The sequence below is a fragment of the Triticum dicoccoides genome, chromosome 7B, assembly GCF_002162155.2.
Source record: "Triticum dicoccoides isolate Atlit2015 ecotype Zavitan chromosome 7B, WEW_v2.0, whole genome shotgun sequence".
In the NCBI taxonomy this organism is placed as follows: Eukaryota; Viridiplantae; Streptophyta; class Magnoliopsida; order Poales; family Poaceae; genus Triticum; species Triticum dicoccoides.
This window is the reverse complement of record NC_041393.1, coordinates 133,810,689-133,872,534: the sequence shown is the minus strand read 5'-3', so window position 1 is coordinate 133,872,534 and position 61,846 is coordinate 133,810,689. Positions and strand designations below refer to the sequence as shown.

The following is a 61,846-nucleotide window of genomic DNA, read 5'->3' as shown; positions in this document are numbered from 1 at the left end:
CGGGGTGGGATACTAACTTGTTTTGGTGTGCACGCCGCCGACCAAGCACGGGCACCCCGGCAAAATCACCCGGCCGGACGTAGGCTACCACACCCTTTTTCTTGCCCACCTAGCAGTTGAGGGTGGTGGCCAGCGGCAGTCTCCTGAAGGAACCACGCGAATGGATGGAAGGAGTATCATTTTGTTTTTTCTCGCTCGCACGTGCCCGAGCAATGCTACACTTACGGATAAAAAAGCGACGAATACTCGCTACGGACTGGTGTGGTAACTAGTGGTTGGATATCACAGGGCCCACACCCTTAAATTCAGGCGGGAGGTTTAATAGAGAGAGGACAACTATGCTTGTAGATGTAACCCATAAAAATTCATCTGTAAGTGTAGGATTTTTGCACGTGCCCCGCCGACCGGCACGCAGCTCAGACAACGATCTGATCCCTGGCCCAGGCCAAAAAGCAAACGTGCTGGTCCACGGCCCAGTCGAAAAGTCACCGTCCTGGTACAACACGGCCCAGACCGAGACTCCGCGTTGTCTGTCAGGCCTCTACGCTCGCGGCCCCGATACTTTCCCCTGCTCGCTACCGTATTCATCGGCATATCCTATTTAGCGCTTATGCACCTTGGAATTCAGGCGGGAGGTTTAATAGAGAGAGGACAACTATGCCTGTAGATGTAACCCATAAAAATTCATCTGTAAGTGTAAGATTTTTGCACGTGCCCCGCCGACCGGCACGCAGCTCAGACAGCGATCTGATCCCTGGCCCAGGCCAAAAAGCAAACGTCCTGGTCCACGGCCCAGTCGAAAAGTCACCGTCCTGGTACAACACGGCCCAGACCGAGACTCCGCGTTGTCTGTCAGGCCTCTACGCTCCCGGCCCCGATACTTTCCCCTGCTCGCTACCGTATTCATCGGCATATCATATTTAGCGCTTATGCACCTTGGAATGCAAAAAGTGTGCAGTGACGGGGAGTCGAACACACGCCGCGCCTGTTGCTAGCGCACGGCTATAGCCACCACACTACTTGCCCGCGATTGAGTATCTAGCTCGTTTTTCCCTTTTTTACTTTGTACCTCAGCTCGGTTTTTTTATTCTTTTTCTTTTTCTTTTTTCTCATCTTTCTTCGTTTTCTTTAGTGCGCCTTTTTTAAAATTCGATGAACTTATTTCAGAATTGATGAACTTATTTTCAAATTCGATGCACTTTTCTAAAATTGGATGAACTTTTTTTAAAATTTGATGTACTTTTTTCCCAAATCGATGTAATTTTTCAATATTTGATGAACTTTTTTCAAATCCGATGAATGTTTTTTAAAATTCGACAATTTTTTTCCCAAATTAGTGAACTTTATTCAATTTTCTTGAACTATTTTTGTTTCACGTGAACTTTTCCAAATCTGTGAACTTTTTCAAACTCACGAAATTTTCTTAAATTTGTGATCTTTTTGAAATTTCGGAACATTTTTCATTATTTGAATACGTGACCTATTCTTTTTGAAAAATATCCGCAAACTTTTGTAAAATATATGAACTTCCATTTTTTGGAACCGCGCAGCCCATATTGTCCATAATTACTATCGAGGTACAAATGGTCACAAGTACAAGGTTGCTCTAGTGGTTAGGGGAGCGTGTTTAGAAAGCATCGACGTGAGTTCGAATCCTGATGCATCTAATTTTATGATTTTTTGTTCGCTAGTGTAACGTGTTCTTGGGCCGGCCCACCGAAGCGCTGCTGCGAGCGCCAAGTTAGTTAGTTGGCGCTAAAGGCGCGGAGTAGGAGCTCCCGTATTCATCTGTATCTCTCATTTATCAGCGTTCGCAACTGGCACGCCAGCTAGATTTGTTCGCATCCCAAGATTGAAACAGACGAGTGAGATATCGAGAACAGCTAAGCCCGAGCTCCGAATCGCCCCTCTCATGCATGCATGTGCTTTTCTGTCATTTTTTGTTTCTTTTTGTGTCATTACGTGCTTGTAGATTTGAAATGAACATCTATGCAACATATATTTCTACTGTAATAGCATTAATAAAAAGGAATTGTTAATTCCCATCTAGATAAGAGTTTACAATGTCTCATCTAACTAATGTACCATTAGATACAGTATGAAGATTCGTGCTTCTGAGTCGCTTGTTGCAGCGGCGGTGCCAGAAATCCAATCATGTGTATTCAATTGAAGCTTGTGTAGTCTATCCATTTGTAGGATCTTTTTACATGATATCTATTTGTTGTAGGACTTTTTTGCAAAATGTTATGTAGTCAATGGCTGCACAAACTCAAATGTGGCTTCGCCAATGGCTCATTGTCGTTATCCCGTGAAGTAGTAAGGCCCGATAGGACTTGTTTAGTTGGACATTTTATGCTTTGTGTATTGGGTTTTATTTGATGGGTTGTAGCTTCTTCTTTTTTTTTTGAGGCCCCTTGTTTTTTGTTGGTTTTTGGTTTGACTGTCTGACTAGAGGAGAGCATAACTTGAGTTTCTTTTCTTTTCTTTCTTTTTGCAAAAGGATGCAATCAGTTTTGAGGTGTTTGGCAAATATTGTTCAAATTGTTTAACACATATATTTCAATTTTTGAAATACTTTCTAAAATTTATGAAGAGTTATAATTCTTGAGCAATTATCCAAATTTATTTATAAAATTTGGTGAATATTAAGAACCATTATTTTTTTTTGCCTGAGTTGTAAGGCCTCTTCCAATGCGCATGTGGTTAGATGGAGTGCTAATGTATTAAAGAGCTTAGCAACTAAAGTCTTTAATGCATAAGTGTTTAGTTTGTTGTGGCTAAGCTTTCTTTATTTAATTTTTTCACAACTAAACTCCTTCATGCACAGGGTAAACTTCTTTCATTTAAGCGTTTTGCATAGGTCCGTGCGTTTAGCATTGGTTTTTCTTTGGGTCACCAATCATCTCTCTTCTCTTAACTACCTTGCCACAGAAAAAAATTGTCTATATAGCATGCTTAGCACATGTACGCCGTAGAGTACTGGGAAGGGTCCACTATTAACTTGCAACTAGACTCAACTTTTTTGCTGGAACTAGACGTGATTTTTTTTCATTAGTTGCAAATCCACCATCAACTTGTAATTCGGCTTGAATTTTCTTCCCCTTAGTTGCAAGTCCACCATCGACAAGATATTAGGAGCCGACGCTTTATTTGTCCCACTAGGCCCCGCACCCGTCCTAGTGACAAGTCCACAATTGATATGCAACTGGGCCCTTGGTCATTTTGTTGCCCAAGTTGGAAGTCCACCCTTGACTAGTAACTGGGTGAGCCATTTTTTGACCCAATTGCGAGTTCACCATCGATTCGTAGGCCTACCATTTTTAATTTCAGTTTCAAATCCACCATCAACTCGCAACTGGGCCGGCCTTTTTTTGTCCTAGTTGCAAGTTTACCATTGACAGGAAACTGGGCTCTTTGATCCTTTTTTGCCGAAAAGTGTGCAAGTCCACCATTTGATTCACACTGGGCCGGAGTTTCTTTTTGCGTCAGTTGCAAGTCCACCATCGACTTGGAACTAGGTTTTTTTATCTTAGTTGCAAGCCCACCCTTGGCTCGCAATTGGTCGTGACTTTGTTTTTTGCCATAGTTGCAAGTTTACCATAATTCGCAACTGGGGCTGACCCTGTTTTCGTCCTAGTTGAGATTCCACCGTTCACATGCAATTGAGCCTTTGATTCTTTTTTTCCTGAGTTGCTAGCTCACCCTTTGAGTCACTACTGGGCCTGAATGTTTTTCGCCTCAGTTGCAAGTTCACCATCAACTAACAACTTGGGTTGAGTTTTTTTGTCCTAGTTGCAAGTCAACAATCGACTCATGACTGGGCATGACCTTTTTTATCCTAGTTGCAAGTCAACAATCGACTCACAACTAGGCTCTTAATCCTTTTTTGATATAGTGCAAGTTAACCATCGACTCGCAACTCGGTCCAACCCTCTTTTCTACCCTAATTGCAAGTCCACCATTGACATGCAACCGAGCCCTTGATCGTTTTTGTACCTCAGCTGTAAGTCCACCCTTTACTCGCAACTGGGCCTAATGTTTTTTTTACCCAATTGCAAGTCCACCGTCGTCTCACAACTGGACTTGACCCTTGTTTTATCCCATTTGTGAATCGACCATCGCCTTGCAACTGGGTCGACCCATTTTGCCTCAGTTTTGAAATCCACCCTTCGACTTACAACTAGGCCGGACTTCTTCTTTCACCTCAGTTGGAAGTCCACAATAAACTCACAATTTTTTTGACTTTTGTTCCCAGTTGCAAATCAACCATCAACTTGTAGGGGAACGCAGCAGAAAAAAAATTCCAACCTACGCACCAGCCCAGGACCACTATGGAGACTGCATACATGGTTTGATCTTTTTCGTTACCGACTCGTAGCGCAGCGGGAAGTAGAGTCGATGACGATCGGCGGTGCAGATCCCCGCAGCTAGGATTTACAACCTCCCAACCGCGAGGATGTATACCCTCATCTGCTCCTCAGACAGCCCTCCGGGAGGTGGTCGAACAGCCCCCCGGACGGTGTCGCGGACAGCCCTTCGGGAGGACCTTCGAAACTCGAATGGTCACTCAGAAAGCCCTTCGGGAGGACCTTCAAAACTCGGACGGTCACACGGACAGCCCTTCGGGAGGCACTCTCGAACTAAGACTGAAACTACGATCTCTCTACAGAGTTGCACACATACGGTGTCATCTATCCGGCAGGGCTTCGCCGTCCAGAACTAGTTCCTGCCGGAACCCAGACAGCCTTTCGGCTCTACGAAACTATTTCGCTAGGAGGGAGAGAAGAAGCCAGATCATTGCATGGCACTTGTATGAGAACAAAGGTATGAGTGTGGAGAGTGCCTCTCCACCTCTATTTATAGGAAAAACCCAAGGGGTAGGGGCACATGAAAAACCACAAAATGCCCACACTTTATGTCACACATAAAGGGCATAAAGGACATAAAGGGATGTCAAGTGGAGCCCCATGGAGGAGCTGCACCCTCCAACGTCCCACCTTCATGGGGGGCCCCAAAGGGGGTTCCTTGATCCCCAAGTCCTTCTGGAAGCCTTTTGGGAAAAGCCCCAAAAGGTGGCTTTCCATAAATATCCCAAAAAGCACTTTCACTATTCACGATGACATTTTTCAGCGTCCATTCGAACTGAAAATATTTGTGTGGAATTAGAACATTTCTAGTACCCACCAAAATGATTTCAATGCGTTCCGAAACAATTCCGATTTAGTGATTTTTATCTGCGAAAAGCATCTGAAGTGGTTCCGGCAGCTCCGGAGCATATCCGGTTATTATCCCGGAAATTCCAGAAAGCTTCCAGAATGATTCTCGCACCCTCCAAGAATTATCAGGCATGTGCTGAAACCAATTTGACTTAATGGTATCCCCTGAAACAACTTTTCAGTTTCACCGAAACTCATCCGATGACCTCTCTCTGCGGAACCTTTTCCGCTGTCCGAAACTTTTCCGGTGTCCGAAACTTTTTCGATGATTTTCTCTCAGACTCCTTGTCTAGTATTCAACAGATAGATGACCCTTAATCGTGTGACCCTATAGGTTTGGTGAAGTATAGACATGACCCGGAACCCCTTCCGATCAATGATCAACATCGGAGCCATGGACACCCATATTTACCCCTATACCCACACGAATGAATATTCGAGTGAACCTCCAGTTGGCGTGTGCTATTCCTGTTGCTTCATGATATGTTACAAATAACTGAGGTGAGACATGTTGGTATTCCCGTGGATCAACAACTTGTCCACTATGCTAGTTACCTCGTTACCGGTATTGTTCTCTTTTCTCGTTTCCGTGTTCCGACATCCCTGTGATCAAATCACACTGTGTCTGGCCAAACGATGATGGATACCGTAACACCGAGAGGACCCGAGAATATCTCTCCATCGTCGGAGGAGAAAATCCCAATCTTGAGCTATCAAGTTACTTGACACACTTTTCCATGAACCCGCAAGCCGCCGTAATAGCCACCCATTTACGGATGACGTTTAACGAACCCCAAAGTTCATGAAGCAAGTATGAAGAAACTCGATACTCTCATGGTCTAAGGAATTATGCAAACATTAACTATCTTTTTGTTATCTACCATAAACTTGTGATGAATGAATCTCATAGCATAACATCAATCTGGGTTGATTCGACACAAATGTTCTCTTAACATTTTGCCCTCAAAGTTGCTGGCATAGACATGCCCATGACCAGGAAAACAGAATCATCATGCAACACTTGAGCTAGTCTTAGAGGCCAGATTAGGAATACTTCTTACCGTTTATAATTCCGCACGTGCATATGAGTCTTCCTCCGAGCCTCGTGTTATTGCCGACTCGAGAACCATAGCAGTTATAGCATGGAACATAAACATAATTATGAACATGGAGATAAGTAATAGCATTTATTATTGCCTCTAGGGAATATCTCCTACAGACTCCCACTTGCACTAGAGTCAATAATCTAGTTAATGCTAATGCACTTTACACCTATGGCATACTGGTGTAAAAAATGCTCTGCATGTGGTATAGCCTGATGTCCATCGGATCTGACGACTTCAGCTCCGTGTGTATCTTTGCATATCCTCATGTTTTCATGCTTTCAGAAAATTCATATTTTGTGTGGACTTGGCTTTTATGTATGTGAATCACAGGTCGAACCTGGATTCCTCAGACTGAGTTATGGAGAAACTACCTACAGTAGTGTCCCATTGACAAAAGCCATCTTGGAACCATACTAAGTTCATGAATGAATTATACAACTCAAAATCTTGTTTCTCGCTTCTAAAGCGTCAACATACTTAGTCATTTGTTATAGAATTCACCACAGTATCCGGTTGGGAACAATTTCCAACTATCGTGCCACCATATTGTGTATTACACAAAACCCTTAACTTAAATTGAAAATCGCATGGAGAAAAGATGAAGAGTACTGTATCGATGTAACATTTTACAACAAACTCTTCATGATCTCCGCTTGCGAGAGAACATATCATAAGTACTTACTCTAGTACTCAATGACATCTTTCACTGTTGTCCCATGATCAATACTTTGATCACTTTAGTATCCATACTTGCAACACCTTGGGATTATCGGACATGTCTAGTTGTTTTACGTACCATGGAATACATGATTAATCCAAACACAAAAGTGTGTGGAATCTGTATCATGTATTTTGCTCATCGGTGTTTTGGGACACTGATTCTTGCAAAACTCTTTCCATGTGACATCGGCAAGAATCACTCCTTGTCGTTCTTAGTGCTAAACGGTTTTAGCATCTTGTCAATATGTATTTATTGCTTAGCCCTATTAGGTAAATCTATATCCATAGATCATTATGCCTAATATTGAGGCTATTTAGCCTAAGCACTTCATCAAAAAAACTATTTTTAAATGAAGTCCTAATTCATGTCAAGAAATTTATTTCAAATTAACAAAGTGTCAAGCACAAAAGGTTTTTAGAAATATTATTACGCTCCCACTTACTTTCTTGAATTACAAGCATCTTCGTTACACATTGATGAAGTCAAACCCCTTTCACCATTTCATCAAAGCACGAAGATTCCAACTCCATTTTGCTCTCTTCTGTCCATCGCTGGAACTTTGAAGTTTGCACCCTTACTACCATCCTTTGGATAGACAAAATGCCTTGGACTGTAACACATGCAAGTCCTTGGTTTCATTTCCATCAGATGGAAATCCTATTGTCATCCATGTTTCATATCTCATGATTGAAATATGTATTAATTGCTAGTTCAACCCGAACCGACTTTAAGCATCACTACGATGAAAACAACCTCATCGTAGTCAACTCTTGAACTTGTTATTTCAACAAGTCGAGATTTATGGATAAAACATTTTTACCCATATCAGTTTTAAGTTCCATAATTACTCGTTAGACTCTAAGTCTTCCAAAAGGTGTATCAAGGTTTTAATCTTGAATCACTTATATGAAAACTAACTCGGGTTGTATTGGCATTTAGCCAATTCCAGAGTCAGGGCCCATCAACGCTTCCTTGTGTATCGTAGGTATAATGTTATCTAACAAAAATATCTCGTTTGCGCACCTGAGAGGTTTGCACGAGCCTTGCCTACGCGGTTCAGCTACAAGTTCGATCGAAGTTCATACTTTTATTATAGAGACTTCCGTATCAGTCACAGTAGGAAACTCTGGAATTACTTCCAAGGTCTCTTTCCTTTGATCTGATGACGAAGATACATTTCATCTCGTCGAGTTGCACTATTCTCCCACTCACCTTTTTGAAAGAACCATTCTCTTTAAAAGCACATCGTTTCGCGGCAAAACTATTTGCCTCGGTATAGTGAGGGAGGAATACCCAACATTTTGGTATAACCTACAAAGTAGCACTTGTCTGATTTGGAATAGGTTTGTAACCTTTTACACAAGCCCCATATTCCAAATGTTAAGAAAAGATATAACATGGTTGGGCATACCATACCATGGCTTCATTTCAACAGACCCGATGTAGCTCTTTTCAGTGTAAAAGCCGCGGTCTCTAAAGCATCACTTTAAAAGGGATAATGGCAAATTTATTTATGTCATCTTTGACCTTACCATGTCATAAATGGTTAGATTACATCTCCATGGACTTTCCACTTGCAGTGGTGTTTTGGGAGGTGCAAGTTATGAAACCCCTTTCACAACTCATCAGACATTCGCTAAACATGTAACTCAAATATTCCTTTGTGCAATCAAATTGCAGAAACATAATTTTCTTGTTACAATAACTTCTACTTCAATTTTGAAAACCTTTCGAATGATTTCAAAAGATCCAGACTTACATATCATCAATTAAATATCCATATATCTACTTGAGTCATTTCTGAAGATAAATAAATCCACCACTTGCAACAACATTTATTGAACTACACACATCAAAATGTATGGTCACCAATAAGTTTGTTGCTCGTTCCTTATGGCCTGTGAACGGTATTTCAGTCACTTCACTTTTCAGAGGAAAGTTGCAAGTGTCAGATGATTCAAAATCAAATGACTTCAAAATCCATCATAGTGGAATTTTTCCATGCGGGTTTCTCCAATGTGACCAAATGCAGTGCCACACATGTGTGGTATTCTCATAGTATATGGTCTTGCGACATTTAGCGTCAGCGTTATGGATGTATCATTTTACCATCAATATTCATAACATACATCCCATCTTGGATGGAAGCATGGCCCTTCATGTTATTCATAATACTGAACAACAATTGTTCTTTTACGAACAACCGTTTTGCAATAAACATTGTGCAATGGGCTGGAGTGTAAGAAACTCTAAAATGAATTATGAAAGTAAACACAGAGGTAATTTATTAATATCATTATTCATAACATACATCTCATTCACAATGAAAGTATGGCCCTTAAGTTTATTCATAATACTGAACAAAAAGTTCTCTTATGAACAACCTTCTTGCAAGATACCTTGTGCAAAGGGCTAGAGTGTATGAAACTCTAAAATGAATTATGGAAGAAAATACATAGGTAATACACCGATGGAAGGTATAGTAACTTTTACTATGTTTCCAACACGTATTAAAACCTCATTCCTGGCTAGTCTTTTTAGGCCATAGTAGCTCTTACATTGATTCGCAACAGAATGCAATCGAGCGGGTATCTTTGTGATTAACTCACAATACCCAAGAATTAGTGATTAACATGTTTAACCATAATTCCCAAGAACTATATCTTTGACCAGGCTACTATACATCAAAAACTTGTATGACATTCATACATGAGCTGGATATTCTAGTCATCTTTCTGTCTGCCTTTATACTTTTAACAGTTTAACTTTTAGTATTTCTCCTACTCACAAAAGAACACCCAACTTAAGAGTGGCGTTATCCCCGGACTTCCTAGGTGTGTAAGTCATACTAACACCCTTTGGACACTTCCTTTCTCTTTAAGTTGTTGTTTTATTCACCTTTCATCATATGACAGGCGTTCTTCTGGATCCCTCTCTTATCAGTCAAATGCCCAGTAAACACTTTACTAATCCTTTACAAACAAACATTGCTTTGTTTGTATCTGAAAACAATGTTCAGTTCCATGAATATCACATAACTATCCCAAACTTTCGAAGTTCGGGTTTCATGGAAGCAAACATATTGCACTTGACCATAACAGAAATCTAGCTTTTGGATTGAAGGATGAGAGTCTCATCATCCATAGCATTTAGAGGGAGTATACGGAAAGCATGCGATAGGACAAAGTCCTTCTCGGCACTTTTGAGGAAAATCCTCACATTACGTTACCAACCGTAAAGTTTTAACCAGATATTTAATGGCTATTCAATTTAATCAAGGAAGGTGGAAACGCGAGCCATTATTCTACAACTATTTTGCAAGAAACACTTAGACAGTGTTCATAATTAATTGCACTGAGAATTAAACATGTTAATTCAATAGTGCGCTCCCACTCAAATCAATATCTCTCAAAATTGATTATGAGTGACACAAGACCCGCATATCCATTCAATGCCATTGAACAAGATGAACACTGATGGTGCGAAATTCAATCGGTAGGCAAACTTGCCGATCACATCTCTATGTGACTCTTGTTCATCTTTCGATGGGTGTATTCCGAGCTCAGGGAGATCCTTCCAGAATGTCAAGACAACCAAGTGATCTTTCTGCGAGGTCTCAACTCACCCGCCTCACACTTCCCTAATTGTTCGTACCCAGGGAGATCCTGCGATACCCCGAAAAGTTAGGTGTCGTGACGGTGCTACACTTGGGAGAACACTAACTACTTGATATTTTTGTGACAGATCACCCTAATAAAAGCGACTACCGCGCAATCAAGAAGGGTGCATCATAAGGGATAAACATCTCAGGAAATTCATAATTAGCATGATATGGTATAGCCCTTTCTGACGGAGAAGTCTTGTATTTCTTCGTCTTTCGGCATTCGCATCGGTGTTTACCTTCGCGAAGATTGCCACCACCTTGTCGATGCACCAGATAATATTGCTATCTCTATAGCTAATAAAATAAGTGCATTACTTAAGGTTGACACGCAGGTCATTAAAGTGCAATCATATGGCTCCAGTCATCATGCCGAATCATGACACACAGGTCATGTTTAATCAATTTACATCATATAGTCATCTCATACATAATCAAATTATTATGAGCACTGCTATACCACATCATATGCACATGCAAACCCTCAACAAAAACCAAGTTAGACGTCTCTAATCGGTTATGCAAAGACTTGTTTTTCGTGGCTTCTAAGGTTTCAAAACAAACCGAAGCTACCAACATCCATCATCAAGTATGATAATTCAAGTCGCTAGATTAACTTTGCGGGGTGTATGAAATACGAGATAATAAAATCTCGAGCTCCATACTGAACTTCGTCATACACATGACCCCCGTGCAGATCATATCTGCATTGCCTTTTTGTCTACTAAATTTCATCTTTCTTTTTAACTATGGTGGAATTCAATGAACTGTTAGCACTACGTTGATCAATCAGGATCGCTGATTGCCAGAACATTGAAACTCCAATATACTGTTATCAAGATCAGAAATATGCAAATTCCAAGGAAGCAACAAGAACGTCGGGTAACAGATTTCATCTGCTACCCGCACAAATAATTTTCAGTAATAGATCTCATCTACTACCTAATTATATTGTGCAACACCCATACATCTCTATGTAGTCTAGATCGCAACCTGCATCTACGCATAGCACGGCTCATGATACCACTATAGGGGAACGCAGCAGAAAACAAAAAATTTCCAACCTACGCACCAGCCCAGGACCACTATGGAGACTGCATACATGGTTTGATCTTTTTCGTTACCGACTCGTAGCGCAGCGGAAAGTAGAGTCGATGACGATCGGCGGTGCAGATCCCCGCAGCTAGGATTTACAACCTCCCAACCGCAAGGATGTATACCCTCATCTACTCCTCAGACAGCCCTCCGGAAGGCGGTCGAACAGCCCCCCGGACGGTGTCGCGGACAGCCCTTTAGGAGGACCTCCGAAACTCGAACGGTCACTCGGACAGCCCTTCGGGAGGACCTTCAAAACTCGGACGGTCACACGGACAGCCCTTCGAGAGGAACTCATGAACTAAGACCGAAACTACGATCTCTCTATAGAGTTGCACACATACGGTATCATCTATCCGGCAGGGCTTCGCCGTCCAGAACTAGTTCCTGCCGGAACCCAGACAGCCTTTCGGCTCTACGAAACTATTTCGCTAGGAGGGAGAGAAGAACCCAGATTATTGCATGGCACTTGTATGAGAGCAAAGGGATGAGTGTGGAGAGTGCCTCTCCACCTCTATTTATAGGAAAAACCCAAGGGGTAGGGGCACATGAAAAAACCCAAAATGCCCACACTTTATGTCACACATAAAGGGCATAAAGGGCATAAAGGGATGTCAAGTGGAGCCCCATGGAGGATCTGCACCCTCCAATGTCCCACCTTCATGGGGGGCCCCAAAGGGGGTTCCTTGATCCCCCAAGTCCTTCTAGAAGCCTTTTGGGAAAAGCCCCAAAAGGTGGCTTTCCATAAATATCCCAAAAAGCACTTTCACTATTCACAACGACATTTTTCAGCGTCCGTTCGAACTGAAAATATTTATGTGGGCTTAGAACATTTCCAGTACCCACCAAAATGATTTTCAACGCGTTCCGAAACAATTCCAATTTAGTGTTGCTCATCTGCGAAAAGCATCTGAAGTGGTTCCGGCAGCTCCGGAGCTATCCGGTTATTATCCCGGAAAATTCCAGAAAGCTTCCAGAATGATTCTGGCACCCTCCAAGAATTATCAGGCATGTGCCGAAATCAATTTGACTTAATGGTATCCCCTGAAACAACTTTTCAGTTTCACCGAAACTCATCCGATGGCCTCTCTCTGCGGAACCTTTTCCACTGTCCGAAACTTTTTTGGTGTCCGAAACCTTTTTGGTGATTTTCTCTCAGACTCCTTGTCTAGTATTCAATAGATAGATGACCCTTAAGCGTGTGACCCTATAGGTTCGGTGAAGTATAGACATGACCCGGAACCCCTTCCGATCAATGATCAACATCGGAGCCGTGGACACCCATATTTACCCCTATACCCACACGAATGAATATTCGAGTGAACCTCGAGTTGGCGTGTGCTATTCCTGTTGCTTCGCGATATGTTACAAATACCCGAGGTGAGACATGTTGGCATTCCCGTGGATCAACAACTTGTCCACTATGCTAGTTACCTCGTTATCGGTATTGTTCTCTTTTCTCGTTTCCGTGTTCTGACATCCCTGTGATCAAATCACACTGTGTCTGGCCAGACGATGATGGATACCGTAACACCGAGAGGGCCCGAGAATATCTCTCCATCGTCGGAGGAGCAAATCCCAATCTTGAGCTAGCAAGTTACTTGATACACTTTTCCATGAACCCGCAAGCCGCCGTAATAGCCACCCATTTACGGATGACGTTTAACAAACCCCAAAGTTCATGAAGCAAGTATGAAGAAACTCGATACTCTCATGGTCTAAGGAATTATGCAAACATTAACTATCTCTATGTTATCTACCATAAACTTGTGACGAATGAATCTCATAGCATAACATCAATCCGGGTCGATTCAACACAAATGTTCTCTTAACATTTTGCCCTCAAAGTTGCTGGCATAGACATGCCCATGACCAGGAAAACAGAATCATCATGCAACACTTGAGCTAGTCTTACAGGCCAGACTAGGAATACTTCTTACCGTTTATAATTCCACACGTGCATATGAGTCTTCCTCCGAGCCTCGTGTTATTGCAGACTCGAGAACCATAGCAGTTATAGCATGGAACATAAACATAATTATGAACACGGAGATAAGTAATAGCATTTATTATTGCCTCTAGGGCATATCTCCTACACAACTTGCAACTAGGTATGACTCTTTTTGTCCCAGTTCCAAGTCCACCATCAAGATGCAAGTGGCCCTTAATCCTATTTTTCCCAACTTCACCCTTGACTCTCAATTGGGTCTGTCTTTTTTTTGCCTTGGTTGTATGTCCATCATCGGCTCGCGAACATTTTCTAAATTTCATGAACATTATTGAACTTTTTAATATTTTTCATATTCTTGACCATCTTTTAATCCTCGTCCATTTTTTATTTGGTGACATTTTTGGAACCCTTGAATATTTTTTGAACTCGTGAACAATTTTTCATATTCGCCAATATTTTCTTAACTTGTAAAAAAAACTCGCGAGCATTTTCTGAATCCATAATCATTTTTATCAAACACATGATTTTATATATCTCTATGAACACTTTTTTGAATTCATGAATATGTTTTGGAACTCATGTACATTTTTTCATATTCACAAGCATTGTTTTGAATTTGTGAACAATTATTGAACTTGTTATTTTTTTCCATATTCTAGACCATTTTCTTGATCATCGACCATATTTTCAATCCTCGGGATATTTTGTGGAACCCGCAAACATTTTTTGAACACGTGAACATGTTTTCATATTAACCAATATATTCTTTGAACTCGGGAATAATTTTCACAATCGCCGACATTTTTTAACCCATGATTTGATTTTCATATTATCGGCCATTTTCTTAATCTGCAAACATGTTTTAAACTTGTGAACATTTTTTCATATTCACAGACATTTTTCAACTTAGCGCATAATATTTAAATTCATCAAATTCTTTCAAAATATTTACTAGTAAATTGTTTTCTTTACCCCAAATGCCTTAAATTCATCCCGTCGGTCCAGTAGTGTGTCCAAGTCAAGGAACAAGAAAAAAACAAGGTGCATGATGAATTCTAAGGTACATCAACATTTTATCTTCGACAACCATGCAGTATTGGTTCCTTAGAATCACCAATATAACAAGTTAAAAAATCATGCGGTATTGGTTCCTTAGAATCACCAACTATTACCTATGAAGATAATGTTGCATGTATTGCTCAAATGCATATGGGATATATTCCAGTGAAAATGCCAATCCGGTGAAAACTTGAAAACTTTCCTCGTGGGCCATCGGATCGTGAATATATGGTACAGATCAGAGGTGGAATCCCACCAGCCACTTAACCACAGTTTTGCGGAAAACCCCCTGCTCGTACGTGTAGCTTGGCAAGGGCTAAAAAAAGGAAACCAGGTCATGTTCAATCTGTGCCGCCATGGAGCCTGGTCCCGCTTGGATCGCCATGTGCGCTGGCCCTGGCCCCATCCTTGAGCACTCTTCCTTGCCCTCCGCTGGCCGTGATCCCCCGCCCTTCGCCAGCCCCAACCATGATTCTGACGCTCAAATGTTAATTGACAACCATTGGAAGGGGAAGAAAATCAACTCGGGGTTCTTCTTGAGTATGCTATTGGTGATGATAATAGGCTGACACCTGTATTTTACTAGGAGATTATCATTTGCAAGGATTATGATGTAGTCCTGAATGACAACGTAGATGGCCTTGTATCTGTGAATATTTGTACTGATGCTCATTGGTACTTGTGCCGACACTATCATTTTATCTCTAAATATTTGTACTGAAACTCATGTGTTGGATGGATTTTAGATGGCCTTTTATCTCTGAATATTTGTACTGAAGCTCATGGGCACTTGTTTCGAAATTTTGCCAGGGGATTATCGTTTTATCTCTGAATATTTGTACTGAAGCTCACTTGTTGGATGCATTTTAGATGGCCTTGTATCTTTGAATAGATGTGCAAGAATATTGCTTCTCATGGCAAACTGTTTCCTTTTAGTAGCTAGAATTAGACAGGGTAGTAAGCCACAAGAGGTTAATTTGTTAATGCCGATTCCTGTTGATTGTAGCAGATGGCTTAGTAAACTCAAAATTTACCAAGACTGGAGATGTTAGCCACCAGTACATAAATGCCATGTCACTGAATTCTAACTGTCTGAATGTTATCTCATGAATTTCAGTTCTCTCTGAATACCACCAGTACATGCTTGGCATCAGTGGATGTACAAATATATAAAGAGATTGCATCAGCACATGAATTTCAGTACACTAGTACTCTGAATCAGTGAACGTGGATGTAAAAGAAGCGAAATCCTTTTGTGTTATCCATGTGACTGAAATGACAGAAAACATTTCTTGTACATCCACATTCATTCAAGTATTTTCTGTAGATCCACACTGATTCACGTGCAGCAAAGGATTTATCTGTACATCAACATTCATTCAGTTACAGCAAAACATCAGCAAATTCTCGGTCAAACATCAGAAGAACATTAGCAGTTTTGAAGGGCAAGCAAGCCGATGGGTCGCTGTTGCATGGATGCAGCACCACGACCGCTCGCTCCCTCCGTTCCTCGTGTGGGGGCCGCGCCGGGTCGCCATCGCATGGATGCAGCACTGCGGCTACTTGGTCTCCCTCGCGTGTGGGTGTAGTGCCGGGTCACGGAGGTCGCCCCCGCGCGGGGGCATCACCATGGCTGTCGGGTCGTCGCTGCGTGAGCCAACGCCGCACCTCCAGAGGGTGTGGTCAGTGCCGGGTCGTAGTCGCGTCGGAGCGCCGCCGCGGCCTCCGAGTTGCCGTCGCTAGGGGAGCGGCGCCGCAGTCAATTGCCGTTGAATCGCCGTGGCCTCCAGGTCGTCCTCGCGGCTGGAGAAAAATTAGGAAGGGGATGACTCTCAAAAAGTTCTACTGAGCTAATAATTTTAGTAGGGGGGTTTTCGGGAAAACTATGGTTAAGTGGCTGGTGGGATTCTCACCTCTGATCTATACCATACGTTCGTGATCCGAAGGCTTAGGAGGAAAGTTTTCAAGTTTTCACTGAAGGGACGTTTTCACTGGATACTTCGCCATATGATTAACCACTCGGCGGAGCCATACAGATTCTCATGAGGCTTAAAATAATGCAATTATTTCAGAGTGATTAGTGGAGGTTGCTACTAAAGCCTGTTTTGTTGACTTCAGTTCCACCATATAAAAGTACAAACCCTCTTTGTGACCTGTTATTATGGGAATCGAAACGATATCTAGTGCCACTATAACCAATCAGGGCCATGTCTTGATTTTCTTGATAGAACAAACCAAAATCTTTAGTACCATGTAAATATCTGAAGATATTCTTTACTCATGTACAATGGAGTTTTGTTGGAGCTGCATTATCTAGAGCTAGTAAATTTACTACAATGTCTGGTCTAGTACAATTTGCAAGGTACATTAGTGCTCCTATGGCACTGGGGTATGGGAACTCAGGTCTCTATACCTCCTCATTATCATCCCTAGGTCAAAACAGATCCTTCTTCATATCAGGATTTATCAATTTGCGTGATCCCTAGGTCTAAAAGGTCGATCATAGGTGTTTTGGATGTATATGATTTATCCATGTTGAATTTTTCCAAAATTTCCCAAATCTTTCATTCCAAACTCCGTCATTGAATGATTGCATGTTACAATTATATCTATTGCATTATGAATGATGTTGAGATCATCAAAATATAGTGAGATGATGCAAAATCCCTTTGAGGATTTCTTTAAAAATGCATCGACAATCATTGTTATGCAAGTATCCATTATTGAGAAGGAACACACTGAGTCGGTCGTTGTACCACATTTTTCCCAAATTCTTCAAACCATAGAGTGACTTTTGTAGTTTTACACAATACATGTTGTGATTTATATTTGAATTCTGAATTGTAAGTCCATCGGGGAGTCTCATATAAATTTCCGCATCAAGTGACCCATATAGATAAGCTGTCACCACATCCATTAACTGCATTGATAGATTCATTTCTACTGCCATATATTAAGTATTGAAATGTAATTCCACTCATTAGAGGAGAATATGTATCATCGTAGTCGATATTGGATCTCTGTTAAACCCTTGAGCTACTAGTCTCGCTTTATATATCACCACATCGTTGTTTTCATTTAACTTTCGAATGAAAAACCCATTTAGCTCCCACAAGGAAGACTTTATGAGGACTAGGTATTATTTTATAAAATACCTATTTTGTTAAGAAAGCGTAATTCTGCCTTAGTTACCTCCTTCCATGTAGCGACCTGACCCAATACGGTCAAGTCGCTGTGCTTTTTGTGTCATCCCTGGATTAGTATGCTGGCACACACAGTACTTCGATGAAATACCATAACATCACATGTAAAATAAATACCATAGATCCAGAGTTATACCTTAATTATCACAATGAAAGTATATCATTAAGGGTGTGGAGTCCCATCATCGCCAATGGCGGGTTAAGTGTAGGTCGTAATCCTATATCGTAACTCTTTCTCGTCATAGAAATATCTGCAACATGAGACGTTGTAGCTGCGTAGGTCAGTACCACTAATAGAAACTACGATTTTACCTAGAGCCATGTACCCTAGGTGAAATGCCAAAAACCATAGGTAAAGGCTTTACCTAGAGCTTGCCCTAGGGAAGGAACTTTAGATAAAGTATAGTCGGTAAAGAGCTCTTTCCCTAGAGTGCACCTCACAAGCTCTAGGAACCATTGTTGCTGCAAGCCGTAGGGAAAGAATTAAACTTCACGTTAGCCCATGGTAGAAAGGTGATTTACCTACAAGCAAGTTTGGCTCTAGGGAAAGATGCAGGGCCCTTTTAAATCATGCCATGCAAATATGCAATTCAAATTTAAATTCACAGCAGCATAATTCAAATAATAAAATTTTGTGCCATAATTCAAATTTATAAATTATAGCCAGAATTGAACGTCCACATCACATTCATGGTCAATGACACATACATCGGACTCCAGTTCAGTACAGAGCCATACTTTTGAAAAAAGAAGCTATATGCTACAATTAGCATAATACCTAAGTTACCAGTACAAGCATTCTCAAGCCAAAGTATATTTGCTACTACAAAAAACTTGTAGTAACATGTTATCTATACATGCACCAAGAAGTTGGTCTCCAAACAGACACAATCCTTCCTTCCAGGCTCTGGGTTGCGACTATTGTCAAAACAACACAACATCATCATCATCATCATTGTGTCAAAATCGCCGGCAAAAACCAAATGCTCCTTTAAAAGCACCATCATCATCACTTGCAGTAGAGCCTAATCACCGAGTCGTCACCAGCAATGAACAACCATGGCTGCCTCCGGTAGAATTTTCAATTCAAAACCCCTGCATGGTAACGAAAGCAAAACACCACTATGCTTCAGATTTTCCAACGAGAAACATAAAAATAATGTAAGCCACTATCTGCTTTGATGAAGGTTAGATATGTCTATGAGTGCAAACAAGAATCCACGAAAGAAAGGAGATGTAAAAATATACCTCTTCTATCTGAACTTATATGTCCACGAAGAATCTCCAATAGCACAATAAGTGGGTTCTGGTTCAGATCAGCATATATCATTCCGTAGAACACATAGGTTGTACAATCCTCTAACGATGAGTCAAAAAGAGGGTATCCGGTGGAAAGTGACACTCGTTGTATCCATCGAGTGGTTCCTGAAACAAAGAAACTGAATTACTACAAGATATATAAATTCAGATAGAAAAGTATAAACTACTAGGTGCTATCCAAAAATGGATTGTATCTAATGGGGGATTTCAAGAAAAATAAAGGCAATCACTAGAACCTGAAAAAAACATGAGAACCTTTTTTACAGTGCAAATCATTCAAAAAACTAGAGTAAGCAGTGGAAATCACTGACATCAAACAAAGAACACTTATGCACACAATGGTGCTACCGAGAAGGAAATAAATGTCCAGCTTGATTTTCAAGGCAGGTGTAAAGGAGTAATCTGTGGCCAACATTAGGTAGCATAACATATGGCCCCTATAGTCAATGGTTACCCAAGTATTTAGTAATTGATACATAAAACACTTCGTAATAAGGTCCATGTCAAGCATTATATTGGCAGAACTAATCTGAACAAAGAAAAAACTAAAACAATAGCAATCAACTGCCTTAAACACTAACCTTGGCATTGTAAACACTAACAAAAGAAACATTAAGTATCAACAGGTTCCCTGGACCTGGAGTAACAAGCTGAGTGAGTTACTTCCAGATGCACTGATAAAACTCCAAATATCATGTAGCACCTGGTCAGACATTATATTCAAGTCTTGTGTAGAAGTATCCAAAGTGAGATTATGGTCCTGAAATTAGTGATCACCAGTAGTTTACCACTTAGTTGTAAGACTTGAATATTTTGGTAGAAATGTTGGCAGCATAATAGCTGTAATTGTGACAGTATGGACATAAAACAAGAGAATGTAATCCCTCCCCACACCCACATAGCCCCATCATAAAAAAAACATGATCGCGCTTCGCATATAAGCATGCATGTAAGCACAACAGTGCATATGACCACACATCACAGTTTGTATCATTAGTATTTCCAGAAACTTACATGATATGTGTGTTATTGAGCACACAAAGCTGACGGTTCCTGGCTTTTTTCCAAAATCTACAAGGGATGGTGAGCAAGCAGGAGTTGGAACTGGAGATGGTGGAATTTCGTTGTTAGGTAAAAAGAATAGGGATACACCAAGTGGTTAGTTCCAAAGAATCGCAAGTACATTGATAAGCTAAAACTACATAACATCACCTCAAGAAGTTTCTTTGTGCAAGATCCTGAATTAGACTATAGTATCCATCAACTATTAGACCATGACCATCGGCAAGAACATGTTCTTGCAGATAAAGAAGATAATTCAATGATAAATAAAGAGTGAAAAACTTATGGTTTCCTTTGTGAAAACATACCAAAAACATAGTCATCATAGTATATAACTAGAGATCGAAATCACATCAACATAGAAGTAGATACTAGAGGACATGGTGGTCAGTTTGCACAACATATTATTCAATGCAAAGTTCAATTTCCTACATTTTGTTGAAATTGAGCCACAATGTTGGATACTTACATAGCAATAAGATCAAAAGGGAAATGCCTAGATAGTAGAGAAATTACCATTTATCAGACCTCCTGATACAACACTATGATTAAGATCACAACCCCGTATGCATTAATAAGATGCTACTATCTGTTATATGGACTCAAATTGGAACTTCATTAACAATAGAAGGTTACTCTACTTGAAGTGTGTTCATAGATGCATTCATAATCGTGTGAAATTCAAAAACTCTTATAGTACTAAGTTTCTCTTGTTGTTCATGTCAATCTGTTTCTGAACTTACTCTATTTTTACCGATTAGAATGTATATAACTAATGGGTAGATTACGCAATTGTACTCGAATTAATAATAACTACTTAATACTCCCTCCGTCCTATGATTATCCCCACGTATTCTATCGATCTCCTGAATATTCAGATTTACAGTGAAAGAAACATATTTCTCTGTAGTGAGCAGGCATTGACAATATGTAATATGGAAAATTATTGATGGTAGCACGAGTTCTGTTACACAAGTAAAACCATAGAGTGAGAGAGACCAGTGGAACCTGTTGAAGAGAAGGAGTGGGTACAATATTGGGTAGATCCGGTGGTCGTCCAGCTACCAGCCTGGGCAAGGTCACCAGGGGGCGTCACCTTCATCCCGGATGCGTGGCCATGGTTAGAAAGCCCGTCACAGCCATGGTTCCAGTGGAGCACTGAAGGTATGGAAGGGGGACGACTGCACAGTGCGGCATGGGGCACGACCGAGCGCAGAGCACACGACAGTGCGGTGATGCAGTGATAGACGCGCGGGGTGGAGGAGAGGCAGTGTGGTGGTTGAGCGGGGGACACGACGGGGCATAGGTGCAGAAGGGAATAGGGCGGGTGGCAGGGAAACGGGCGGCGGTGGGACACGACAGTCCGGCAAGGGGCACGACCGGGCGGCTTGGAGGCGAACGATGGTGGGGAACGACAGGACTGGGGGTGAGCGTATCTGGATCTTGGACTGTAAATGCTTCGGGAGAGAAGGGGGAATATTTTGGCTTCTAGAGGCACAGGGATTTGAGCGAGGGAAGGAGACCCAATCGGCCAAAATATTGGTACATACACGGACGCGCCCTTTCTCGCTCTCTATTCGTCATTACTCACTGAGCAGTGGGCCCAGCTACACAAAAATGATAAAAGAGAGCATGAGCTATCCAATTAAGTGGTGCGAAGTCGACCGAAGATACAAAAGGAGTGCAGCTACATGCCACAGTGGGGCCTCTCATCATGTTTTCTTAGGCTTGATGGCATGTAAATGGTTCAACCCTAGGGAAAGTATATTGTCATACATATTTTTGTCAGAAAATCATCTTCCCCTAGAGTGCACTGTTCATTGCTTTACTATCCCTTGAGGAGATGAACTAACTCTAGGGAAAGACCTTGGCTCTAGGTAAAATGGTGATTTCTGGTAGTGTACATTGAATGCACCGGCAAGATCACAATAAGAAAGCAGATGATAAAACTATACTATATGCAATATGGCTTTGTGGCTCTATGTTGGAGTTTTTGCAATAAAGCTGGCTTTATTTTCCACAACAAAGGAATGTCATGAGTCTTCACTACCGACTTACATAATATGACATGGTTCCGCCAACCGATGTCTCATAGCCCATAATTATAATTTGCCCACAATTAATTATCAATCTGGTGTTGAGATTTCCAAGATAAATTCAAGTTCAGAGGCTCAAACTGTCCATAACCGGGGACACGGCTAATCGATTAGATTTAACTCTACAGAGTGTTGTGCACTTTTCCCATAAGAAACAATCCCTCTTTTTACGTTCTCGCACTTCATGGTGTTTGAGAACAAGATGATCAAAACATGGTCTTTCAAAGAGTTTCCCTAACTACTGCTAGTGCCCACCCCATCCTACCGTAGTTCTACATGTCGTAGCACTGGACTAGTCAGAGTTACTACGGTATCAACCAAGCCAGTGCCCATAGTGACTTGTGGCTGCATAGGTAAGCTTCCAGGCATGATGTATGCGTCCTTCTCTTTGAGTCTGGGTGGAACTTTCCGTGTGATTGACTGGCACTTCTCCGGCAACACCATAGGCAATTCTCCTGGTTATGCTAGGTACCTCCGACCATTCCACACAGTAGTGTGTATTGAAATCTTGTCTCGAGTCTCTGAGTCTTGAGGTCTTGAAGAATGCAGGTCTTGAACAATGCCATGATGAAATTGTTGTCATTGACTTAGAGTCCTCCCTCTCACACCACTCATGAACACTCATACCAATCCCCATCTATGGTAACATAGCTTTAAAATAAATAACATTCCCGGGCTTAGTGACAGGGGTGTGGGTTCCTACCTCATGCTTCTACCCAACTACAATATTCAATATACTACTGGAGTGATGTTGAAAAGGGTGTCACTAAATGCAAATAAAACATAGGTATGAACATATGGTCAAAGTGAACTTGCCTGGTGAGGGAGTCCCGGATTAGGGAGTGTCCGGATAGCCGAACTACCATCATCGGCCGAACTATCATCGGCCGGACTATCATCATCGACCGGACTCCAAGACTATGAAGATACAAGATTGAAGACTTCGTCCCGTGTCCGGATGGGACTTTCCTTGGCGTGAAAGGCAAGCTTGGCGATACGGATATGTAGATCTCCTACCATTGTAACCGACTCTATGTAACCCTAGCCCTCTCCGGTGTCTATATAAACCGGATGGCTCTAGTCCGTAGGACACAACAACAACCATTACAATCATACCATAGGCTAGCTTCTAGGGTTTAGCCTCCTTGATCTCGTGGTAGATCCACTCTTGTAAACATACAGAATATCAATATCAATCGAGTAGGACGTAGGGTTTTACCTCCATCAAGAGGGCCCGAACCTGGGTAAAACATCGTGTCCCTTGTCTCCTGTTACCATCCGCCTAGACGCACAGTTCGGGACCCCCTACCCGAGATCCGCCGGTTTTGACACCGACATTGGTGCTTTCATTGAGAGTTCCTCTGTGCCGTCACCAATAGGAAGGATGCCTCCTCCCGTCTTCAAGGACGGTATTTTTGCCAAAGGAGCCTTGGCCGCCGGCCAGACTATCCGGCTAGGTGGTTTTCTTATGACCGCCTGTCCGGCCACCGCTTCGACAATGACCTCTCAAGTCGTCAAAAGCAATCTTCACGTCAGCTCGGAATTCGCCGAGCGGCTGGATCCAATAGAGCTCTCGTCCGTAAACGAGCTCTTGGATTGCATCGCCGCCCTGGGAGTCGCTACAGACTACAATCAGATTGGGCTTAAAACCGATCTGAGAGAGATTAACTCCCCCCAGGTCACCCACCATGTTGAAGTGGTAGAGGAACAATGCGGCGACTCTTCTCCTGTATTGAAAACTAGTCATGTCCGGGCTCCCGAACCCCCCATGCCGGATTCCCGCGGAGGGACGGACTTCGATCAAGCGCTGAATTTAAAGTCAGGCATCGGACCAGACTCGTTGGACAACGTCCAGCAATCCAAGCTTCCAAATTTGGAAACTTCTCGGCCCTCGAGCCTTGAGATGGGTAGGGTTCCGGACTTAATTCCACCCACCCGCCCAGACATATGCGATCTATCTCTAATCCGGCAAGAACCCGCTGAGACAGTACATCACTACTGGGCCAAATTCCTCCTGGTTATGGACATGATAAAGGACTGCCGAGAGGAAAATGCAATCTCAATTTTTTGCAATAATTGCACGGACGAGGGAATCTTGAACGCTTACACGCTTCGCCGACCTGGCGTCCATAGTACGAAAGTACTGTGCAATGGAGAGTTTCCGGACAACCGAAAATAAGTTTTGGGACAATCCGGCCCCGAATACAACCCTAGTCCGCAACAAAAGGGTGCATTACACTCAGGCACCAGATACAAAAATCAAAAAGCAAATACCCCATAGAGGGCACGGAACCGTACTGGAGGGATGGCTTAGCGGACCCTGTAAAATTCACAGTACAGAAGGCGCCGTCCCAACACATAGCCTTCGAGCATGTTGGATATTACGGCAGGTGGCCAAAAGTGGAGAGGAGCTTCTAGCCCCGGAAAACCACTCCAACAATACCGGTACGGTATCAACAGTCTTCGAGACTTTTGCATCAAACAATATGCGGAAACGAACAATCCGCAGCCTTGCCGAAGTCTACCAAGTAGCAACAACTAATCCATGGAGCGACACAGCCATCACCTTCAACGCCAGCGACGAACCCAAATTCCGAACAGCCCAAGCTCCAGCCGCACTGGTACTTAGTCCAATAGTGGACGGCTTTCGACTTACAAAGGTCCTCATGGATGGCGGCAGCGGATTAAACCTCATCTACGAGGAAACCCTTCAAAAAATGGAAATAGACTGGAGCCGCATTGAGCGAAGCAGCACAACCTTTAGAGGAATAATCCCTAGCCGGGAGGCGCGCTGCACAGGAAAAATCACACTTGATGTGGTATTCGGCTCGCCGGACAATTACAGATCCGAAGAAGTCACGTTCCAAGTGGCCCCGTTCAACAGCGGATATCATGCTATATTAGGACAAGAGGCATTCACAATTTTTCAAGCCGTACCCCATTACGGGTACATGAAGCTCAAAATGCCTGGGCCCGGCGGAATAATCACTCTCGTTAGTGATCCGGACATAGCACTCCGCGCCGAAAACAAGACAGCCGCATTAGCCTTAGAGGCACTATCCGAAGCCCTAGCGGCAGAGGAACTCACTGCGCTGCGCTCTACGGTGAATAGGGACGATGTGATACTCGATAAGAGATCCAAGTCCACCTCTTTTAAACCAGCAGATGAAATAGTAAAATTCCAGGTCCACCCAACGGACCCGACAAAGACGGCCTCCATCGAGGCACAATTGAACCCTGATGTAGACGCCGCACTGCGAGAATTCCTTCGGGAAAATTGGGACATTTTTGCCTGGCACCCCTCGGATATGCCCGGAATCCCATGCAGATTGGCAGAACACAGCCTAAACATCCTAAAAGGATTCAAGCCAGTCAAACAGGCTCTTCGACGATTTTCCGAACCCAAATGACAGGCAATGGGAGAAGAGCTAGCCAAACTATTGGAAGCCGGATTCATCAGAGACATCAAACATCCGGATTGGCTAGCAAACCTGGTAATGGTACCAAAGAAGGACAAATCCTGGCGCCTATGTGTCGATTTCAAAGACCTAAATAAAGCCTGCCCAAAGGATCCCTTCCCCCTCCCCCGCATCGACCAAATCATCGATGCCACTGCAGGGCACGATTCATTGTGCTTCCTGGACGCATACTCCGGCTATCATCAAATCAAGATGGCAGAAGCAGATCGAGCCGCGACGGCATTCATTACTCCATATGGACCATTCTTCTACAACACGATGCCCTTCGGACTTAAAAACACCGGCGCAACATATCAGCGCATGATTCAGACATGTCTGGCTACCCAGATCGGCAAAACAGTAGAGGCATATGTAGACGACGTAGTCGTCAAAACTAAACACGTCGAAACTCTAGTAGACGACTTGAGGCTCACATTCGACAACCTCAGAGCATATGACATCAAGCTGAATCCGGAAAAATGCGTTTTCGGCGTACCAGCTAGAAAGCTGCTGGGCTTCATCGTATCCGGTAGAGGAATTGAAGCAAACCCAGCCAATATCCGAGCTCTGTCACAGCTAGATATCCCAAAAGACCTCAAGCAAATACAAAAATTGACTGGATGCATGGCGGCTCTAAGCCGCTTTATGTCCCGTCTAGGAGAAAAGGCATTGCCCCTCTATCGCCTCCTTAGGCGCACCGAACACTTCGAGTGGACGGATGCTGCCACCGCCGGACTCGAAGAAATAAAGGCCATATTGGCAACAAATTCGGCCCTGGCTGCGCCCAACCTGGGCGAACCAATGTTATTATACATCGCAGCAACGCATCAAGTTGTAAGCGCGGTACTCGTCGTCGAACGAGAGACAGAAGGGCATAAATTCCCTCTTCAAAAACCAGTATACTACGTATCCACTGTGTTAACCCCCTGCAAGTCCCGTTACCCGCACTATTAGAAGATAGCATATGCGGTGTTCATGGCATTCCGGAAGCTCCGACACTACTTTCAAGAGTGTTCGATAACAGTGGCCTCTGAAGTACCACTTAACGACATTATAAACAACCGCGACGCGACGGGCAGGATTGCAAAATGGGCCATTGAGCTCTTACCATTTGATATAACTTACAAACCTCGGCGAGCCATAAAGTCACAAGTTTTGGCTGACTTTGTCGCTGAATGGACCGAAGCCGAACTCCCTAAAGAGTACGGCGCATACTCTAATTGGATTATGCACTTCGACGGCTCTAAAATGTTAGCCGGATTGGGGGCTGGCGTCGTATTGACGTCCCCGACCGGGGACACAGTCCAATACGTACTTCAGATAATGTACACGGACTCCAACAACGCAGCCGAATACGAGGCCCTTTTACATGGTCTCCGGATGGCAATCTCCATGGGCATTCAACGCCTAGAGGTGCGCGGGGATTCAAACCTTGCAATATCCCAAATAAACGGAGTCTTTGACGCCAAAGAACCGAAAATGGCAGCATATCGCAACGCTGTCCTAAAAATGTCAGCCCGGTTTGAAGGACTTGAATTCCATCACGTAGCCCGGGATAATAACCAAGCAGCCGACGTGCTGGCACGCATCGACGCAAAACGCGACGCTGTCCCTCCTAACATCTTCCTGGAACGGCTCTTCAAGCCATCCATACTATGGGAAGAGGAGTCCGGAAATAACAAATTGGAACAAGCCGCACCAACCGGCAAGCCGATGACATAACACCTTCAGCCCACGACATAATGGCAGTAATTGCCCCGTGGACAGAACCATTCCTCACCTACTTGCTTAGGCAGGAGCTTCCCGAAGACCAAAATGAGGCCCGCTGCATTGTCCGGCGATCTAAAGCCTACAAGGTCTATGAGGGAGAACTTTATAAGAAAATCACGACCGGAGTCCTTCAAAGGTGTATCTCCGAAGAGGAAGGGCGAAACCTCCTGGCTGAAATTCATGCCGGACTAGGTGGACACCACGCCGCAGCTCGGGCCCTTGTAGGAAAGGCATTCCGTACAGGATTTTATTGGCCGACGGCCCGAGCAGATGCTCAGGACTTAGTCCAAAGATGCGTCGGCTGTCAGCTCTTTGCTAATCAGAGCCATATGCCACCCACCGCCCTCAAAACTATACCCATTACCTGGCCGTTCGCGGTCTAGGGGCTTGACATGGTCGGACCACTTAAAGGGGGAACCCACAAGCAAAGGTACCTATTGGTCATGGTGGATAAATTCACCAAATGGATAGAGGCCAAGCCAGTTAAAACGGCAGAGTCCGGACCAGTGATAGACTTTATATCCGGGGTAGTACACCGTTATGGTGTCCCCCACAGCATCATCACCGATAACGGCACGAACTTCATGGCCGATGAGGTTAAATCATGGTGCAAAAATATGGGCATCAAGCTCGATTACGCTTCAGTCTATCATCCTCAAACCAATGGTCAAGTGGAACGAGCAAATGGTCTAATAATGAGCGGCATCAAACCCAGACTAGTGCGGTCCCTTACAAAATCTGACACGCACTGGGTAGAGGAGCTCGACCCTGTACTCTGGGGGCTGCGGACAACGCCTAACCGTACTACCGGATTCACACCATTTTTTATGGTATACGGCGCAGAAGCAGTTTTGCCCTGCGACATAATTCATGACTCACCTCGAGTGCGCATGTACGAAGAAAGAGAAGACGAGTTGGATCGGCAGGACAGCTTGGACACATTGGAGGAAGAACGCGACGTCGTCAAGGCTCGTTCCGCATTCTATCAGCAGCAGGCTCGAAGATACCAAAGCAAAGAAGTACGGGCCAAGACTTACAACGTTGGCGAACTGGTTCTACGCCTGCCGGACAAGAAAAATGACAAGCTCAAGCCCAAATGGGAAGGCCCCTTCATCATCGATCAAGTCCTGACCGGCGGAGCGTACCGTCTACGAAATGCATCGGATAACCGACTCGAGCCAAACCCATGGAACGCAGCCCGCCTCCGAAGATTCTATGCCTAGCGCCGGACTAAGAGTTCGTCCCTTTCCCCCCGTCCAAATTTTTTTTTTACTTCAACTGCCTTTTGTTTATCTTTTTCTCCTCAACCCTATTCATCCAAGCCTTAAAGGGCTTACTTGCGCAACGTTCGCGCGCAATTGATGTGCCATCCGCACTCATTATACCTGGGGGCTTCTTTACCAGAAGCTTAATTATAAGGGCTTCATGCCCATCACATGTGTCAAGCCTCCACATGTACCTTTTATTCACCATTATATGCATCGATATGACTTAAGTTTTGGCCAAGCTGGGTTGCCTGGCTCCTGTGCTTACCCCTACATTCCCGATTGTTCGGCTAGGAGGTAAAGGGAGCACCTCTGCGATTGTTACTGCCGGGTCAGCCGGATGTGTACCTCAGACTGGGTGAAGCCAAAAGCTAGCGTTCTTAAGGGAATATTCGGTCGGTGACTTAAAAGATGATTTTTTATCCACTTATTTATCTGCCCCCAGATGTTTTTCTGCTTTTTTCGTAGTCCTGACATGCACTTTAGGGCATGCCACCCCCAGAGGAAAGGAACCCTTAACGGAACTATTCTCCCTGGAAGATGTTTCTTACTACCCATGTAATATAACATAACTAGTTGGGCACTTGTCTGATAAATCACTAATGACCCCTACGCCTGGTCTCCATCCATACCCCGGTTGTTTCATAACCGAGAAGGTATTCGGACACACTCCGGACTCTAGGGTCCCGAGGTCGAAGCGAAAAGGTCGGCAAAGACAAACGATCTACAATCCGGCTAGAAGGCATTTTATATGTCATTTTATAATACATTGTTAAATCGACTGATTGTATTCTTCCTCAATCCCGTCTAACAGGTTGTCTAATTTATAGTCCTGTTGGGAAAATTTAGCGGCCAGCTCTACTTGGCCGTATACTAAACTCACAGGGATCTCCTTCCCATTGGGCCCCATAGGTCCGACTTCGGCCATGTGGTTGGGATCCGCCTTCTTGTACCGCGTCTTTACCATGGCCCAGGCCTCCCTGGCACCTTGGCGGTAGGCCGAAATCTTCCATAAATGGAAGCGCTGCCGCACTCCCTGAAGTTTCTCCGCAAGCTCCCCAAGACCCTCGGGTAAGGAGAAGGCTAGCCATAAAGCCTGGATGACGCCGCTCATTGCCTGCCGAACTCGTTCGATCAGTTGCAACAATTCGGGAAGTTGATCACCCGTTGATACGGGCATCTCCTCCGCAGGGCGACCTGTGAGCATACCTGCAGACATATTCTGTCAAATTGACTTCCTCGCCGAACTCTTCTTTTCAAAGGAGTTCGCTCAAGCACTTACTATAGATGCCGCGACGAAGCCGCTGATTCTCCTTAACGGAGCCCGACAGCTCGGCCCGAACGCCTTTCAGCTCTTCTCCAAGCTGGGCATGGGCATCCTGGAGCTTGTTCCTTTCATGCTGCACCTTATGCAGCACCCTCTCGCCGGCCTTTAGCTGCCGCAGAAGTTCTTGCCTGTCCGGATCTTGTCCGGCAGCACCTGCAACGTCATTTTTAGACTTGCGCAAAGGCTAAATGCTACTTATCTTTCTAAAATAATGCGTTACCAGGAGAGGTCTCTGTGTTTCCTCCTGCGCCAGAGAGTGCGGCCTCAAGTTGGGCCTTGCACTCTTGCAGCTCCTGAGACAGTTGGGTATTCTTCTCGGTAAGATCCTACGTTTCATACGATCCTTAAATCAGTTAATATAACTACTTTAAGTCTCGGGGGCTACTGGCATATACAACTATTAAATTCTCTTACCCGTATGTCTTTTACATACTGCTCCGTGGCTCTGGTAAAACCATCTTGAGCAGCATGAAGGTGCGCGTCCCCCGCGTTAAAGGCATTCAACGCCTCGGGGGAGAAGCACGCGTCACGAAATACTGTCCGGCGGCGCCTGTGATTCAGGGCACTCTCCACCTCAGACTTGGTGGCGGACAGTCTGTCGGCATCCTCCGTCGGAGGAACGTCCGGCTCGCGCCTTGCGCTCGCCTCCCCCTCTAGACCAGGTGCTGGAGCCTGGCTGGTAGAGGTTGGATTGGCAACCTCCACGCCCGCAGTCCGGCGGACGCTTTTTTCCCTACAAAAGTCATGAGCACTCAAACGCTTCCTAGGAACGTTGCTCTAAATAATGAATTGTGAGCTACACCTTTGCGGCGACGTGTTAGTCCACGCCGCGCTCCTCTTCCGCCTACTGGTCTGGACTGGCCTTTGTTGGCCAGCCACCGCGGGCTCGGCTTCTCGCCCTAGGGGCGCCTCCTGCACAGCGCCATCGTATACGGTGGTCAGAAATAAGCAAGGAAGGAATGACAGTGTCAGGATTTCGGTCGCAATCACCTGGGAAGCCGGATATAGTCCGGGATAGTCGGCCGTGATGGCGACTAAAGCATTGTCCATGCTGAGCTGGTGGAACACCCCGTCGATTAGCTCCACCATTATGTCCGGATCCTCTTCAGAGGCCGGATCCCGGGATCTCTCTGGATCCTCGGGTTGCGGAGCTGGACTTAGCATGTCCTCCACGATCCGGCGCAGCTCCTGCGTCGAAAGAAGAACACAATATAAGAAACTTAAGTTTCAAAAAGCATGGGTCGGGCACGCAGAGTGTTCACTTACCCAAGGCCGGGGATTATTCATGGAGAACCCATTTAACGGGTTCGTCCGAAGGAAATCCTCCTTCTCCCCCTTATACAGGCCGGACAGGATCGTCACCAGATCTTCGACTGAATCCGGCCCTTTGCGGCCATGACGGGTGACATCGTCCTCCCCGTTGAAATCCCACATGGGGTGGCCCCTGTATTGTAGTGGCTGCACCCCCCGCATAATGCATGTCGCCATGACTCCAATCATGGTCAACCCCGCATGGGCCAGTAACCTTATTCGGCCCATCAAATAATGGATGCTCTTGTCTTCCTCCAGTTGGGGGCTCCGCGGACGCCAACTAAGGCGTTTCTTCAGAGGAGCATTGCTGAACTCCGGGAGGCCGATCCGAACAGGGTCCGGCAGCGGAGCGTCTTCTATATAAAACCATTCCGAAGGCCAGTCTTCGGACGCCTTCTTAGGGGTTCCGGATGGATATCCGGTCCCGGCAGTGCGCCATATTTCGGCGCCGCCCACTTGATATATGGACCCCTCGTGAGAACGGGGTACAAGGCAGAACAACCTCTTCCACAACGCGAAATGGGGCTCGACGCCCAGGAATAGCTCGCAAAGAGCTACGTAACCCGCGATATGCAGGATTGAGGCGGGCGTGAGGTGATGAAGCTGGAGTTCGTAGAACTCCAGGAGCCCGCGGAGGAATGGATGTACAGGAAATCCGAGCCCCCTTATCAGATAGGGGACGAAGCATACCCGCTCCCCTTTGTTGGGATTTGGGGTAACCTCCGCTTGCTTCCCACCTTTGTAGGTGGCCAGCCCGGCTCGAACCGGAACCATGAAGGCCGGAGGGAGATATCCCCCCGCTTGGAGCTTCACCAGCTCGTTGTGCGGAACAGAGCATCTCCTCCAATCTCCTGGCAAAGGGCTGGGAGCGCGAGAAGAGGAGCCGTGTTGACGGTCCATGATGGAATGGATTCTTGGTCGAAAGCGCTCCGATGAGTATTCGCGGGAGGAAGATGGTGATTTGGATCTGGATTCTTGCCTCCCTTATAGGCGGATTATTCGCACAACTAGGGGGTAAAACATAAAAGACACCCTGGCTTTTCACATTCGCGCGACGCGTGGAAGAAGGCCATTATTGGGCGTGGAAGCCAAGACGCGCAACATTGATGAGGAAGCCCGACACTGTTCGGCAGGTACATAGAACTTGAAGGAGAACCCGCCTTGCAACGCCGAAGACTACACACATGCTGGACTTATCGTCATTGAAGCCTGGTTCGGGGGCTACTGAGGGAGTCCCAGATTAGGGGGTGTCCAGATAGCCGAACTACCATCATCGGCCGAACTATCATCGGCCGAACTATCATCATCGACCGGACTCCAAGACTATGAAGATACAAGATTGAAGACTTCGTCCCATGTCCGGATGGGACTTTCCTTGGCGTGGAAGGCAAGCTTGGCGATACGGATATGTAGATCTCCTACCATTGTAACCGACTCTATGTAACCCTAGCCCTCTCCGGTGTCTATATAAACCGGATGGCTCTAGTCCGTAGGACACAACAACAACCATTACAATCATACCATAGGCTAGCTTCTAGGGTTTAGCCTCCTTGATCTCATGGTAGATCCACTCTTGTAAACATAGACAATATCAATATCAATCGAGCAGGACGTAGGGTTTTACCTCCATCAAGAGGGCCTGAAACTGGGTAAAACATCGTGTCCCTTGTCTCCTGTTACCATCCGCCTAGACGCACAGTTCGGGACCCCCTACCCGAGATCCGCCGGTTTTGACACCGACACCTGGTATTACTTGATGAAGATTATAGCGCTCTCAGAAAACTTGATAGAACTATTCGTCACTCTCCGATGGAAAACTATGTTAAACAAACATTGCATTCATATAAGCAATCATTCTAGCAAACAATACTAGCAATCAAAATAACAATCAATAAATAAAACAACAAAGAAATAAATAATAAAAACTCAAATAAAATCCAAAGAAAATTTCAAGAAACACTAAAAAGAAAACTATAAAGAAAAGCCCTATGACTTAGACTACATAACACAAAATAGTTCTTGCCACAATTAAAACTTAATAGAACATAAAAATCTAAAGTAATAAATTAACAAAAAAGAAAATACTAAACAACTAAGTTAAAAGAAGGAAATTTTCTAAGGTTTTAACCAGCAAAAAGAAACACTTTAAAAGCTTCTATAAAACCATATTTATGACCTATACAAGTTTTTTATACCAAACAAAAACAAAAACAATTTTGTAAACAACTACAAAAGGTGTCTACTCAAGTTTAACATAATTTTTTTGTCAAAAGTGACAACAAGAAATAATTTAAAATAGTTAAAAAAGAAAAGAATAAAAGTAAAACAAAAACAAAGCCAAAACATTACTGTTTTTGCTAAAACCCTATTTTGAATTATTCTAAAAAATACCCTAATTAATTCTACTGCCAAACAATTCCACAAGTCACCAGGAGCAAAAATAATCAATTTAAAATCTATTTTCGAACTCAAGATATAAGCAAAATAGTGGTTTGACCAAATTTCATCAAATTCAAAATTTTCAACTTTTCAAACTTGGCTCAAATTGAATCCACGGGACCAGATGAAAATTTTGAATCTAATGCAAAAAGAATCAGTCAGAAATATTATAAAACCTAAAAGATATTCAAATTCTAAAATCAGAACTATTTCTGAAAAACTAAAAGAAAATAAAAAAAGGAAAATTCCGACGCGTCGGCTAAGGGCCACGTGGCAGCTCCTGAATGGCCTAGTGTGTGTGTGTAGGGGGGGTGCGCACGTGAACTACGGTGAACGACCGACATTTAAAGGAAAAGGTTCACGCCTTTAAGTGATCTAATCATGGCCGTCTACACGAGATCTAACGGGCGAGAGGGCTCCTGCGACTCACATTGGGCGGCAAGGGTGACATTGACGGCGGCTCGAGCTTGTTGCGGGAGGGGCCTTCGGTGGTCCTCGAGATCCGAGAAGTGGTCGGGGAGGTGCGGGCGACGACAAAGGTGACGCAGTGAGGTTCGGGGATGGCCGAGGCGAGCAGGACGCCGACAATGGCGTGGCGACAATGCGGTGGCTCAGGCGAGCGATAGCGAGGGCAAGAGAGGTTTAGGGTTGGGGGTTTTGCACGGAAAGGAGCGAGGGCTCGGCTTTTATAGCCAAGGGGGTCTTGTGGAAGGGGTCGGTGGCGAGATACGGGAGATCTGGAAAGGGATTTGTTGTCACGATAGAGCTCTGACGAGCTATGGAAAGGGATGGAGGTGGGTAATCGCGCGGGAGATCGGCGGGGCTAGGACCCACTATCAGCGAATGATGAAAAGGGGGAAAGGGATCGGTCGCTCGATCCGAATGGATTCGGATGCGCGCGTGTGCGAGTGGGCTGCGAGAGAGAGCAAGGGAGATGGGCCATGGTGCTATTGAGCTTCAGCCTATTTTTGTTTCTAAAACACATACAGAAAAAAGAGAATAAAGAAAAGGAAAATAGAATAGTACTTAGGCATATATTATATCAAAATGTTCAGAATAAAAATTCCTACAACATGACCTATTTTTCAAAGTCAAATAAAATCTGTAAAAATTCAAATAATGCAAATAGTGCTACTATTGCATTTAAAATAAATAAAAACTAATTTTTAAAGTACCAGAATAATTTCAAATTTATTTTCTCCCAATTTTTCATTGAAGGGAATCATTTTACCCTTATTTCCATATATTCATTTTTAGGAGAAAAATAATTCGAATAAAACCCAAAAAACTCCTAAGTGGTTTTGAATTTGAATTTCAAACCACTTTCAAATATTTTTTGTTTTTTTATAATTCAAATATATTTCAAATGCCTCTGAATTTTGAAGTGTCATATTACTTCTCTCATTTTGAATAACTTTTAGAGAATTTGAAATTTGGAAATTCAAATAACTTCAAAATGAAAGTGGGTTTTAAATAACTTCAAAGTGATTTTCAAAATGGTTTCTTTGAAACTTCCAACTCTCTTTCTTAAAATTTGAATAAGTCATTTTATCTTCTCCCATGAAACTCGTTGAGTTGCATAAAGCCTCTGAATTTGAAATTTTTCCAAATGGAATTCAAATCTTTTCAAATCCCTTTTTCTTTTTTTAAATGGAAGAAGTCATATCATATTCACTCTAGGGTTTTATGATGAAATGAATTTGAATTCATGGAACCAAATGCAAAGATGAAAGTTTGGGAAAGTTCTTTTATTCCCTCTCATTCAACTTTCAAAATGTTTCAAATTCCACTCAAATTCACACAATCATTCACACAATAATCAAGCAAAAAAACAACTTTTTTTAATATAACATTCCAAAATTTAGAATTTTGGGATGTTACATTCCATTTAGGCCAATCCGAGCGCTTGAGGCACTCTTTCATAGATTTTGGCTCTGGATCCAGTTGAAGGGTTTCAGCAAGTTTTGGGGAGAAATCTATGTCGACAACTGTAGAGTTTCTACTGTATGTTTCTCCTGAATCAATATAATTTATGGATATTTCATTAATTTCTTCATGCATCATTCGATTTCCCATAACAATGGTGTCTGATTATTTTGATATCCCAATATTATAATTTGTGCGCACAATTATGTTGGGTTCTTGATGTTGAACATCTATTTGGTGTCCATCAACTTGAGGTTGATTTACATTTACTGTCATCGATTTTGATTTTCTTTGTTTCCGCGGAGGCTTTAGAGAAGCCTTTTTTCCGGTGACAAGATTTCTCTCCTTTTTATTTGCAATTGGAAGTTCAGTAGTTTTATTTGGTACCTCTACTCGCTCTGGTGCATTAAGTACAGTGGTATAAGATTTAGTGACACCTTTGTGATCAGTAAATGTGTCTGGCAGGTTATTGCAACGTGTTGCAAATCTATAATATTCCGAACTTCAGATTCAAATTCTTTAGTACGTGGATCTAAGGACTGAATGCCCGTAACATTCCAATCTATTTTCTGACATTTTTTGTGGCTTGTTTATGCCCCCTAATGTCGGGAAATGGTGCTCACCAAAAATTGAATCAGCATATCGGGCTGTGAACAGGTCCCCTGTTAGGGGTTCTAAATATTTTATAATTGACAGAGAATTATATCCCACATAGGTTCCTAATTTTTTGGGGCCCATAGAGGTACACTGCGGTGGTGATATTGGTACGTATACAACGCAAGCAAATTTTTGCAAATTGGAAATACTTGGCTGATTTCCACGTACGTTTTGAAATGGGAAAGTTTCATGGTATGCGGTTGGTCTAACTTGGATCAGATCTGCGGCATTGTAAAACCGCATGTCCCCAACAAGAAGTTGGTAAATTGCAAATCTATAATAGTGGTCTAGCAATTAATTTTACACCTTTGATTATAGATTTAGCCATTCCATTTTGAGTATGAACATAGGGTACTGAATGTTCTAGATGAATTCCTAAAGCCATACAATAATCATTAAATGCACGTGAACTAAATTCAGCAACATTGTCCATTCTTATTGTTTTTATCCCGTGTTCAGGATGATTCGCTCTCAATTTTGATAATTCAAACAATTAATTTGGCAAGGGCATGGTTACACGTGGATAATAGATACACATGTGACCATCTAGTAGATGCATCGATTAGCACCATGACATAACTAAATAGTCCAGATAGAGGTTTTATGTGACCACATATATCTCCTTGAATTATTTCAAGAAAATTAAGTGACTCAACTTTAACTTTAAAGTACGATGGCTTAATAATTAATTTCCTGGTAGCATAGGCGCTACATACAAAATCTGATGATTTGGGAAATCCTTTAATTGGTAAATTATGACCAACAACATTACTTATAATTTTTCTCATCATACCTATGCCAGGATAACCAAGGCGATCATGCCAAGTCTTGAATTTATCAAGATTTTGAATAATTATTTTATATGCAACATAAGGTACATGTTTTATGTATGTAAAGGATAATCCGAATGAAAATGAAGGAATTTTTTTAGAGTTTGTTCCTCATATCTGTTGCTTTTTGTTAAAAGCAATTATTCTTTGTTATGCACCTCTACTGTTTTTAGATGGAAATTGTTAGATCGGCTATGTTTGAAACTTATAAGGGCACGTGTAGTTTCAGGATATAATAGTGCATTATGAATTACGATAATAGTACCCATAGGCAGTGGGAATGTGGCTCTTCTTGAACCAATAATTGCTTTGTTATTTCTAGTTATCTCTACTATTAAAGGAGGATCGAACGTCGTGATGGTTCGACCTCCATCGAGGCCCCCTCCTATCGCTAGCTTTCCCACCCACGTCCTCCCACCGTTTTTTTTAATCCCTCAGAAAACCAGAGGCAAGTAAACAAGGGAACCAAGCGGTTCAATCAACATCTTCCTCCCCACCTCGTACGGTCTACACACAACATGGGCAAAGAAAAAAAACAATGGTTCGACCTCCCGTCGCACGATCTACGCAGCAAAACCAGTCCACGATCGCCCCTGCTTTTTTCGTGTTCAATAGGCGCTTTTGCCCACGATCTATCCACCCGAAGCCCACGCACACCACGTCCGTCTCTCCCACCCCGTACTTCTTCGCAGCCGCAGCCGCCGATCCACACCGATCTGCTCTCCCACTCTCCGTTCTCCTTGATATGGTGCCGAGCTCCTCCGCACACCTGCTCTCCGTGCCGTTGCGGCACCGGCAGTGCATGCTGCTGCTGGGTTCGGGTACGCGACGCCTTCGCTGGTGTGCCACCAACGACGAGCCGGCGCGCCGTCGTTGTCCCCTTCCGCGTGGGCCGACCTGGACGGAAGGCTGTCGATCCATCCTCGACTGCGAGGCGACGGCTCGACTTCCTCCGATCTGGTGGTAGGACGAAATCCCTTTCTCTCTTGCTTCTATGCTTGATTTAGTTCTGTTTTTGTGCTGATCTGATTTACTTTCATGGGCGTTTTGAGTTACTTGCATGTACGCAATCTTTCCCACTTTAGATAACTCATGATCCAACCCTTGTACTCACGGTTCAGTATAAAATAGTACAGGAAATATTCTATATTTTACGGTCACAGTGTACATGGTGAAAAGTATTCTATATGTTTTTTTCTATTGATACAACAATGATGTATATGATTATTATATGGTGTCCAAATGAGGCATGTGATTGTAATATGATGTGTTTGTGAAATGCGAGCAGTAGCCAGTACATATTTTCCTCTTGTGATTTTGATAGCTCGGTGATGGCGGGCGAAGCCACCAAGCATCGACACACATCCTAACCAATTCGGTTTGGTGTCATCTTGGATCTGACTAATTTTCTTCTTTTTTCGCATGAAGTTCTAATGGATTAATATTCTTGTAGGTTGATTTGAATCCCCAGGTATGTGGTTATGCATGAGCTGTGGAAGCAAAGGTGTGTGTCGGCTGGAGCTGATTTATGGGGCTGTAATTTGGATGGTACAAAACTGTATTAATACAGGCTCCCACTCAAAATTTCACTGCACCAAAGGTTCTCGTAAGTGCTTGACTTTGTTTCTTCATACTATGCGGTATAATACCTATGGGACATGAAATTAGTAATTACCCTTAAATATTGTCTGTACTGGATAGCCAAAATTAGGTTTATTTGTTTCTCTCTCCTGAGCACATTTTTATAACATTGCTACTCAAATATAACTTGTGTTTCCCTGTCCTGCATTTTTGCATCGTCCTCCATACAAAAACATGATGGGATTTGGTCCAGGTGAGAACATACAGGACCGTAACGATCAGCCTGTTTTAATTTACTGAAACTGGGTAGAAGCTAGACAGGGACGTGATTATCCTTGGTATAGCTCCAAAGAATTTTAATGTGCCAATTAAATGTGATGCTTGGTGGTAGATTGGAAGCTTGCTACATGTTTTTCTCAATGGGCATACCTGTTGTTATCTTGCCAAAGCCCAAGTTTATACAATTATGCTTCTGTAACTACAATGTCAGTACATTATGCTAGGTATGTGCCTCTTTAGTTGTCTCTTTCTGGTTTGGTCTGTGTTTTCTGTTTAGTTATGGGGTGCCTAATTCTTTAGTAATACTGCACTATTCTGCAAAATTATGGTCTAACTTTACTGGGCAGAATTATGGCCTAACTTTACTGTACTCTTGCAATTTTTCTCCTGCATGATCTACCAAATGGTGTTAAAATTTACTGGGCAGAATTATAGACTGATTTATGAAGGACACAAAACACCATACATGATTTAGCTGCAGCTCATGAAGTGCTGATCACGTTGCTTCACGAAAGGTTCACATTATAATTTGCAATCTGAATCGGTTTTCGCAAACATAAAATGTTAATACCCTTTTCTATGAGCTTTTTACCATGTGAAGCTTGTCTGTTTAATATGTCCCATAATCCTGAGAAGAATCATGACCATTGATGAAATCCAGCTCTCTCTTTTTTTGGAAAAAATGCTAGGAAAAAAAGGTTCATAGTGATTTTTCCTTTCCTGCGAGAGCTGACATAGTTTAAAAAGAGTGCACTTCCGGCCATGCTGAATTGTAGGATAAAATGACCATGGAGTTAGTCATGGTCAAGTTGACTGAAGCATGTGTATCCAAACTGATACATGTACTGCATTATGTCTTTTGTACGGAGATATGGACATGCTTTGTGCTTGTATTTGTAGTTTAGTGAGTTTACTCCTTCTCGGACAAACTTAAAATTCCAAATGTTTACTGGGAATGTGTTTTGATCCTAGAGTGGAGATGCAGAAAGCAAGTGTGAAAAAGGCACCAAAGTTTGTCAGCACTAGCTCTATGCATGCCTTTGTGAAACTGAATGGCATTTTGCCACACCTTGTCACACCTTTCTGAGTAGCTGAGAACTAATAAAAAAAGTTTAATTATTTTCATTGTGCTATTTGTTGATTCTGGTGTGCCCTTGATACTCCTATGCATGGCGCATTTGATCTATTAAGTGAACTTTTTCTTCCAATCCAGCACCATTATGTTGTAATGATCAAGCTTTTCGTCGACTGCAAAAGTTCCAACAAAATATTATGTTGTTTATTTCTCTCCTAAATCACTATTTGTTATAAAAATAGTGAAAGAAATAAACAACATAATCTTCAGTATGTTTAAAGTAGGATATCTGGTATTGTGGTTTTAAAATTTGTTGGATATAAACTGGCAACAATATCATGTGAACTTGGATTTATAGATGTCTTAGTATTAATTTGATGTCAACTAACAGTAGCACATCTCTAACAATGATACTCGAAGAATTGTTGTGTGTTTGTAGGAAACACTATATAATGAGCATATAACTTTCTAGATGATTCACTGACGCATTGTTGATTTTAAGGCGCAGAAATTACTGGCATTTGTTATGAGCGATCTTAAATATGTTTGCTTCTCTCTCGGGTAGAAAACTTTGTTCCTTGCAACGTGTTGATGTCTACCTCTATGCCATTCCAAAGTGAGGATTTGTATATGTCTATAACGACATCCATACATCTTTAGCTATAGTATCACTGAGGTGTCTATCAGCAGATGATTATGAGAATCACTAGAAGGTTAACCGGGTTTGAAGAAGATAGTGACACATAATGGGGGAGTACAAAAAAGGAGGAAGAATACATTTTTGTCTCTTGCAAAGTGGTCACAGAAAAGGAGTTCCACTACAGTAAGTGATTTCAGGGGTACGATATGGTCGTAGTTGGCAGAGTAGGAAGCATGAGCGAATAACATCATTTTTCAAGTCGCAGTTCGCTGAAACAGCCATGTAATCAATAGCGCTCTATCCTTTTGCTATTCTGTAGCCACCAGAGATGAAGAAGATGTTTGCTTGGTCTGTTTCGGCTGGGTGCTGGAGGCTATTGGGACTGAGATGAAACTAGCGATCCCTGTTGCAGCTTGTAATTTTTAGTATCGTTGTTAAATTTTGCCTTATGCCTTGATTGGTTTGGAGCTGGAGGTGAATTTGATCATTGCCCCAATATCACTAAATATTTGTTGGCAGAGTTGACATTCATCTTAACGTGTTTCATTTAATGTCTCTTGTTTGTTGTCAGGTCATAATGGAGAATCATTTGTTGTAGCGAAGAGAGTGAAAATAGAGTCGAGGAGCAGACGTGAAGGGTGAAATTGAGGAAATGAATTATTCTGTAGTGGTCGCTTTGGCTACTGTCAGATTTGTTCGTCAAGAAGACATCCAAAAAACCCAGCCCAATTTTACACCCTTTGAAATTAAGCCTTCTCTACCTGGGTTTCATAGTTGTGCACTATAATTGCATGGTGTTTCGGTCAGAATTTGATGCGAGCGATATATGCGTCCAAGATGTGGCAAGAAGCATATAGTAGTGCAAGAATATGTGTAGCCATTAGGAACAATAGCTATGAGTCCATGACTAGCACCAACAATGCTAGAGTAAGGGTGGATGAAGAGAATGGTGGTGGGCCAAGAGGGAAGGGAGAAATATATCACTTTCATTGCATGCAAGAAAATGGTGCCTAATGAAACACAAAGGCTTACTTGGAGCAAAGCAGCGAATGAACATGAATGAAAATCATGTACTGCCATCTTCTGCACACATTTTTGAATTAAAACAAATATATATAATCATAATGTCTACATTTTATTTCGTATCCGTGGCAACGCACGGGCATTCGACTAGTGGTCATAACATTTTCCTTCCTCTTAGTAAGTGTTTGGAAATATTTTGCTTCTGTTAAAATTGTGTTGGTGGTAGCACTATCCACTAAACATAACTCTTCTTCTATCGGATTGTTCCCATAAAAGTTATTTCCTCTTCTTGGCCTATACTCTATTCTAAAGCAATGCGTGCACGATAACATGAGAAGATAAGAGAGAGTTTAAGTGAATGGAGCAACTTTCATTGATGTTGAGTTCAGGTATTTATATGGCTTAAAAAGATGTTTACGTTGTCGGTTACAATGATTTGCGTTGATTCAAAGAGACGCAGCGACGGTTCGCTAATAGACAGCGTATGGACAAAGCAGTATCCTAACTGTACATAGGATATTCCAAGGAATGTACTAATTGCTTAATTAGCCTAATTTTGACGTTAATTTACTCCTAACATAGACAAAGAAGCACAAACAAATTTTGGCTCCTAGGTGCATATGCACCCATTATCCAAATACACATTTTAAAAAGTTGAAAAATTCGGAACAAAAATCCCACGTGTATTTTCGGACATTTTATGTGCGTTCACAAGGTTTCGGTGAAAAACGATGTTTTTGTGGCTTGTGCAAAAAAGATAAAGAAATGCCTCATGAATAATTAGAATGAAGCATCAGAAATTGTCTTTTTTACACAAGTCACAAAAAACGTCGTTTTTCACTGAAACCTTGTGCACACACATAAAATGTTCGGATATACACGCGGGATTTTTGTTTCGAATTTTATAACTGTTCAAAATGTGTATTTTAACAATGGATGCATATGCACCTAGGAGCCAAAAGCAATTACCGAAACAGAGTTGTCACAAAAAGCTACTCCACAATGTAGGTTTCCCTAGGAAAAAAAGGGGCGCCCCTATGTCTCGCACAAGCGAGACAGAGGGAACCCCTCGCTGAAGGTTGCGTGGGAATCTGCCGAACAGTTCGGGCCAAATCCTGAAGAAAGCTCAAAAGCGCTGGTGCTCCGAGTTGGGCCGGCCCCGGGAAAAAAGAGGCCCTGTTTTCTGTTTTGTTGGTTCTTCACGTTTTCTGTTTGTGTTTTCTTTCTGTCTTTTTTTCCTTTTATTTATACCTCCAAATATTATATATATTACAAAAATTGCTCTAGAAAAAACATTTAAAAAATGTTGACCAAGCATTTGAAAAATGTTGAATATGTATAGAGAAAAAGCTTATCACGTATACGAAAAATGTATAAAAGATGTCTATGCAACAATTTGATCATGTATTTAAAAATGTTAATCAAGCATTTGAAAAAAATGTTGAAAAAATGTTAAATGTGTATCGAATTTTTTTTGACCATGTATTGAAAAAAATAAAGAATTTTTTTGATCATGTATATAAATGTGTGTATCAAGTATTTGAAAAGTGTTGAACAATTATTTGAAAAATGTTAAATGTGTATAGAAAAAATGTTGACTATGTATTAAAAAATGATGAATTTTTTATCATGTATATAAAAATGTTAATAAAGCATTTGGAAAAACTGCTGAATAAATATTTGAAAATGTTAATCAACTATTTCAAAAATATTAAATGCCTTTAGAAAAAATATTAATACTGCATTTAGAAAATGTTAATCAAGCATTTTCCAAATGCTTAATGTGCATAGAAAAATGTTAGCCATGTATTAGAAAATGTTAATCTTGCATTGAAAAATGTTAATCAAGCATTTGAAAATGTTTAAAAGTGTGTATAGGAAAAATGGTGACCAAGTATTAAAAACATGTTCATCTTGTATTTGAAAAATGTCAATCAAACTTTTGAAAAATGTTTAAAATGTGTATAGAAAAAATTTTGACCATGTATAAAAAATGTTAAATCTTTATTAAAAAAATTTAAACATATTGTAGAAAAATGTTATCGACATATAAAAATAATGCAGAAGGAAAGCCAAAAGAAACGAAGAAAATAAAAAAAGAAAACAAATAAAAAATAAACTAATGAAACAATTGAATTTAAAATAAAACTAGAGAAGAAAAAAGAAATGAAACAAAATGAAACAAATAATAAAGAAAGAAGTAAGAAAAAGCAATAAAAAGGAAATAAAAGAAAAAACCAAATGGAAACAGAGAAAAACTAGTAAAAAACAAAAGAAAAGCAAAGAAAACAAAAAAAAGGAGAAGAAACAATGGAAAACCCAACTCGTTTCGACTTAAGTAAAAAAAACGCCCTACTACTCCATCACAAACCTGAGCGTAGCCCAGTGGCTAGCCGCGTGCTCCCGCAATAAGGAGGCCTAGTTTCGAATCCCATTCACCTTTCTTTTCTCCTCTCCTTTTCCTGTATTTACTGTGCGTGTTTGGGGCCGGCCCATTTACTGTAGACCCCTTCAGTGAGACATCGCATATAGCCAAGGCGCGAGGGTGCCGGTCCCAACAGATAATAATAAAGTGAAGAAAAAACATTCAATTACCCCATGCATCCCATTGCCAGCACGGAAAATCTAAAATGATGCTTAATCAAGTATATCATCACATATATCCATGGTTGTAAGCCATGTATTTTCATACGTTTTACTCAAAACCAAACCAAACTGGTGAACGGGATAATATGATATTTCATCACAAAGCATAAAGACCCGATTCATACCATACGATCCAGTCATAATGATCGCCCATGACAATAAGTTCATTAGAAAGGATAGAAGTCTAATATGCCAAAAGACCAGATTGATAGAGCAATACACGAAACTTATATGGTTCGGCTATGGCATAACATCAGACTACATATATATGGATAGAGAAAGTTTGGTCTGACTGCCTTGTCGCCCAGCTCCTCCCTGCGTAGTAAACACCTGTTGATCGATATTATGTGTTACACAAAGAATCCATAGAGTGTGCCATACAAAAATCATCACAGCAAAAATACAGTTCCTTTTCTAACCCTTATGAATAGTGTTAGTCATCCGGCAAATGAGTAGCTCCTATTATTACTACTCACATAGTGAATATGCTAAATAATTGTGTTAGCAAATGACAAAAGTTAAAAGTTGATAACGCAAAAGAAAACATGATTATAACATCTTTAGAAATAGTTTGGTAATGTTCACTGCAACAAGACAAAAAATTCATGTAGTTCTAGGTAGGCATAAGTTACCATAGTTCTTGGCATATACATTTTTTAATCGAGGGGTGTCAGCAAACATGATTAATCCGGTCATCTAGCAATCAACCAAATGTAGGGGTTGCCAACCAAATTTCTAACATAATCGTTTTACTAATAGGGAAGCGACAATATACTCTGCTGGATATCCAAATATGCTTTAGGAGGCATCAGAAAAATGCTTATATAATATTTGTATCCCTCTTAACAACAAGGAACAATCTTGGTACACCACATCTATCTCTTTATTATTCCAAGATACCAAGATACGGGAAGCATACTAAAAAGCAACATCATTGCACCAAAACAGCGGAAATAGTTTCTTGTAACAATTCAACAGTTGTAACAATAATCCTAAATTGGGGCATGCATTTTCCTATATAATTATTAATCTGCAGAACACATTTTCCACAAAATTAAGTATTGAGCTCAAGACAACCTACTCAAGCTAATGGAACCAACAATCTTCAACTACACACAGATTGATGCAAGATAAATAGCTACCTAGACCAGACATTGAAGCAAAAGTCACTGATTTACCCAGCAGTGCAAAAAGTAAAAAATTGGACAGATGGCCATCTCCAAGATCAGGAAGGAAATATGAAACCTGAAATTTATGAAACATGAGAGAGGAAGTTGGGATGCAGTACCTGAGCGCGCTCACAGCGCGAGGACGACGGCCACGCGATGGTGACCCTGACGAAACAGTGGCGTGAGCCATGACCCGCGCTTCTATGGTCGGTGGCTATTGAACCATATAACCTAATACGAGGAGGAGAAAATTCCATGTAAAATAGAGATTTATGGTACATTCTGTAGATAACAATATATGTGGTTTTTAGTGCCCTATATAGACCATGAGGAAATTTCAGAGCCAAAAGGCATGGAAAGGAGTCAAATATATGCCATAGAAAAATAAAACTTGGAATGTCAAAAGGACGTAGACAGAGTCTATACAGATATCACGACACAGTAAGATATAAAAGACGATGTGATAGTGACTATGCTTTATTTCTAGTAAAACTATCACAGAGAAAGAAAAATGTTGGACAAACAACCCTCTCTGTTTCATGTGTGATTGGACAAACGACCATATGTTTTCATGTGTAACAAAAGCACTAATTACAACTCAAACGTTAGAAATTCATATCATGGCCCCTTCCATACACAAAGGAACAAAACCACCAACATTTCCATGCACAAAGGAACAATAATCTTAGGCCCTACCTGAATCCAAACAAGGAAACAAAAAGTGTATATTTACACCCGCTCAAATAATAAGCATGGAAACAAGGGAACAACAAAAATATAATGCATAGAGAATAGTACATTTGGCCTTTACCAGAAAAGAAAAGCCTCATTGGCCAACACGGACAAGCAGAACATGGTGAGCCCCAAAACACAAATTGCCATGCAACCATACACCTAGCTCTGGAAAAGAAGATGGGTGGATAGGAGGAGGAGAAGAGGGGTTGACCTGCAGATCCGTGAATGGAGATGGGGGGTGCTGATAGGCAGTGTGCAGGCCCAACCCCAGCTTGCCGCTCAGCCGGCGGACACGACATTGAGCCCTTAGTGCATCGACGGCTTTGATGTTCGCTATATGGAGCCACAGAAAAAAGGAGATCGGAATTGTGTATATATGGACATCTATGAGAGAGTGAACACTGGGATGCAGAGGAGAAAATGGAACCAAATGGTGATTATTACTATTCAACTTGAAAGGAAGCGCAACTTATATCCATGATTTGGCTCTTGTGAAGCAAGCATAAAAAAGCACAGAAGCAATGAAATTGCACATTCGAACAGAACAATACATGACGTGCTCTTGTGTCGAGAACAATTGCAAGTATTTTGTGCACATCACATTAGATTTGCAGGGGTAGAGAACGGGTGGGGCTCACCACGTGTGGGGGTAGCAGAAGGAATAGGTAGAGCAGCCATGAGGGCCATTCCACCTGCAGAAGCAGCTTGTCCTCATCGGAGCAACCTGCACATAAAACAAACACAGGAATCAGAATCAGAGGAGATGAAGAAACAAAGAAGAGATTCATGCCCACCCAGAATAGTCAGAGATCCACCGAGAACAAAGAACATAATAAACTAAGAGTCTAAACAGGTTGTTAGAGTTAAGAACATATATAGAAGAACAATTAATGATTGATGTTGCTAAATCAACCACCCAAAGCTGAAGCTTTTTTTATACATGGCTGCTGGAAACATGCAAATGCAATGAATTATTACTTGAATGAAGAGAAAGCATGTATAATTACCGGGTGCGTGGCGTTGTTGTGGAGGAGAGCGTGGCGGTGACGTGCCCTCTACCTAAACCTGACGCATGATGGCGGTGTCATGCCTTCTGCATCAAATGCAATTGGAACAAACTTACTTGGTACTGTTATAATTGTTCAACATAGATACTTCCGCAGCACTCTGTCCTATTAATGAACGTGAACGAGGTTTTCTCATCAGAGCGACATGATGGACAAAGTTGGAACCGACGGCGATGGGATAACCACACACACATCTTTCCATAATGTAATTCTGCAGACACAACCAGAGTATATTTTCTATTTATTTTTGAGTCAATTGCACGGTTCAATTTTATTTGAGTCAATTGCATAGTTCAGTTTAGTCCAGAAAGTTACAACTCGGATTTGATGGTGGTTGACGAACCATCTACAAGCTATGTATTTTATGTTGATTTATTCCTATGAACATGGTAAAATGTCCACACCTCCCTTCATTGGCTCTCTACACATTCACAGTAGGTTTAGTAGGGGGTTAAAAGGTGGCTCATTTCATCATACTACTTGTCTGAATTTCTGAACATCTAAATCACAGTGGTCATAACAACAATTTCTTAACTCTAAAAGTTGAACATTGAACGTGACTGAATTTCCGCACAAAAGAAAAAGAACGTGACTGAATTGAACTGAATTTTTAAACACTGAAATTAGCAATCACTGCCAGGTCGTGTCCAGAACCACAATTGCAATCAAATTGTCTAGATAAGATATATGTGCAGGTGGTAGGAAGGGGGGGTGGAGCTCACCACGTCATGGGGGGAGGAGGAGGGAGGAGCCATGAGGGCTCGTGCCTCGTCCACCTGTAGCAGCAACAACAACAACTCCACCACCTCTTCCAGATCGGAGCAACTTCACACAGAACAAACCAAGGAATCACAAGGAGGGGAGATGAAGAAACCGGCCAGACAAGGGGTTCAGGGATCATGTGCACGCACCATAGTTGGAGATCCGTGGACGAGCTCGCCGGAGATGGCCTGCAGCTAGCGCGTCCTTGGAGAGCTACGGATTCGGGTGTCTCCTTCCATGGCTGCTGTCGGGCCGGACCGGACCTCCATGGCCGACCTCGAGGACGGTCGTGGACCTGTGGATCTGGGCGCTGCCTCACCTTGTTGCTCGATCCCTCTCCTCCCCTCCCCTCCCCTTACCTTACCTTTCTTTGGTGACCGTGAACTCCAGGTCGGCCTCGGGCGCGACCTTGGAGGAGGTCGTGCGCTTGCGCGAGGAGCCCCGCGATGGCTCGGCGGCCGAGGGCGGCGAGCTGGGCGGCACCATATGGGATGCGTGCGGCTGGCTGAGGATTCATATCGGGGGTGAGTGAGGAAGGAAGAGGACTTGTGCTTCTTCCTTGCCATGGCTGGCTCAGCCACAGGAGAGAAACAGGGAGGGGATGATGGTGCGGCTGCAGATGGTTGGCGGCAGCGGCGGACGGGGAGGATGGTTGGCGGCGGCGGCTCTCTCTCGAGACGTGCAGGAGAGAAAATGAGGAGATATCGAACCCTGCACTCATTGGGGAGGAGGCAGCGAATCGAAAAAGGGCAAGTGTTGACCTAAGATGTGAAATAACCAAAATGCCCTCGGCGGGGGACGGGAATTTCGGCGGTGGCATGAGATCTTTTACCGCTGTACCGCGCCGACGGGCTGCACGGGACGTGTCCCAGCCACAGAGAATGACATGTGGGTCCGCCAGCGTGCTACCCCACAAGTCAGCAAGTTCCGATCGAAGCCATCGAGTGAGCGAGGCCGGGAAAAAATGGTAACTATTCATTGCTACAGCGCCGTCTTTTGATCCGGCGGCCCAGATTGTCCAGAGGCTTGATCCGACGGCTAGAATCGCATCAGAAAAACGGATCGGACGGCCAGAATGCACTGAGCTCTGAGGAGGCGCGGGAGTGACTCGATCGCTTATTTCTCGATTTGGCACCCCAAGTCTCCACCTAGCAGTCCGAGCCACCAGTACAACATGTCCACCATCAATTTACCATCCACCCGCCTTCGCAAAATCGCAAGTGTGTCATGTCCGACGACGAGGCCGTTGAGGGTAGCCCAGGGACATAGGTTGTCTCATTTGTTTTCACAACACCGCAACCGAGTTTTATGTGAGGCTTATCAATTGCTTCCTTTGTTTCATATTATTTCACATATTAGTTTTGTTTTAAGGGGAAAATGGTTTGACCATTTTTATATTAAGAAATATTTGCATTTACAATACAAATACAATACCGAAAAAATCTTTTGCCCTGCTTTATATGTGTGTAATTAATAGACTGTCTAATATCAACCTACATTGCATGTACTCCCTCCATTTTTATTTAGTTCGCATATTAGCTTTGGTCAAAGTCAAGCTTTACAAATTTTGACCAAGTTTATAAACAAAAATATTAAGATATACAATAACAAATCAACAACATCATATAGATTTATTATGATAAATGTCTATATTATTTTCTATAAACTTGATTAAACATTTGACTTTAGTCAACTCTAATATGCAGAGTAAATAAAAACTGAGGGAGTACATATTTACTAGTTTTTTCCTTAGGGAAGGTACACATTTACTGGTCTACACTACTATTAAACAAGAGAACAGGGAGAACGAAAACTCTGCCGTTCCCACGCCCGCACGTGGGAAACAATCGCGCCCTCGATTCCGCTCGCAGCTCCCTAATTTTCAGGCTGATTCTGCCTCCGCGATCCTTCTTTCTCTCCCCAGATCGAGGAAAACAGCGCCGCCTCCTCCCTTCTCCCACAATGACGCAACCCCCAATCCTCAACCGAACTGCCCTCATCGGGCACTCTCCCCGCCGCCCGCACAACGCCCTCATCGGCGCGCTCTTCGCCAGAGCGGCCCGTAGCGGCATGCACTGGAAGCCGAAGCCGGGAAGGAGTGCGGCCACCGCCGGGAGGCAAGGGGAGGCGTGGTGGCGCTCTTTCGGGTCGGCCATGGAGGCCGCACGCAAGCCCACGGCGCGACGGCGCCCGCTCCTCCTCGCCTCTCCGTCCGTACCGGTCTCCTCCCAAAGGACGAAGTGGGCGCATGTGTGGCGGCCGGAGAGGCGAACGAGGCCGCGCGCGAGCCCGCGGCGCGGCGGCGTGGATCCCTCTTCCCCCTGCCGGTTTGAAATCCGCACCATCGCCGGCAAGGTAACTGCTCTCCTCCGGTTAGGCCCTGGCCTGGGCATGTGCAGTCGGTGCGAGCAATCAACAAGCCATCAGTGATTCGTTGATCCCTATGATTTACTCTCTAATTTGCATTGGTCAGTAAAAGATCCTCCTCTATAAGCGGAGCAGGTTGCTTTGCTTTGTATCCGATCTAATTTGTGCTTTACTTCTTTTTGGGCTGTACTAATTCTCCATATGCTCCACTTGAGAGAGCAAGAGAAGGTTACTCTACTCCATTATCTACTAATTATCTACTAATTCCGGCAATCAAGGTCAATACATGTTACATCAATCAGGGTCAGTAATCAGTACTACTAATTTCAGAGAAGACCTGTATAGCAGTACTACTCCGTCGGCAAGCGTTCGTTGCTGGATTTCTTTCACGCCTATGTGGTGTTGTGCCATGGTCGCTCTCCCTCCTCCAGGTTTGATTTTTCAAGTTTCATGCCTTTGTGTTTTAAGATGTCATCCCAAAAGTATTTGTAACATGAAAAACAAAGAAAGAGAAGATTAACACGTGAGTTTATAAATTCTCAAAAGGAAGTCATTGAAGAAATTTTAGGACAAAAATAAGGTCTAATTGGCACTTGAACCGGCAAAGGGTCTCACTTTGTTATCTTGCACAGGGACTCAGCCAAGTCTGGCCTGGCCATGCCTCTGTCCTCCCGCCTTGCCGGCTGCGTGTGTGTGCTGTCTGTGCTTGTTGGCTTGTCACTGGGTGCTTGTTGCTGCTGGCCTGCTGCTGCTGCTGCTGCTTTGCTGTATATATTTGTATAATGCTTGCATCTTGTATGCAGCTATGCTTTGTTTCATACTGACATTGTTGTTGCTGCTGCTGACCTGTTGATGTTGTTGCTTACTGTTGCTGTCCTCCTGATGTTGTTGCTGTGCTGGCCAGGGAGTGAGTCCAGAGATACACAACATTCAATTATGAGGATCTAGAAAATTAATGATCATTCAGTCATTGATGATATAAAAAGAGGCATGAAGGCAACAAAGGGGCAGTATTTTGATCTCATGTCATCTCGCACATAGATTATTTGTTCTTCTTTACATACCATTTTATTAATTATTTATATATACCCACCATACCGCCGTATTACTGTTTCTTGAAATTACCGTATCCCCATTTCCTTATCGCCGTATCCGTAACGCCGGTGCTTCATAGCTATGAACCATGAGTCTACAATGATCTATTTTTAGACATGCACATGTTCTATCAAGAAGTTCCGTTTGCAATTTTCTTATATAAGTTTCATTGATGACAATAATGATCGATCCATGTTCATAGCTATGTACATGTTTCACTGGTATTACCATTGTTCATAGTGTAAGCATATTAAACAGTTATATGCTTATTGCACTACAAAGTGTAAACTATTTATAATGTTCGATCATTTGACAGAGCAATGCTAAAGTACTAAAGTATCAAGTGATTGAATACACTGAAAATGATAACATATGCAAGCTTTGCAAAGTAGAGAACCTTTTTTTAGCCTCCACCAATTTATTGTTCTCCTTGTGTTGCTTGGATAAAATGAAATGCATACTATACTGCTACTGCTACTGATACTTGTCACAATTTCTGTATCATGTGTTACAATGAGACTCATAGTTCACAATTCAGGTGGAAGGTAATCAATTTCCTAAGGATAAACTTCATACTTGAATCTACGTTGTGTAATGTGTGACAAATGTGAACGTTGGGAGCGTCTGGTTTGTGCCCTTCTAAATTTCAAATGGGGTGATTCCAAAGAAGCAGATTAAACTTGCCCTAAGTGCTGTGTTTGGGAGATCGAGCATGGCTTACGTATGCCTTTGCCACAAAATTCTGTTCTTGGGGCTAAAGATCTGCCAAGGGCCATGCTTAGCGATCATATAGAAGAACAACTCTTTAAACGGCTCAATGAAGAGAGACACGAACGGGCTATTCATGATGGGAAAAGTTTTGATGAGGTTAGTGCTGCCTCATCAATTTACAGAAACTTACGTTTATGGATCCTATGTTTTCTTTTTCTTGGTTATATCTTGGTTTCCTTTCCTAAATATGAAATATGTGGTTTGTGTACTTCTTATAAACAGAGATGTGTTGCTCCTTCTGCATACTTTTATTCCTTTTTTTCTTCAGAATTTGACTGTATTTAAGTGTTTTTTTGCTAGATCCTTGTTTCATGCACGTGCACTTTTTTTGGGGAATCGGGAGCTTTTCCGAACTGAATAAGTAGAGTTATAGTCAAGCTGAAGGCTGAAAACGAAGCCATGATTCATATTTATTCAAGCACACCTTTGCCGCTCAGGCGAAGCATTTTTTGCACACGGGTGAGCAGCAACATTAGCTGGTTTGTGCACAAGCCTAAATGGAAAACTAGAACAAACTCTACTTAGTTGGTTCACTTCCTTCAGGATGGGGGCAATCACTGATCTGTCATGAGCATCACAGATTGCTGGTACAAATATATGTACATAAATTTGGGTGTATAGCTGGTTGATGTATTGTTTTAATGAGGGTTTGGTTTACGAGTGTGTGCAGTCTGTATAAGACTAGGAGTATTGGATGGTTTTGAGTCGGCACTCGGCAGTATGTATTTTGAATGAAGTTTGTGGTATGTATAGGGGTGATAGATTGGATAGGACCTTCTGCTCTAATTACTACGGTTGTGGTGAAATCATGTTTTGGTTGAATTATATATTTGGAATTGATCTTAATTTACTGGATAAATCAATTCCGAAATCCAATAAACTTCTATAATTTCCAAGAATAGGAGTATTGCTGGTTAATCAATTGATTTACATTAATATCTTAAAAGGGGACCGCACGCATGTCCTGATGCTAAATCTTTTTAGAAAGGAAGGGTCTATGTAATTTTGGTAGGATAAAAAATGTAACCTTAGTATTACCTAGAGCTAGGATATGGGAGTAGATTATTTTAATTTTTGAGCTCATATGTGAGATCATGATAAAATTTGGAATATCATGTTGCTATAACGGAATCAGTCGGGATAGTGAAGTCGGCACCAGAATGTTGACCACCCTTTTAAGTTTTTAAGTTACGGAATTTCAACAAGTCTCTTGAAAAAATAACTATCCTATCCCTTTCTACAATCTCTCTATATCTTTGTTAGATAAGGTAAGTATTGTATAATAGTTCAGTTTCCGTGTTTTTTTTTCATTCCTCTGTGTAAATAGCCTAATATGGGTTCACAGTCAATAACATGCTCACCATCGAGAGTAACGATCAGTCGATATGTACTCCTAATTCTCTCTCTTATAAAAGTGAAGTCCAAATGCCTACTGGCTGCTTTTCAGGTGACTGGAATTTTGAGCCGCGTCAGTAGACATGTGCCTGAGAAGTAGGTAAGACGGAGCTAAGGCTGAGATGGAGGCGACACTACCTGCCACAACGTCTCCAATATGCTGAGCTAGGACCTGGACGGAGGCAGGGACGACACTACTTGTGGTGGCGTCTCCAAGATGAAGATCTAGGACCTAGATGGAGGCAGGGACGACGCAACTTGTCCCGGTGTCGTCAGCGGAGGACATGCAACGGGTTGTGGGGTTTGGGTGGAGGTGGGTTAGAGGGATGACCGGTGGCAGCAACGGCAACTCGGGCAGACCAGGACGGCGAGGCTGCAGTGCGGGCGTTCGTGTGCCTAGAGGAAGAAGCACTAGTGCAGAACCGGGCAATAGCATCAGTTCGTAAGGCCCTTTAGTGCCGGTTCCATAACCGGCACTAAAGTGTGGGCACTAAAGGCCCCCCCCCCCCTTAGTACCGGTTCAGCACGAACCGGTGCTAAAGGGAAACCACGTGGCACGAGCCAGCTCCAGGGGCCTGGAGCCCTTTAGTACCAGTTGGTAAGACCAACCGGTACTCTAAGGTTTGGGGTTTTTTTAGTTTTATGATTTCTTTTTATATATACGGAAGTACGGAAACTCTAAGGTTTGGGGTAAGACCAACCCTCTTCCGTACTAAGGTTCAGTACTCCTCTTCCGTACTCCCGGGAGTACATACTCCCACCCCTTAACGGATCCTTTGACTTGGATAAACCCACTAACAAACTAATACGCAGGAGAAAAAACGAAGCATGTAACAACTTTCCCAAAAGTGTGGCGTGTAGGTGGTTAATCTAGAAATTAGGTAATCTTTTAGTCCACCGCATCGTACCTATTTTAAACTATTTTAGACCACATGACGCATGCTCCATGTAGTGTGTACAAGTATATACTTTCAAGGGAATTAGTACACACACGTGAGGTATATCTGCTAATTCTGTGAGCTTACATGCATTTAATTTTATAGGTCATATATATACTACTTTCGTAAGGTAGTATATACCATACTGTTGCGGTGACGCATTTTTTGCCGTAGAGTATATAACCTTTTTTTATGAAGTATATGCCACATTTTTTCAGTGAAGTATATGCCGCAATTTGTTTGAGACGAGAGTATATACCCCCTTTTTTTTATGAAGTATAGGCCATGTTTCACTTAAGTATATGAAGCATATACATATACCAGTTTCTGATGATGGGGGCATATACAATATTTTTTTCGATGGAGTATATACATCTTTTTCAATAAATTATAGACCACTTTTTCACGTTGGAGTGTACATCACAATTTTTGTGACAAAGTATAAACCACATTTTTGCAATGGACTATAAATACTACTCATAGAGCTAGTATAGTTTACCCACAGAGATGTATAAACTTAAAAAAAGTATAATCCATTTTGAATACTGGTATTTGCCCACTCAAATTTGATGACTTAAATTGTATATGTGCATCATGGGAGCATTTGTATAGCGTTTTCTGGGTATCACATCTTGAATGATGGATCGATCGATCTAGTTCACAGTGTCGCGTCCTTGGAATATATCCGTCCTCATGTTCTCTTGCTTCATAGTTGTGGAGCCGTTCATGCGTGTAGTTTTCTCTGAAAAAACAGTCGTGTGTTGTCATCTAGATCAGGCCCGTATAGACGGTAAGTTTATTCATATGAGAGATGTACAAGCAATGCGATCATACTAGATGAAAGAGAAGATGTAGCTTGCCATACCGAATGCCGATTGGAAAACACATGCATGCGAGACTCACTATCAACGGCCATGTGATGCATGCCCAATTGCCCATGGCTGTACGCACCGATGCCATCACTAGTCTGAGCACCTCCAACTTTCTTAGTGCAGATGCATGCATGCATGAGGTTAATGGACATGGATGTGTTTACACAGGAGAGAAGATCGCTGATAAGCAACATACTCCGTGTGTGAGTTGTGGCTGACTCTGACTGGGGGCGTGCGCGGTGAAGGGCGCTCAACGTCGGAGACTTGCTGGGCAGAAACGGGGCATCGTCTTGTTCCGGGCCGATGCATGGCGCGAGCCGTCGACGGCGGCGACGAAGCTACAAGAAATAGGTCAGCCTACCGTAGCAGCGAGGTATGTGCGAGAATAATAGATCGATGCAGATTAGTTCCAAGGATGACGTTTGGTATCCCTATTAAAAAGGATTCTGTTCCAACAATTTAAATAATTATCTTTTTCTTAGGGATAAACAATTATCTTATCGGGAGGCTAACGGCCGGTTTAGATTTTTGCTGGCCAGATAGGACGCCGTGGGTCGCACAGGAGATGAATCGGACCCGGGAGTATGTACTTCTAGGAGTACTGACCAATTTTCCTATATATATATATATATATATATATATATATATATATATATATAAATAGAATTTCTAGTAGAACCAATCATGCATATATATATCATCAATGTCTCACAAACCATCATATTAATTAATTCACACATACACACATGTATAGCTATATACAATTTCTCCTACATATGCATGTTGCCTTCGGAGCCAGTGGCATTAGCCTAATTGGTGCCTTCGGAGCACGATGACAATTGGAAGTGGTTTTCATGGGGGCGGTAGCGGGTAATAGTATTCTCCCTTCGGATTTATGACCTGGTCGAGCAAAAATCCCGCTATTTCCTCTTGAAGTGCTTCTATGCGCTCCGTTTCTAGGAGCTTCTCGCGCACCTCTCTGAACTGTTAAGAAGGAGATCAATATGCATGTGTATTAATTGTGTGACTAGATATCGATAATGGTGTAAAAATTGTGAATAGTGTTTTGACAAGCGTACCCATTCCTGTCTTTGAGATCTGCTCCTTTCGGACGTCATCATGCGAATGTTCTCACAAACGCAGAATGCACACAGATCAGTCCCCTGCGCCTGCTTCAGGGCCTTTACGAGAATGGAATTTGATCAAATAATAATTAATCAAGCATGATAATTAAAGAGATGGCAGCTAGCTAGCTAGCTAGTACTACTTAATTACTTACCTTGGGTCTTCTCCATTTAAGCTTTTTTTTCCATTCGCCTTCCGTGACGCTGATGAACCTTGCCCAAGCCCTGCCCGCTGACAAAAAAAATGAATAAAGGGGTTATTAAATAGTTCATATCATGAAATGACGAACTAAATAGGCCGAGATATATAGTTAATAATGATTGAAATTACCTGTTGACTATCCCAAACAAGATGTTATAGTCAGTTTTTTCTTTGAGTAGTGAGTCCAGTATTTCAACTGTTTCGATGTCAACTTTAATGATACACAAGACCCAGTGATATCTGCATGCACACACGTTTGCATGTCTTAATTAAGCGGGCATATGTAAGCAAAAACATGTAGCTAGCTAGTAGGCAAAAACAGAGAATTTGTAGTACAAGACAGTGTGACTTACTGGAAGTTGTAAGGAAGTAGTATATCTTCATTGTATTTGAGGCGCTTCAAGAACTTTAGCATGCTGTCCTCTACGGCCTTTTGATGACGTGCATCTAATTTCCATGTGTATTCATTAACGGTGTTTGGGTCAATGAACCCAATGCCATAGCATCCACCTTTTCTCATTTCATACATCTTCATCCTGCATATAATACCATAGAAAAGAATATAGTGAGGATAATTACAGGTAATGATTGATCAAAAGGATCACTACAGCTAGCTTGAGACTTAAATTACAGAAAGAAATCACTTACAGACAATAGCAACTCACGATAGATTTGTCTAGTGCGTCTTGATTGTATAACTGAAACAGTTCAGAATACTCAACGGACACAGCTTTCTCATGGTAGTAATGCTCCTCCTTGACATTCACCATGAGGGACAATCGATCGGAAATCTTGGTAATGTTCATGTACCATTGATGCAGTTCATACATTCTCGTTGGGAGGTTCTTGACCTTGTCTGGCTCGACCAAAGGTTGGCCCCGGACATATTTCCGTTTTATTTCATCCTCTCTAAGCACAGACAGGGCTCGATCTCGAGGAGTTGTCCAACAGTGATTTTGAGAACTTCAGCCTGCATTATATGCTTCTCCGTTATTACCACATTGCCCACCTCAGGAACGTAAACTGTTTGCCCACAATAATATTGGGCGCGCGTACTGTCACGTGTTGTTGGCACAACAAGCGAGGGGATCAATTGCGCCGCCTGTTCTCCCAGATGGGGAATGGTTTTCCCGCATTTTTTGACAGCTGCTTCTTGTTTGCTCGATCCCGAGCTCGCCTCCTTACGTAGACGTGCTCGATTTAACTTCCTGATGTGGTGCTCATAGTCTGTGTCAACAGGCTTGGGAGCTGGTGGTTGAGCCATACGAATGAAGTGGTCAATCATTTCCTCAGGCACTTTCTCCCTTGGCGGCGGTGGCGGTTTCGGTGCAAAATGGGCTTCCACCTCGGACTTCGATATGGCTGCGATTTCCTCCTCGGACCTGTCATAAGCCCTCTGCGAAAGAGGTGTGAGGCTTGGACCATATTTATATCGCTTGCCTCCGCCTGTACTTCCTGTACTACCTCGACTCGTACCGCTACGCACCATAGCTGCGGGGTGTCTCTTCTGTGATTGCTGAGGCGGCGGAGACGGCTGACGGGGCTGAGTTGGACGAGGAGGAGTGGCCTCCTGAAGCTGTGCCGGACTTGGAGGAGGAGTGGCCTGAGGTTGTGCCGGACTTGGAGGAGGAGTGGACGTCTGACGCTGTGGCGGACTTGGAGGAGGAGGAGTGGCCTGACACTTTGCCGGACTTGGAGGAGGAGTGGCCTGACACTTTGCCGGACTTGGTGGACTTGCAGGAGCGAGAGACTGCTGACTCGGTGGCGGACTTCGACGAGGAGTCGGCTGACGCGGTGTCGGTGGCCTTCGAAAGATGATGCAATCCTTTTTTCATAGGATGATACAATGTTTGGCGTCTCCGAAAAAGCGCTCGTCGTCACCTCCAGGATAGTCAAGCTCTAGCTCCGAATATGGGTCCACCACCTCATCAACCAAGACACGAGCATAGCCCGCTGGAATCGGGTTGCAATGGAAGGTTGCCTCGGGGGATTTGTAAAAGCAACGGCGTCCGCCACCTTCATGGATATGTTCTTCATTTTGACGTGTAGCTCGCAGCTAGTGTTCTCCGTGATGTCATCCACGGGGTATCTACCCAGCATTGCATCGTCCGAGGCGGAACCCACGCTGCTTCTCGGTATGGATGGGGCGGTGCTATCCAATGCTGGATCATTCGCTAGCTGCTGCAGCTGCTGAGACCCCCTTTGCTGGGTAAGTGAGTCGATCTGCTCCTGCTGCCGCTGGAATTTGACTACCAATTCCGCTTGACTTGCTTCTAGGCCTTGAAGGCGTTCATAGTCCCGCTTCCTCTGCTCCTCCTCCATCTTCCTCTTCTTCTCCTCCGCAATCTTCTTTCTCGCACGGGTTCTGTAGTCGGTGTTCCAGTCTGAAAACCCCTCATACCATGGAATAACGCCCTTGCCTCGTGTTCTTCCCGGGTGTTCAGGATTTCCCAGGGCACGCGTAAGCTCGTCGTTCTCTCTGTTGGGCTGGAACACCCCCGATCGTGCCTCTTCTATTGCAACAAGTATCGCATCGTCGGCTCCCTTCAGACTTGCCCTTGTCGAAACATTGCCTGTCTTCGGGTCCAACTCCCCCCCATGCGCATAGAACCAAGTCCTGACCCTGGGGGGCCAGCTCTTAGTAACCGGAGTGGCACCTGCATCCTCCATCTCTTTCTCAGACTTATCCCACTTAGGCATTGCCACCGCATAGCCACCTGGCCCCAGCTTATGGAACTTATCCTTTTTTCGGCATTCTTCTTGTTTATTCTCGACCGTTCCTTAGCTAATTCCGAATCCTTGAATTTCACGAAATCGTCCCAATGAGCACGTTGGTTCTCTAGTGTTCCCTCGAATACTGGAGTCTTCCTTCCTCCCTTGACATACTTGTCCCATTCACGATTCTTGTGGTTCTTGAATGCAACCGCCATCTTCCTAAGAGCAGCGTCCTTGACTTTCTGCACATCTGCTTCTGTGAAATGATCTGGTAGGGTGAAATGTTCCATGAGAGTATCCCAAAGCAGATCTTTTTGATTCTTGTCGACAAAAGTAACATCTGGACGTGGAGCAGTGTCCTCTTTGCCTTTTTGTCTTTTGTCTTTTGCTGGCTCTCTCCATTCTTGAAGGGAGATCGGGAGTTGGTCCTTCACAAGAACTCCGCACTGACGAACGAACTTGTCCGCAATCTTCTTAGGCGCTAATGGTTCGCCATTAGGTCTGACTGCCTCGATATTGTACTTTATGCCCTCCTTCAACTTTTTGTTCGGGCCTCGTTTCGTCCTTTTGTTTAGAAATTCGGAGCCGTCATAATCTTCTTCATTCTAATCATCATCTGGCCCGCGTATCATATCGAACATAGTCTGTTCTTCCTCTCTGTCGGTATTGTCTGCCATAACTTTTATTTAACTAATTCAAAAGAAATATAAAACAATTTAGTATTCAAATTACATCGTCTCGAATAATAGATATAATCTCGAATACTTCGTCTAGAATAATAGATATAATCTCGAATACATCATCTTGAATAATATATAATATTGAATAGTACATCACTGGCTAGCTAATTAAAGATCGAATACTACAGAAGAATCTAGGACACTCGCGGTTCCTGCGGCACGGGCGGTGGACACCCAAAGAGAAGGAACCCTCAAAAGATCATAGCTGAAGTGAGATCCCCGAAGATACTGCCAGGTATTGGAGAACCTGCCGCCCTCTAACGCAACCATGTAGCGATGGACGTGCTCGTCCTCCTCCCTGACACGGTGACGTACCACCTCCGGCGGGGCCGGGTCCCTCCGCACCGAAACTGGCCCACGCGAACGCCACCAAACGAGATCAGGGTCGACGACGGGACCCGGGGCCGGGTTCCTCATCAAGCGGCGCGCCCCTCCAGGCAGCACCTCCCAGTGCCAGCCCGGCGGAGCCCAGTCCAGGACATGGGTCGGCTGGACGTCGTCGCGGACGGGTCGACGGCGAGGATGCGGGCCGGGCATCGTCGAGAACAAATACTAGCTATATGCCCGCAAAAAGTAATATTTTTTTAATGATTGGATTTTGATAACTAAAATTTCTAATATTTCTATTATTTCAAAAATCTATATACTATTTCATACTAATTAAGCATCTAACACTAAAAACAGAAAACACAACTTCTATACATCCATTAAAAAACTGAAAAACAACATCATATAAAAAATTTCCATACTAATTAAACACTAATTTCCATATAAATTTTTTTGATAACTAAAACAATAATAATCTAAATAATCTAAACTAATTAAACATACAAAATACGTATATACTAATATATACATGCATTAATTCATACATATATGTGTGTGTGTTCCATATAAAAAAATTTGATAACTAAAACAACAATAATCTAAATTATATACTAATTCATGCTTGTGTGTGTGTGTGTTTTGATAACTAAAACAATAATAATCTAAATAATCTAAATTGTATACTAATTCATGCGCTTGTGTGTGTGTGTGTGCTCGGGGCCGGGAGGGGCGGCGCCCATGGTGGCCGCCGGGGGCGAGGGAGAGAGGTTAGAGGGGGAGAGCTCACAACGGGGCGACGGCGACGGCGAGACGACGGCGGCGACGGGGACAGGGGCGGCGACGGGGACGG

The 61,846-nt window shown here is 42.9% G+C and overlaps 2 long non-coding RNA genes across 3 annotated transcripts; both read right to left on the bottom strand.

Annotated features, from left to right (window-relative positions):
• Positions 1–18,681: 18,681 nt before the first annotated feature.
• LOC119335728 lies at positions 18,682–21,873 on the bottom strand. Its single transcript, XR_005161998.1, has 4 exons — positions 20,347–21,873; positions 19,914–20,092; positions 19,261–19,437; positions 18,682–19,107 (listed from the first exon to the last, which is right to left on the bottom strand). It is a non-coding gene; the product is annotated as an uncharacterized LOC119335728 (long non-coding RNA).
• A 23,053-nt stretch (positions 21,874–44,926) lies between these two features.
• Positions 44,927–49,155, bottom strand: LOC119335215. Of its 2 annotated transcripts, XR_005161725.1 has the most exons (7): positions 48,600–49,155; positions 48,411–48,513; positions 47,629–47,714; positions 47,260–47,345; positions 46,833–46,954; positions 46,006–46,117; positions 44,927–45,047 (listed from the first exon to the last, which is right to left on the bottom strand). It is a non-coding gene; the product is annotated as an uncharacterized LOC119335215 (long non-coding RNA). The 2 variants fall into 2 exon arrangements; XR_005161724.1 differs by having other exon boundaries at positions 48,411–49,155.
• Positions 49,156–61,846: the final 12,691 nt, after the last annotated feature.